The sequence below is a fragment of the Henckelia pumila genome, unplaced genomic scaffold (genome assembly GCF_033568475.1).
Source record: "Henckelia pumila isolate YLH828 unplaced genomic scaffold, ASM3356847v2 CTG_461:::fragment_3, whole genome shotgun sequence".
In the NCBI taxonomy this organism is placed as follows: Eukaryota; Viridiplantae; Streptophyta; class Magnoliopsida; order Lamiales; family Gesneriaceae; genus Henckelia; species Henckelia pumila.
The window spans coordinates 5,085,304-5,157,392 of record NW_027331831.1 but is presented as its reverse complement, the minus strand read 5'-3'; the positions used below and the strand labels follow the sequence as shown (position 1 = coordinate 5,157,392).

Sequence of the window (72,089 nt, the reverse complement as noted above, 5' to 3'; positions counted from 1 at the left end):
TTACTATGCAACTCAAATGCTTTTTTTTTTTTTTTTTTACCCACTTAATAAATTCATGAAAAATTACGCAAGAGTGGGAAAACTTTCTCACCAAATGTCTGTTTATCTTGTACCCTATTACTGTTAGATGTCTCCCATGTCTCACAATGAGACAGCATTAAGAAGAAAAGTCTTCTGCCACGGGTCTGTTGGCCTAAGTAATATCAGCCTCTCTTTCTTAGAAAGAGATTTCGTGTTGTAAACATTTCCACTTTTAATTTTTTTTTTTAAAAGCAAAAAAAGGTCATATATATATATATACATATACCTATACCTATATATATATATATATATATGATGCTCGAGACCTGTTATAAAATAGAAATGTCAAAATAGGTTGAGTATGTCGTTTCTTCTATCGTCCCGTCAAATAGACGTGTTGGGTTGTGATAGATCACGAGGGAACTTGCCGCAGTCCGCCAAATAAAACTAATATATTATATCCTTTGCTAAAAACCAAAACATCCTTTCTTAGAAGTGCAAACGCATGTGCCACCGGCCTTAGTAAGTGGCATAGGCCTCTCGCCCTTGTGGGTGAGCTGAGATGATGGGTTCTATGAAACAAAATTTCCCCACGCTCGTTCTAAAACAAAAAAACAAAGGAAATGCAAACACATCTTTGATTCGCAAAAACAATTATTTTATTTTATGGGACGCACTCAAATATATATATTTATTTTAATTTGGACCCATTTGCTTAGATCTTTGAGTTGTCCGATTCGTTGGTCATTGGGACCAACTCAAATGCAGTCCACAACTCTCGCCAAAGAATTTTCAAACTATGGCCGATCGTAGATATTATATGTACGCAGATTGTTCAACAATGCCGATCATTTCGTTTTGAATTTAATTGTCCAACGCGAAACGGGATGGGCCGCTATTATTTTGTTTTCATGATTATAAAATTTAGTTCGCGTTGCGTTGTTTAACTATAGCTGAAAACACAACATTATGTGTCGTGTGCTTTTTACACAAGATGATTATCTGAAACAAGATGATCAGTTGATCACTTTTGTAAAAAAAAAAAAAATGCACAGCATGCAGTACTATGTTTTTAATACAATAGATGATCCAGAAGTTGCCTGATATGTTTCTGTCCTTCTTAGTCAAAAACGATATAAAAATGTCCACTCATGTAAACCCGAACACTTTACGTTATAGTTGACGGTGATATCGTAACTCTAATATAATATTTTAAAATATACAATAACTCAAACACCACTATTATTTTAGCAAGACGATTATCGCACACGAAGCTATAAACAAGTTGAGGCAATATTCGAAAGTGACAAAACCAACATTTACCATCCGAAATATGTGACCAACTTTTAACATCCAAACAGACAAGACATCCGATGTACTAAAAAAATGAGTACTTAGCTAGTCTATAAACATAATAATTCCATAAAAGTCACGGTATAAGATGTAAAATCATAGAGTGATGGTCTTAATCGTTTGTAGTAATTATGGATTATTGTCAATATAGAGCTCATGCAAATCATTTGTATTCAGCGATGTAGTAATTATGTAGTGTTTGTGAGAGTTTTTAGGAAACACTTATCAATTTTTCTTTAACAAAAATTTCAAAATTTACAAAATTTTGTTAAAAAAAAACACAAAAATTTCAAATTTTACAAAATTTTGTTAAGTAAAAGCTGAGAAGTGTTTCCTAGAAGCTTTCTCAAACACTACTTTACTCGATTTCTTCCCCAGAAGAAAAGATGACTAGAAAGATTACACCACATTACGTATCATGCATTTATAATTTAACATCACGAGTTCTATATAAAAGTTGAATAATTATATCGATTGGACGTCCATTGATGACATTGTAACCCCCAACACATAGCTACCCCATGCCATAATCACATCAACAAACCTTGAGAAAATGATCAAAATATATATTCATTGCCCTTAATTTATATCCACATATGCAAAGATTGGTATAGGGCAACCACGTTAATTATATCTAAGATGTAGGAGGATTCATGGTCCAATTGATAGCAACGTCGTACGTGATTAATCTCTTCCTAAATCAATGCCACCCTTTTTATGTATATTATTTATAAGTCAACCTCCCAAAAAATGTTTTGCACGAAAAGAGAAATGATGTGATTGGATCGATAGAAACATCGTTCTTAACTATAAACATAATAGGGTGATGATTTCGTGAATCGCACTACAAACATTACTGTAATATATTCAGATTTTTGGAGTTTGAGTCGAACTTCAAAAGTTAGGCCCGTCGAATATTTCCATTATGGGAAAGTTTTTCTAAAATATAGCATTTAAAATACTTTTTTGTGATGATTAAAATTTGGGGAAATGATTTTTTTTTAATTCATTAACTTGTTCAATTTTTTTTGTTTGATTCATTAACATTTCAAATTTTAGTTTTGATATACTAACTTTTAATTTTCGGCTAGTTTGGTCTAATTGCTGATGTGGTAGCTTGACATGTCAGAATTTTCTAGTGTCATGTTAGCAGTTGGACAAAATAGCTGAAAACTAAAAGACAGTGTACCAAAAACCAAACTTTAAAATTTAATTGACCAAAACAACAAAAAAAATAGACAAGTTAATCGGAAAAAAAATCTATTTTCCCTAAAAAAACTATTGGAAACTTTTTAAGCAGCATTAAATTTTTTTTTTTGGACACCATAGTAATAAATTTTAAAAAATAGGTAAATAAAATCAAAAAAAATAGTAAAAGATAATTTCTTTTATTGCTACTGGAATATAATATATTTAAACTATAAAATGATAAACGATGAACTGAAAGATAGATCAACCTATATTTATTTGTAAATTCAATTTACGTTATCTAAATAGGTGAACAACGTAGCCATAACATTGTTTGAATTTGCAAACGTTATTAGAAGTATATTATTATGCTTTGTTTTTCAATAATTGTATCTTGTGCTCACAAAATCACTTCAACTATTTTTATTTAATTATAAAGTCCAACCTCCAATGGACGGTGTCGTCTTATTTACCAATCTCATAACTCCGAGGATAAAAAGCAAGGAAAAATCAAGAGATGACTAGTTTCTCCGCCGGAAAAATCAAAATGGGACGAGTTTGTGAGTATGTTATTGGGTATGAGTTTGGAGATTTTTTTAAAAAAAATTTCACAATAGTTGTGATAGATGAAGATGACGATGATAATAATTCATTCAAACTTTGCTTTTGAAAATCATTTGAGATTAATTCGATTTAGACTTTTTTTCAACTCAATGAGTATTTGAATTGGAGATGAAAATTTGATCTCCCGATAAGTCAGAGATGAAGATTCTCAATTAAATTTAAGAATGAGGCGAAAATATAATTCGAAGACGAACATGAGGATGGAAAATATGCCCCCACCCCTACCACATTACCATGCGCTAATTAACCAGTGACCAAATTTATACTATATATAAAGCAAGAGCACGTCAGTGATATTTTGGTATGCTCATTTTTTTTAAAAAAAAATCCACAAAATTATCAAATTGCAAAAAAATAAATTAATTAAATTAAAAACTTGAAAAAAAAATTTATGTTATATACACACATAACATAATATTTATATATAATATTATACACGCAATGCGTATGCGATACAACTGGTTCCTAAATAAGAGAGAGCCCGTCGCTTTAATAGCATTTCTGAGAGTACAAAAGTAATAATTGATCGCGAGTACAATAACAATGCATGCATCCATGAAATACAATAAATATATCATAAATTTAATATATATATATATATATATTATTTATTTATTTATTCATTTATATAATATAACATAATTAGACTTTCAAAATCTATAAAACTAACGAATAAAGATCGGAAAAGAAAAAAAAATTCAAAGTTTAAAATGAATCATTTTTTGTTGATGAGTTGAGCTGTATATTTTATTTTTCATAATTAGGAGGGTATATATTATTGTTGGAAATACAATTAATACAAGCTAGATACAAGCTCCTAGAGGGTGTCCAAGTTGGTGGAGTAGATGAACTCTTGGCCAAAGGTCAGGAGTTCGATTCCCCTACGAACACCTTCTTGGACTAGCATGTCACACATGGCTTGCCTAGTGTGGTTTACCTGGCTAATTTAGTTTGCAGGCTATTACGTTAGTCCGGGGGTTTACCCAATGCGCACCGAAGATACGTAGCGATTGCGGGTTTCCACGTCACAAAAAAACTAATTTAAAAAATCACTCAAAAATTGTTTTCAGGAACTAGAATTCTTCTACTTCTGTTTAAAAATGAAAACAAATTTTTATTTTCTAATGTTTATATAATCACCCACAACCGCTTAAAAAAATAAAAAATCTTTTAAAAAATTGAACTTAAAATTATTTAAGTTATAATTTTTGTAGTCAAACTCAAAGCCGAGCGAAGTCGATACCATATTAAAATTTGTCATGGTAAAACGTAAACACTCATGGATGTGACTAGTGTTCTAAAAAGCTTGATTAAGTCTTGTTTAATCTCGCTTAAGCTTGAAGCTTTTCCAAAACACTTCGCTTCGATTAAAAGCGGTCAGACATAGTTTGACCATGTTATGTGTCATTAAATACGCTTAAATGTGACTTTTCTAAAAACCAAAATTGATTAATATGACAAAAAATGATCATAAATTAGCGATTTTATTAGTAAGTGATTGTTAGCAATGTTAGAAATGTACGATATTGGATGTTTAAGTGTAGCGATGATGTGAATGTAGTACATATTTAGGGATTTTACAAGTAATATTTTAAAGTAGACTTATTTAATTTAGTTTATGTTCGATGACACATGATATGAAATGAACGATGAAATAAATTGAATTAGAATCTCACAAAAAATTAATGCATTAAACTTGAACTTATTATGTGTAACGCCCCAAATTATCTTAATCAATTTTATTTGAGATAATCGGAGATTACAGAGTTCAAGAGCCGACTTGATTTTGATCAGGGTCTATTTTGTAAATTTTGGAATTTTCAGGAACTAAAATGCAAATATATATTTTGTTAGATATTTAAGAGGGATTTGAGTCATTCTTTCATCTCATCTCCTTCTTCCAAGCCGCCTCCTCCATTGAAGAACTCAACGTGAGTTTCAAGCTTTTGGATTTCAGTCCGAGCTCGATCCGTTCGTTAGAATTTATTTCTGAAGGCAGATTAGCGATCACGGCTACGAGAGCTTCGTTTTATCGTAAGTTTTTCTACGATCAGATTCATTCTATTTTTTGGATGTTGTTAGAATCGTTCGAGAGTTGAGTATGTTGTTCTTGGCAGAGTTCTGATCGTTTATTATCTGTCGGTTTCGAAATAGAGCGTCGTTCGGATTTGTTAAGATTTTTGAAGGGATTTTAGAAGGTTGAGTTTTTATGATTTGTTGGAATTGGATTGTTATGGTTGAATGTTGATTTATATGAGTTGTTTGGATTGATATTATGTTGTCTGCATTTCCGGTTTGATCAGAATACAACCGTTATGCCGTCGGTTTGAGTTTTTGTTTGTCATTCGGTTTGAATTGTTTGAGCCAAGTCTTCGTTTGAGTTGTATGTAATCACGAGCCTTTATTACTTCTTTTACAGATTGTTTGAAGGTCGTTGAGTTGCGAGGTTGCAGAAGTTGAAACTCTTTGAAGATTGTAGCCGGTATAGTATCGATTTCTTATTATCGATTGAGGAAGTTTAATTGAATCTTGATTGAGGAATTGTTGTTGTTTCCAGGTTGGAGCATCGACGTTTGAAAGAGGTATAAGATGACTTAGACTGAAATGAAACGAGTGACTCGAATCCGACTTGATTCGAGTGTTCCGAAGAATCACATACTTGCATGTTATTTGCTTTTACTTGAATTTAGTTGATTGAGTTATGTTTGCATTGCATTCATCTTGAGCTAAGAATCCTTGATTTCAGCGGGCAGGACGGCCCTTTTATGTTAGACGTTTTGGGGGCTATATTGTGAGTGGCCTAGGTGTAGCCGTTTCACCTAGTGCTAGCATACTTCTTATAGTCGCACCAAAGTCTAGATGATGGAGATACGTAGCACCACCTCGATCGGGAGAGTCGGTGAGTTGTTTACGTGATCTCATCCTCAGGATCCCCAAAAGCAAAAGCAGCAATTTTTTGATTATCCGGACTTGATAATCCCAAATTTTAAAGACATGCATTGCATTATGCATTTGAATTGAGTTTTGAGATGATTTTTGGAATTGCTTGTCTTGTATATATATATCATGTTTTGATATATTATTTGATATGCATGTTTGTCTCTTTTACTGGGAATTGTATTCTAACCGGATTATCCGGCTGTTGTTTTGTCTTTGTATGTGTGCTTGGCAACAGGTGGGGCAGGACCGAGTCAGAGATCGCATGGCTAGGTGGTCGAGTTGAGAGAGTGAGGCCTTGGTGTTTTAGAAGTCGAATTGTAATTCGAACTCGATTTGTATTTTGGATTGTAAACTTAGATTGAAAGCATGTTCTAATAGTTTGGAATGGATGATAACTTTGGAACTATCTTGTTTGGATCTATGTATGATGTTTGGATGAATTATGTATTGGTGTATGCATGATTTGGATTGAATTTGGACAAGTTTTCTGCTGTATTTTTAGTTCAGAATTGTCACCGATCGATCGGTAAGATGTTACCGATCGAGCGAGTGAGTTTTAGCCAAGTTTCTATTTTTCTGAAAACTTGCCCGCTCGATCGGTAAGATCTTACCGATCGAGCAGAGCACTATTCACAAAAAAAAAAAAAAAAAATTTCCTTTGCTTTTAATATTTGTTCTTGTTTGCTTAATAATTGTTTATGCCGAGATTAGATGATTAGAATCGAGGTCTCACATTATGTTTATTCATTATTTACTCTGTTGATTTGTTTGTACTGACTAAAATTATAGTTTAAATTAAAAACGTTTTTTTTATGCTTAAGCTTGTAGTAATCGCGCTTAAACTTAAAAATCTTGAAGCTTGGCTCTCACGCTTCGACACACACGTACGCTTCATGCTTTTTAGAACCTTGAATTGTGGCAAAGTCACATATTGCGTTCGACAAATACAGACATCACTGACTCACTGTGATATCCAACTCATCCAAAGTATCAACGAAAAGTAAAGAAAATTAATGTGTAATTAATAAGTGATCATAAAAGCTTGTTGAAGAGAAGAAATGGATCGGAGATCCATTTTTTATTCCTCGACTAATTTTGAAACATTTTGTTCAGAAAATTTTATGAAACAGAGAAGTGACTCATAAGAATATCGGTTTTTTAATCTCTCTTTTTCTTTTTGTTTTTTCTTTCTTTCTTTTTTTAAGGGAAAAAAAGAAACACGGTTACATTAATATTAATCCATGAATCAAATAAAGAGATGGTATAATCAAGGTTCTAAAACAAGCGAAATGTGACGAAACGTTGAGATCAAGTTTCATAAGTTTAAACGTGTTTAATACAAGTTAAAACGTGAAAAAAAACGTTTTAAGTTTTTACTAAAATTTTAATTATCTCTTACCAATATATAAGATATATAACACACATATATAATAAATTTAATAGTAACACACAATTTTTCAAATTTTTAAAAGCACGAAAATATCAAAATTATATTTTTTTACGAGTATTTATAACTAATTAAAAATTTTAAATATTGCCTAGAACACAAGAATTTTGAAGAAAAACGTTTTGAGAAATATATGACTGGATGTATTTCTTTGATTTTGAAGAAAATGGTTTTATTTTGAAATTTTTTAATTGATATAACCTTTTTTTAAAAATAAATAAATTTATTTTTAAAAAAAATCACGTTTAATCTCGATTAAACACGTTTAATCACGTTTAATGTGATCAACTTAAAGTTCATAGTTTTTTCCCGTTTTTACCCGAATCTTAGCGTTTTCATCACGTTTCACGTTTAATCCCCGTTTAATTTTATTTTTTAGAACACTGGGTATAATTCATTCCACTCCATCGAACGAGAGCTGTAACAGGCAAATTTAGGCAGTGTATTTGCCGCAGAGTTAACTTGTCTTGTAACATTAATGTCTTAAAATTAAAGGCATTGTTTGGTTTGAGTTATAGTATAAGTAATATATAGATAAGTAGTATAATGTAATAAAAATAAATAAAAAATGATAGTTAAAATTGTATTGGATTTGATTGATAGATTACGACTTATTTGATTTGATTGATTAAATTTTATATAAAAATGTTAAATGACTATTTTGTCCTTTTAACAATAAATAAAATAAAAATTATATTATTTATAAGGGATAATATAGTAATTTGAATTCAATGATTTGATTGATGTGAGATAAATAATTAATGATTTGATTGATGTAAAATAAATAGTTAATATATAGATAAATAATATGATGAGAAAAACATGGGATGAGATGAGATGTGTTATACATATATTAGTAATACCGTGAACAGAACGTACCTAAAGATATTATTTTTTTCGACAGTTGGGGTTGGAACTCCAATTTTATTAAGTTAAGCTCAATTTTATTAATTATTACATTAATATCATTCAAGCCCAAGATATAAAGGCTTAGTAATGCTAAACACTCATACTTTGAGCCCGTTTGGATATAAAAATTATTGGCTTAAAAAAACACTTAAATACGTCCAATTTTTTAAAGTGCTTTTATTAAAAAAAACAGAAGCAGTTTTAGTGTTTGGATAAATGTTAAAAAAAGTGATTTTTTAAATTAAAACAGAAGCAAAAGTCAAAAAGTCAAAATTTCTGGCTTTTAAAAAAACACTTATTTGGGCTTAAATAAGTGTTTTTTTTAAAAAAAAAATGACTATTGTAACCAAACAGATATTTTTTTTAAAAACACTTTTTTTAAAAAAAATAAGTGTATTTTCTTAAACTATCTACTGGTCTCAAACGGGCTCAAAATTTATATATATATATATATATAAATTGTATCCTCCGTATAAGATAAAATTTAACTTTCTCCTTTTTGAGATCTCTCATTTTAAGAGAATATCATTAGACTATTTCATTTCTGACTTGAACATTTACAAACCAGTTGGATATTTCCTCTCTAGTACTGAGTCTAGGTGGTTCGAACCATTATATATTTGGCTACCCCAGCGACATTTTATCTTGTAGATTAATTACTTATATAGTGAATTAATTTGTATCAATTAAAATCAATTGGTATAAATATATTTGGTCTGATAGGATTTTAATTGATTGATAGGATATTTTAGTTTTGTATATTTGGTAGGATGATATTTTTTCTTCCATGACTTTTGAGATTGATAGACTCGTTGGATCTATAAAAGGTTATTCTACTCATTATTGAAATATACAACAATTATTTTCTCCACCTTTCTATATATCTCTTAATAGGTCATTTAAAGAAAAATAAATCTCAGAATTTATGCTTGCGATCCCCGAATCACAAAAGATTAACTGCGAACTTTAATCCATAAAAAATCTTGAATTATGATGGATTAGAGACGATTTTTCAATCGCTAGATTTTTGTAGTGAAGTTTACGACCGTAAGGTCTCTCTTCTTTTTCTTTTTTTTTTTCTTTTTTTTTTTAACATGACAACTCGCAACCATTATATTTCGATGCATACTGGCCAATAACACAATACACATCAAACCATACTAGTTAACTAAATCGCACTGGACATTAATCTCTGTAACATACTAATCCAAGAAAGTTTTTGTAAGGGAATCAAAAACCTAACCATACACTTCCCAAGTGCTAACCTAATTTGGACACCTCCTTAGATATAAGATCTCTCATCTTGAACTCTAAACTTAGCATGCGAAAAAGGATTGAATCTTTAAAAGTTAAAAATTGTTATATTTTCGGATACAAAATAATTTATCAACTCATCGTACACAAGTCTGTAATATATGTATATGTTTTTGAAATAAATAAAATAAATCGAAAATAATAGTAAAATTTTGAAATTGGAGGACTTTGATAGCTGGTCATCTTTAGAACATGGAAGCTACAAATATCTAGTGTGAATTGTTAAAAATAGGTGTGAAAGTACATGCATCCAATCAAAAGTGAATTAAACATGGACTGGCGTGTGTTGTAATTTGTATACCGGGGACCCTTTTTATCAAATTCCCAACTCGAATTAATTAAAGTTTCAGCTTCGAATTTGGAAGGAGAGATTTGAAGTTGTATTTAAAATATGGGTGCACCATATTATTCGTAAGTTATTCAAAGTTCGATTCGATAAAAACACGTTTAATATGACATTTTAAGAAAAACAAATCAAGTTGAAACTTTACAATATTCAATTTATTAGCTTGTGAACATGCTCTTAAATGAAATAAGAAACAATACTTTAATATTTGATCTATAGATTTTACACTTTTACTCAAGATAAATAAATAAAAATCGATTTATTTATTTATTAGAATAAAAATTACAAATTTTAATAAGAATATAATATTTTTCTCTAAATATAAAATTTAGTTTTTTTACTGAATTCAATATAGGTATCAATAAATTTGTTAAATAAAGCTCGAACACGGCTCGTTTATAACCAAATGAAACCCAAACATTCAAAAATTCGACTCAACTCGATTGCATCCCAACCAAACAGATACTTCTCGGCCTGTGTATATATGGACCCAAAGTATTTTAGAAGATAATTTGAAACTAATCTTACATGTTTCTTATATGAGAGACACACATCATCATCATCATCATGGTGATTGATGAAAAATGGGTGGCATTGATCAATGATAAAGGTAAATAAATTGTGGCTACACTTCAAGTACTGCATGCTATATATTCCCTTCCATTTCTAAGCTAAATTTTCCTACATTTTTCCAAGAACCCAACTCCCAACTCCATTTTCTTTCTTTGGATTTTCTATTCTTAGTATGCAAAATTAAATGGAAAACAAAAATACACACATTCTTGAATCACTAAATATCAAACCCTATAATATATAGCTGCTGACTTCAAGAAATGAGTGCTGAAAATCTGAACTCAGATCAGTCAGAAGCCAGCTCTATATCCTCCCCGCCATCTTCCCCTGCTTCCACTCCACTCCAGTCCCATTCCTCCGCCGCGAACAAGACGGAGGGGCAGCCGGCGGCGGCCGCTTCCACGAAGAACAAGAGAATCCGTGAACCCACCACCAATAAGCATCCCGTCTTCCGGGGGGTGCGGAGGCGGAACTGGGGCAAATGGGTGTCGGAAATCCGGGAGCCGCGCAAGAAGTCGCGGATATGGCTGGGGACCTTCAACACCGCCGAGATGGCGGCGCGTGCGCACGACGTGGCGGCGCTGAGCATCAAGGGAAGTTCGGCTACTCTGAATTTCCCGGAACTGGTGGGCTTGCTTCCTCGGCCGGCGTCTCTCAGCCCCAGAGACGTCCAGGCCGCCGCCCTGAAGGCGGCGGCGATGGAGAAGTTCGACTTGAAGGCATCTCCGGCGCGCATTTCTAATTCCTCCTCTTGTTCTTCGCAGTCGTCGTCCCTGGTTTCTACGGCGGAAGAATTGAGTGAAATATTCGTGGAGTTGCCTGATCTGGGACCGTGTCCCGAATCCACGCAACTGATTAGAAACGAGTTCGTGTACATGGATGATACGTCGGCGGAGGAAGGGTGGCTGGAGCCTCCTCCGCCGTGGCATGGCGGCGGAGGTCTGGATGATGGGTGCGCCGGAAGTTCAAGCTGTTTCGAAGCCTTGCTGTGGAATTATAATTGACATGTAATGTAATGTTTCTAGCTTACTCTCTGCTCTGTCAATTTTTGCTACAAATTTTAATGTAAATTAAATAATATGGGTTGAAGTTTGAACAATATATGCGACTTCTTTTATTTTTATGCAATCATAAATTTAATAGCATTTTGAATTTGTGTTCGAGATTTTTATTTTTATTATTAATAACTTTTTTTTTCCTTTCCAAATTTTGGGTTCATGACTATTCAAGAACTTGATCAAACATTAATATTTTTCATGCATACAACTCCCAACATCAAGTAAAATGAAAAAAAAAAATATCGATCTCAATTATATAGTTAACTTTTTTATATTTAATAATGTAATATTATTTTATCTTGTTAAAACATAATATATAGGGTAAAATTAGAGATCTTTTTTTCTTTTGAAAAATAATATTTTAATATAGAAGGAAGTGGAAGTAGAGAAGGTTGTGTAATAAATGAAAGTTGCTGTATAGACTTTTCTTGAAGTACATGAGCATTAAATATATTTCCCTGCCACACACGCCAGGCCCTCCTCGCTCCACACCCTTCTCGCCTTCTTTTATTTCTTCTGCTTCTCTCTCTCTCTCTCTCTTTTTTTTCTTTTTCAAAAAAATGCTTCTGCTTCTTTAAAATAGATTTATTTTTTTTAAAATTTTATTTTTTATTAGGAATATATATTTCTAATTAGTTTATGATAATATTTTTTAATAAACACAAATGATTATATTAAAAAGAATAATTAGTTTTACAATAATTTATTTATTTATTATATTTGTTTTTATGTTTTCTTACTATATACTTTTCCATGCACGCACGTGAATATTTAAATGAATCAGCAGGAGTTGTTAATTTAGGTAAAAATGAATAAAACACGAAAAAAATTGCGTTGTGAATTAATATATATAATTAATTCGGTAACAATCAATTAAGAATTAACAGCAAAACAAGTTTTCACACTAAAAATTGAGAAATTGTTACCTGGACTTGATCACTTAACTCACCCTAAAAACTAACTCAAGAGATATGTAAGGTTGTTCTTGCCTATATAAAAGACTCTCAATCGGTCAATCCAACCCATGTGGGGATATATTTCAATAAATAATTATTTTCCTATTAGGTTGTATTTAGATCGATAAATTTTTAAACACAAGAATATCAAATATATATATATTCAAATGTATTTTTGTTATTTAAAGAATCGAGATCATAAACTTCAAATTCATCACGTATATGTTTATTTAATATTTCATATCAATAACGGGAAATTAAAATTCACCAAATAATAATCTAATTTTAAATACATTCAAATTTTCTATTAGTGAAATATAAATAAGATGGAGATTTAAGATCAAATATATCGATCCAAACACTAATGTATTGACATAATCTTTTGATGCTATTAAATTTAATTTAAGAGCCCTAAATAACAAGAAACGAGACATATATAAGAATTTATATAAAGGGAAAAAAAATTACAAACGCTGTTTTAACTAAAAAAATAGTAGATTTGGAAATAATTATACGGCATAAACTTTTAATAGGTAAAAAGTCATTTTAGTCATCTAATTTTACTTGTTTTCTCTTTTAGTTCCTTAAAAGTTCTGTATTAGTCCTCTAATTTTTAAATTTTGGCTATATTGTTCTTATTTTTATCGGAATATATCTCATTTTTGTCGAAAATTAATGAATAGACAATAAAATTCGATGATTTTCAATTTGAAAGATAATCATACTACTTGAAATGTCATCTAATTTTATAATTTCGGTATGTTAATAGAATAAATGTGTTCATAGTTTTTTTAAAAAAAAACAAACAAACAAAATCAAAAGCTAAAGAATTTTTTTAATTATATCAACTTTTGGAATTTTTCTTGTTTATCTGTTTGAGAAAATGGTTTCCTCCACAACCAAAAAATAAAAAAAGAATTAATATTTGACTCGATTGATTTATTTTTTTAATTAGTTTTTTGAATAAAAACGAGAAAGGTTAAAAATATATATGATTATGAGCATTGTAGCTCTTTTTCTCATGAAATATGAAAAAACTAATTTTTATACTTAAAATACAAATCTCTAATGATTCAATCTTCATTGCGAATTTTTCGGTGAGATTTGATATTTGTTTATGTGTAAATGATGTTTTTTCTTTAGAGTTTTTTAGGATCGCTTAATTTGGGCTGGTGTTATTAATTGAGGTAGAAAGATACGATAAACATATTTATTACATCTATTTTTTGTATTTGCTTATTATTATTATTATTATTTTAATAATGTGAAATTGAATTAGCATTCCAAATATGATGATATCCTTTCAAATTGAAAAATCCAGAAAATTTATTGAAAATTAAACATTTCGGTAAAAATCGAACCAAAATAGCCAAAATTTAAAAGTTAGAAGACCAAAACAGAACTTTGATTAGTTAGAGGACTAAAAAAGAAAACATGTAAAGATAGATGACCAATACAGACCTTTAATTAGTTAGATTAGAAAACTAAGAAATAAAACTGGTAAAGATAGAGAACCAAAATGACTTTTTACCCATAGACATTTAACTTCTTAAATTTGAATTATTATTATTATTATTATTATTATTATCCGTTGAATATGTTGAGCACGAAATTGATCACTTGAATGCACTTTAATTTAACAATTAATTTTATGATTAATCGTGAGCTTTTTCCTTTGTGCCAAATTGTCTTAATTATTACGCAATTATTGTTACATTGAACCGTTTGTTATGCACTGTTGTGTTCGTTACATTCTACTGTTCTGTTCAGTTCATATATCTCTTATATATTTATTATGCTCAGCTGTCAAACAAAATGTCTTCATCAGTTCTTGCAACCAGAAAATTATTGACATATTACGGAACAATCGTGTACAAGACGATGTAAATCGCGATGGGCGGCGGCAGTGACGATGCTGGCGGTGGTGCCGCTAGCTCTGAATGAGCTTCCGGTAGCAATAGGTTCAGAATTGGAACGAATGATCCGAAATTCCTTGTGTTATTTGTGTATATTTTTGTGTTTTAATTTCAAATCCACTCTCCAACATAATTAAATCAATAACCTTTATAAGGTTTTATTTTGCTATACTAAAGATATTGAAAATATTTAAAATGCGCACTTCTCTTTTATAAAGAGTTATTTGCACCATTCACCCCTGTGAAATATTGAAAATAAACATTTATCCTCTGTAAAATTTTAATAGGCATCTTCAACCCTGATCTTTTAAAAAATTCGCACACTCGCCCCTTCAGATAAGTGATTGTTGCGCAGGCGCCCCTCATGCGACTGGACAAAGATTTTGATATTTTTTTTTCATTAAATACCCCTGTGAAATATTAAAAATGCATATTTGACCCATGTGAAAATAATTTTTAAATTTATTCAACTCATAATACATAATTTTTATTAAAATCTAATTATAAAATATTTAGCAAATATTTTTCGTTATATTAATTTTATTTTTAATTTTAAATTTATTATGATTATATAATTGTTTTCTAAAAAAATATTATTATTTTATCTTGTTATTATTATTTTATTAAACTTTCTTTTTGTTTCCAACTTCTCCATTAAAAATTCATTCATAAACGATATTTAAATACCTAAAAGTACCAAAATATTAAATCAAAATGATAAGCGAATGATAAGTACCAAAATTTTTTAATTTTATATATTTTATTTTTAGTTTTAAATTTATACTTTTTAATTAATTTATTTAAAAAAAATCATTATTTTATCAAATCACTTCAGTGTTTTCAACTTCTTTATTAAACATGATTCATAAATAAGGATTTAAATATCTAAAAATACCAAAATATTGAACCAAATGATAAGTTCATGAATGTTACTTTTTCGATTTAGAATTATATAAGTATGTTATTTTTTATTATTATTTATTACAAATTGTGCAATACATATTCTCGAAAAATATAAATTTTGGTTCAATAATTTATAGTCCTAAGTCCAAAAAACAATATGTTTGAACTTATCAGTTTTGTTCAATATTTTGGTACTTAAAATTATTTAAATACTTATTTATGAATGCATGTTTAATGAAAAAGTTGGAAATACGAAGTGACTTTAATAAAATAATGATAACAGAATAAATTAATAATGTTTTTAAAAAATTATTAATTAATGTGCTAATTTTTTTAAAAGGTCGGGGTTGAATATGCCTATTAAAATTTCAGAAGGGAGAAATGTGCATTTTCAATATTTCACAGGGATGGTTGGTGCAAATAACTCCTAAAGTTTGTTAGATTTTGGAACATTTTATTGGGTTTTTTTCTATATATGTATGTGGACTTTTCAATGTATTGGAATGAAATTGAGTACAGTATGTTTGTCCTAAATTGAATAACATGCTGCATTATTATGAGATGTAGCTAATTATAAAAGGCCCTTTCTTGCCTATGTGTATGCAGAGAATGTACAAATCAATGCCAAGATTTTTTTTCCCATTAATTGTTTAAATAGTGTGCGAGTATGTGCATGTATTTTAAGCATAGCATTGTCAAAATTGGTCAACGGGACAAGTTGAAAAATCACCGACCCAATTTACCTATTTTATGTGGTGGACCAAGCCAATTTTGTGATAAATTTGATGGGCTGGGTTGTTTCGTAACTTGCCATATAGATGGGAGTTGGGACGAAATGATTAGACGAATCTAACTTATTTTGACAGCTCTACTTAACGCATCTATATATCGTCAAACCATATATTATCAAAATTGATCTCTGAAGCTAACCTACCTTCTATGCAAAATAAATAAATTAAAATAAAGCACTTTTCCTCCTTGCAAAATTATTTTATATTCTATGAGTTTTCTACTTTTGCATGACACTTACCCTATGTAACGTGAGAAAAAGTCTTCTACATTCTTAAAATTGTATCTCGGTCTTGTATTTTGTTTTTGGTAATTTTTTATACCGTTTTTATCAAAAATGCTGGACATTGAATCAAGCACACGACATAGACTTCATGTAAGAGTAACATCATAAAAAATCAAACTTTTAATAACAAAAACAAAAAATAATAACCTCAAGCTAAAATTTGATGACATAGAATACAAAAAATTCCAAAATACTCATGACATCGACATTGCTTTCATGGATTTTTATATATCTTCATATCAAAATGGGATTGAAATGCAGTAAAATTGGAATTTAGACATATATATCATAGACACAAATCTGAACTGGGATTCAATCGTATATTCATGTTCTCTATTTCGCATCCATTCAGAGTATTTCTAGTTTATTCAAAAAAATAAAAAAAAAAAGTGAATACATACAAAATGACAAAAATTGCTAAGTGATTAGTGAATATAAATATAATGTTATCAATGAATCAAAATAAGCCGATGATATGTAGTTCATCTCTCGCCAAAGTTTCAAATATGTGACAAGATCTTGAATTCGAAACTTAATTATAATAAAAAAAAAATGAACCAAAATAATATTTTGCAAATAAAAATTTGTGAAATCAATCAATGTTGTGTTTCGCGCCTCATACGTCCGTACAATATTTTATGGAAAAAAAACTTCAAATTCGTACAGAAAACCATTTTTTTTTTACACTTGGGAAATCATGATTGTGGTCGCTTTCTTAGCCACCACTGCAAAATTAATTATTTGTCCAAGGTAAAATATAATGTGCGCAAAGTATTCAATTTCACAAAATAAGATTGATTGAAATAATATAAATAATTATATTTTTTGGTATTGTAATTTATACCGTTCCTATTTTTTATCTTGTTAATATATAGTAAATTTGTATTTTTAGTTTGGATTTTTTTCCCCATTTTTTGGTTTTCATTTTGACCGAAATCCAATGTATCTATCGGAAATTACTTATGTACCAGAGGGAGAATAATACTTTTGATCCTGTAATTTGCACATTTTTTTATTTTTGGTCCTGTTAAAAATAAATTTGTAATTTTAGTCCTGTAACTTGCATTCTTTTTCATTTTTGGTCCTATTAACATTGAATTCGCATTTTTAGTCCTTAACTTACATGAGTTTTTCATTTTAAGTCCTGTTAACACTGAATTTACAATTTTAGTCCTATAATTTGAATCCTTTTTCATTTTTAGTCATGTTTACATTGAATTTTCAGTTTTTTTTGTCCTGTTACTTCCATATACTTTTATTTTTAGTGATGTTATCGATGAATTTATATTTTTATATTTTTAATCATAATATATAATGATTTACATATTTTAAAACTTTTAAAATTTAAATGAATTAAATAAAAAACAATCAACTAAAAATTATTCAAAATATTTTTATGCTAAATATCATCTTATAAAATACATAATATAAATAAAACTATTAATCTAATGTGAATCATGTTTTTTTGGGTTTAGTTTTGATATATATAATTTAAAATTGAACTATATAATGTTTTAAAAAAATTTATATCCGAACTCCAAAATTCGATTTCCAAACCCAAGAAACAAAATACCGAATCGAAAATCGAATTTTGGAGTTCGGATATACATTTTAAAATAAAAAATTATATGGTTCGATTTCAGATTATATATATAAAAACTAAACCGAAAAAAAACATGATTCACATTAGATTAATAGTTTTATTTATATTATGTATTTTATAAGATGATATTTAGGGTAAAAATATTTTGAATAATTTTTAGTTGATTGTTTTTTATTTAATTCATTAAAATTTTAAAAATTTTAAAATTTGTAAATCATAATATATTATGATTAAAAATATAAAAAATTATGAAATTTATGGAATTAAAAATGTAACTTCATCAATAACATGACTAAAAATAAAAATATATGGAAGTTATAGGACAAAAAAATGAAAATTGAATGTAAACAAGACTAAAAATGAAAAAGAATGCAAGTTACATGACTAAAATTGTAAATTCAGTGTTAACATGACTTAAAATGAAAAACTCATGTAAGTTACCGGACTAAAAATGTGAATTCAATGTTAATATGACCAAAAATAAAAAAAAATGCAAGTTACATGACTAAAATTACAAATTTAATTTTAACAGGACAAAAAATGGAAAATAAGCAAATAACAGGACCAAAGTATAATTCTCCTCATATGTAAATATTGACATGATTTTTTGAAAAGATGCTAACATTTTACATGTGTCATGATTTTTTAATATTATATGACATTTCAAAATTCCATGTCACACGAGCCATGCCAACAAGGAAAAAATCGGTACATTTCAACCTAACATATGAGTAATAACCCAATGATAGATCTAATGTCCTATGATTTGTCACGTCAATAATATATAATTAATTACGCCTATGTGTAAAAATACAAAACGTTGAATGCATGATTTAGGTATTACCTATATGCTAGGATCTCATCTACCGAAAAAATCGATGCTGCAGTGCGTGTCAGTTTTTTATTGGCCAATCATGTGAGCTCCACTTGTGGACAGTGGCAGTGCCACTAAGTGGGAACGGGGGGAAATTGCCCCTCCTTAAATTTTTTTTAATAAAATTACTAATATATTCCTATATTTAAAAATGATAATTTATGAACATACATTAATAAGAAGCAAACACCAAAATAAAATAGAAAATTCAAAAAAATTAAGTTAATTTTTATTGTTTAATATGTACAAAATGACTTAAAAATTTGTGGCCCCTAGTTTTAAAAAATTGAAGCCCTAACACTAAGTTTTTAACCTAAATACAAATAGATTTTAAGTATTTTAAACATAAAAAAAAAGTTAATGAAAAAAGATGTGGCATACTCATTTTCTTACAAGTTTGTGAGTTTGAAATTTTTTTGCGGTTAAAATTATAACGAATATTAATTACTTATACAAAAAAAATATATATTTTTTTAGTTTGTCGAATGAAGTTATTATTAATTATTTTCAGAAAATATCAAATAAAAAAGGCAAATTATATATATATATATATATATATATATATATATATATATATATATATAGTGATATTTGGTTTTATTCGGTTGCCCTCCCTTGATAAAATTTCCCCTGTTTGTGGATATGTCGATGCTACCCATGGGATACTACCTCATGGGAAGCGTGTCAGTTTTTTATTGGCCAATCATGTCAGTCAGGGCCCACATGATTGGCCAATAAAATGGGGCCCACATGATTGGCCAATAAAAAACTGACATGCCACCCACGGGGTTCGACATATCCGCCAAAAAGATATAAATTTCAGTCAAGAAAAGACAAAAAATGAATAAAAATAAATTACATCACTAAAAACATAAATTTATTTTTAAATTTTTGTATTTACATAAGTGTATTTCAATCTAATTTTTAATATAGCATTTTCAGATTTTATCTATATTAAAAATTAGATTAATTTCATTTGGCACTTTCTAAGGCCCCGTTAATTTTTTCGCATCACCCTGTTTTCGAAAAAAATATGGGAGGATTGCGACCTTAAGAAGTGTTTAATTGGTGAAGTAAGTAAACATTTGGTTAGTAATTAAGTGTTCGATTTTTTCTGTCAATACTTTTTTGAATTGATCTGTTGCACAGGACTTACCCAGTTCATTTTACCTGACTAACGTGATTTTGCAGGTTGTTGCACCAAAAGATCATAACAGCAGCGATCAGCCTGTTACCATGACATTTAAAAAAAAAATGGGTCGATTGCCAAAAACGTCAACAACTTTAAAAAAAGGGTAAAATAATTAACATCAAAATTTAATAACTAAAATTGCCAAAAAGAATATATTATTGATCATGCTAAAGTGCAAAACGGAATTACATGCCATATATATCCAACAAATCGAACTATTTTTGTTTCGTTTTGAGAATATAGTCCCCGTCTCAAATATATATATTTACACTTTGTTATTTTTTTCCACGCGTATATATTAAGAAAATAATTTAAAAAAACAAAGTTTACAAACAAACTTCCTACTTTGCCCATATTTAATCAATTAAAATTACGATAATATTTATTTTATTACTCGAACTATTGATAAAATGTCAAATTGATATATAAACTATTGAAAATGGTTACACAATCTAATTTTACCCTTTACTTGAATTATTTTAAACTCTTTTTTTTTTGTCAAATTCATATAGATACGCATTTTAATTTCTAAAATTATTTTATTGATTATAATTATAATAATGAATTTATATTTATTTAAATATTATAAAAAAATATTACTCATTGCAAGATACATTATAAATATTAATTAATACAAACATTCATGTACACATACGTTATAAATAAATATATATATAATAATAACTGAAAAATTATATATTCAAAGATAATATATTAAAAAATATTTATAAATGTATAATAAAATGATAATTTTTTCTATTATCCATATTATAATATTATCGTTTATATTAATAAAATTATAATTTATCAATAAATCAGAATATATTTAACTAAAATATAATCATGATATTTATAATAATATTATAAATAAACATTTTTTATTTAAATATTTAATTAAAAATATAATTAAAAACCTTGTAATTTGTTAAAAATGTCTAAACCAAGTATATAAATTTTAGGCAATAATAATTGTATAAATCGAGAAAATAAGCAAGGTTCATGTGATGTCGTGTTACTGTTGCTGTTCTGACCTCTATAGGATATAGATTTTTTGTCAATAATATATATATATATATATATATATATATATATATATATATATATATGTGTGTGTGTGTTTGTGTGTGTGTGTGTTTTCATTTATGATATACAATGTTGAATACTTTTTACATGAATGATTCAATTTCGTTTTTATAGTACTATAGTAAACATGAATTTATTTTTATAATTTTAATTAATCAGTAAAATAATTTAAAACGAAATATGCATCTAGTTGAATTTAATAACAATAATGTATTTAAAATCAATTTAAGTAAATAAATTTCAATTAAACAATTTCAATAGTTCTGTTAGGATCAGTTTGGGGGTGGGTAAACTGCTTTGATGTTACTCGACAATGAATCGGTATGGTAAACTAATTGACCCTTTAGCAGTTGACCCCTTTAATATTTAAGACTGAGTTCAGTTGAGGTTGGTCAACTGAACTGTTTTCTTCTCGCATGTCGATGTTAATTGACAAACAAATAATATGTGCGGAATAATGCCAACTAACAGATTAAAACAGTGACCAAATGGATTGGTGAGTGTGTAAGAATGATCGACTGAAAGTAATAAATACAAGTGTTTGTTTCTGGATGTTCGGAAATTTCAGTACTCCTACGTCACCCCTTCTTCCACTTCGAAAGGATTCACTCTAAAAGACTTTGACTATTACAACACTTTGCAACAACACAATTCAAAACTAGGACTTACACACAATTGTCTATCTTAGAACTCCTAGATTCAAGAACTCAGCCCTCGACTGATTCTTGTTATAACGAAGTTTACAGTACCTCAACTGATAAACTAATACAACACTTGTAGTACGACACAACACTTAGTACAAAATGATTCTTTACTTTGTTTGATGTACTGATATGCGTGTTTGTGTTCTTCGGCTTCTTGATGTATTCTTTGAAGTAAGCTTTGAATTCCTCGACTGAATGTCTATTGGTAAACTGAAAAAATTCAGTTTAACTCTTGATAGCTTGAATGTATTTGCGCGAGTAGATCTCTAAGGAGCCGAATGTATTTCAAGCACACCAGAATGTGAATTTATACTTGGCGGGTAACGACTCTTTCAAATTCAAATTGAAGCCGTTAAGTTATCTTTTCCTCGTATATTTTCTGACGTTGTTGGTACATTGTTGTGCTCTGATTTTGCGGCGTCAGATCTGTACATATGATCTTATGCATAAGAGTTAAACTGATGTAACAATCACACAGTCTTATGAATAGTTTAGTCGAACATTCATTTAGCTTTGATATATCAGTTTGAGTCGACTGTAGCAGTGCAGTTAGTTGGAGCAGTATGGCTTTTGGGAAACTGATTCCGTTTAGCTCCTTAAACTGAATGCAGTTTACTTCATATCTTCGGTTGAGCCTTTTTGGTCAACAATCAACTCAGTTGATGTCTACAGTTTAGCTTGTCCAGTCTATGCATTCGCCTCGCTTTACTTTTGATGCTGGATAAGATCAGTTGACATATGAATTTAACTTAGTTTTGTCAATATTAAAAACTGCGTATGTTCCAACAAGTTCATATACCAATTTTACATTTTATCAATCGTTCATGCACCAAAATAATTTTTACTCATTTGAATTATGTTTTTCTAAACTTAATTAATAATTGTGTATTATTAAGAAACAAGAAAAACACTGTCATCTAAATATAAAACTAAATTGTATATCTGAGATAGCTAAAAAAATCTATATAATTGATTATCCCGAATAGTATACTACCTACAAATTAGAGCTTAATAAATTATTCTTTAGAGTCCCATGGTCTATGTAATGCAAATCTAAGTATAAATTTTTTTTTGAAAATAATCTAAGTATACATTTAAACTAACAAAAGAACAAAAAACATTTGATCGAATTTAAATAACATGTGCATCAAATAAAAAAAATAAAAAAAATAATAATAATAACAACAAAATAAATTATGAATGTCAAATCGTACATGTAACATGTACATCCCATGCAACGTTTTACCCACCACTGATAGGCACGAATCGATTCACGAGGGCCCGAAAAAATAAAATAATAATAGATAATATTATAACAAATAAAAATAAATAAATTGGAAAGACAAAACTGTACTATGCATTTATTCGCCTTTTGTCTTCCACTCTTTCCCCAAAATTGACGCACGGGCCCAACTTTTTTCCTTTTTTTTTCCCCCCGTTATGTAAGTATCCGCGTTGCACTCGATTGAATCGAGTGTAAGTATATTAAAATAGTGTTTGAAAATTTTTTTTTTTTAAAAAAAATTTAAAAATGTTTTCTAAACGCTCTTCAAAACTACCTAACTCATTTTTTTGGGAAAAATTGGTATACTTCTTTTGGTATTCAATTTAACTACTTTTTAAAATTTAAAAAGACTATTATTGCACGCAAAATGGAATGTCCAATTGTTCCAAAGGATAAAAATGTATGAGAGGCGGAGACGAGTTGTGTAAAAATTTAGTGATTTTGGCGGCAGAGGAGGATTTGGAGCCCCCCATGTGACCCTGTTGTTGTTTACTATACCAAGATGTACACACTTTAATACAATGCGTTTGTGTGCGGATGTTTTTGGCATTTTGTCTATTTTATGATAGTTTGAAAATAACATATATTTTAGACATGTTTGAGCGCATGATACACGTCTTTTTTATTTTAAGATAACGACTTTATGGATGATAAGATATTGATTGATTAAATATTTTTGTTTCGTTTAATGTTTAGCTCAAGTTCTATAAAAAATTAATATCATGAATCGTTATCTTATTAAGTATAATATTGATTTATCATTCTTATATTATACATTTTCATCATTTCAATTACAAACCAAGCGATACTTAACGATCTATCCTATGGCTGGCTACAAGGAAAATCACCTCGTCTTCTCATGTGATACAATACATTATACACTAGACAATATGAAAAATCAAATTAAATCTGTTTACAACTATTTGAGTAACAGTTTAGACCATATAAACGAAATATGGTAGGACAAATCCGTCTCTGTTGAGCAAGTACAAATTTTTTACGCCAGTACATGTGATTCAGTGTCTGTTTAAAACTTAAATTCTGTTGAGCATAATCATTATTCATTAGTCAAATTTTTATTGGTGAAAAAAGCACCAATTATTATTATTATTATTATTATAAAATGCACCAATTTAGAATTTAAATTCTGTTGAGCATAACCACTTATGCTTGTTTTCGGACGCGAGGTGAAAACACAAACCCAAATTTCTCCGCTCTACGAATCTCTCAAGTCTCAACATAACCATTACTCAAGCCATATTTTTGTCTCCTCACAAAAATCTTCACCCTTGATGCCAAAGATTAATTCTTTATTTTGTCCAATGTTAAAGCTCGACTTCTAAAAAATTTAATGTCATTCAACATCATCTTATTAAAATGTATTCATTTATCATTTCTACATTATGAATTTTTCATCATCCTATCCATGATCCAAGACATCTTAATATATTATTATGATTTATACTAACTAATCCAATTATTTAGAATTAAATTTGGCGTAACACCAATTTTAGCTCCAAAACAAAAACATATTTGTATATCCAAAACTCTCAGAAACCTATTCTAATATAAAAATAAAATTGCTTCCAAACGCGTTAGACAAGAAATCTGTCCTCATAATCCATGTTCAAATCTACAAGACATAATTTCGTTCAGACAAAGTATCTTTCTATCTCTAAAACTAGATGAAAATAAATATCTCCAAAGAAGCTTGATTACCAGAAATCACATCTCATCACTACCATAACGGGTCTAAGATTATGCCATTCTCACATGATAATTTTAACCCACCAAACTGGAGATACACCTGAGACAATATGAGATTCAAAACACAGATGGCAACAGCAACCAAGGCGAGCTTGATGGCACTAGAGACCAAACCAAGACCAGTTTCTACCTGATTGACAAAGCAACCAACAAATTCACAACAAATTCAGCATCGCTTCATAACTACAAATACTTGAGCTTCCAATACAAGCGCTAGTGCAACAGAGAAAACGTTGGATTAATGATTTGACAGAGATAAGCAAAAACTTATTGGGTCAATCATCCGCTTCATCCTTACATGTACTTTCTTGTTATGTGGAGGATGAAATGAGCGGACAAGTGATTGTTTGGAAAGACAAGGCAGAGAGAGCATCGAACATATAATATACATGGCAAGTTTAATCATGAATGCACATCTTATGGAGCACAGAAAGCCTAAAATAATAGAGTGCAACATCCATTCCATATATGATCATCTTCACAAGTCAGGAGATACTAACGCAACATGCAACACTCATTTAGTCATATGATCTAGCAAGCAAATATACAAGCGTCACAAAAACTTCTAGTCCAATTCATAGTTCCAAACAGTAACCTAGGATACAAACTCATTTCACTTGACAATCTGTTAACACCAAGGACAACTGATCACATCCTCACAGATTATTAACTCACTAACCAGCGCAAAAGCCAGAGGATTAAATTAATAAATACCCAAATTCACAATAATAAACCAGTCACGTAATTGTTCCATTACAGAGAACGCTAAGCACAGACACAATATGCAACATAAAAATAACCCAAAATCACGTAATTGTTCCATTCATCCCTCCCATCCTGACATGGGAAAGTCAGAAATGTTAGCCCCAATTAAACTTCCCCCTCCTGCTAATAGCACCAAGGAGAACACACTTTTGTATAAAACAAATAAGCCAAACACAAGGGGGCTCACCAAGAGAAATGCTAGAGCCGCTACTACTGCTGATTCTGTGGAGCATTTGGCGGAGGAGGCATTCCAGGCCTAGGAGGACCAAACATAGGAATCTGCCCACCACCAGGAGGCGGTGGCATACCAGGTCTTGGTGGCTGTTGTCCAGGGGGAGGAGGTCCAGGCATTCCAGGCCTTGGCGGCCCAGGTGGCGGGGGAACCCTCATCATCTGAGGCGGTGGCATCATCGGAGGCCTCTGTCCAAACTGCGGTGGTGGAGCAAACTGCCCAGGCGGACCTCCAGGTCTGAATTGTTGTGGGGGAGGCGGCATATGTCCACCTGGCATCCCCGGCCTCACCTGAAACCCACCAGGCGGCGGCATGCTTGGAGGTCTCACCACCTGTGGCTGAGGTGGGTATGACATCGGAGGCACAGAGATCTGCGGCGGCCGCGAAATCTGGGGCTGCATCATTCCAGGAGCCGGCCCACCAACGCCCCTCACTGGCCCAGCAAGTCCTGGCTGGGCTTGAATCAACGGTCCAGTGGGAACACCTCGGCCCGCAGCGCGACCAATTCCAGGGCCAGAAACAGCATTAGCGCCAGTAGGTTTGAGCCTCGACTCGTCTGGCGGCGGAGGGCCCTCCACCATGAGTGAAATCACTTCTTCGCCACGGAGGAGAACAAGGCCAAGAGTACGGCGGTCTTCCCGTTCTTCCTTGGAACCCTTCGTCGGAGGCAGCTTGCGAAACTCTTCGCAGTCTCCGAGAACAAGATTCATGTGCCGATCGAACGCCATGAACTTCCCGACAAGCTGGCGGCCGTCCTGTATAGTCACCCGCATGCGATAATTGATGTATTGAAGCATTTTCGAGCTCTTAGACATCGACATCTTCGCAAATTCCAAAAATCAATCCGAATCCCTCTCTAGGGTTTTCAGTCGGAGTGGAAGCAGGGGGTTTAGGGCTCGTGGGGGGAAATGAGTTCAAGTGACCGTATTTATATTTGGGCTTGTCATAATTGAAAGCCCGTTATCTGGGCCGAGATAAATGGGCTTAGCTCACATAAAAGAATGGTTTTGGGCTTTTGGCACACATCTAAACGACTGCGTATCGTACTGCTACACCTGCAGTTGAAGTTTTGAACCAATTGCAGGGATAATTTCAATTTGCTCTAGTTACATGGTTTCAATTTTATCAAATAATTTTATGGTCAATGTTGGGTTCTTACAGAAACAATTCTCAAATCTCAAAGAAGGTATCTTGCCTTTATTTTTGGTGATTATAATTGACAATTTTCATTTTCCGAGTTTGATTAGTTGCAATGAAATTTCGTTTTTTCTTTGGCAAACTTAAAATGATAGCAGCAGAAGCAGAACAAAGAATGGCTAGGAGTTAGCTTCAAGCCGGAGAACTTCATTCCGGGTCTCGTAATCGGGTTCGTTGTCGGGTTTTTCTTGGACTTAGCAAAGCCCGTGAAAATTTCGAGTTCCCAGAAAATTGGCGGCAAGAAACGTCACCAATCGATCCTTTTATCTTGCAATAATGATGAAGAGTTAAAAATGGTCTGGGAGTTTTTCCTTTTGTCCAATCTTGCACTTTTCAGTTTCATGATATTGTGGGATTGTTTATGATGTTATGAAGCTCCATATTTTTGCAGAATTTGTGAATTTTGTCAAAATCCGGGGACGAAAGCAGTTTCATGTGGTTGTGAATTGTAATACTTTATAGCTGCCATGTCTTTTGTGTTTTATGTGCAAGAATTGATTCTTTGTGTTGTTCTGCAATGGGAGGTGTTGGAAAGACTGCTGTAGATGAAAGCCATTTAAAGATTGGATTTATTTGAGTAAATGTTCAGGTTGTTCATGGTGCATTTGGCCATTGGGTCAAGCTACTGATAAATTATGTTGCTTTGCGATGTTATTTGTCTGTTTCCTTTTTCTCTGCTTTGTTGTATGATTCAAAGTGGCAAGTTTTGGTTTTTGGTAAGAGGAACTGAAACTGTTAAATCTGTGTATTAGTGGGTTATAATTTGGTTGTTTGAAGATTAACAAAATCTGTTTGTTGATTTTAATTTCATCCTATCAGCGAGTGCAACAGCTAAGTGTTTTGAACTGTGAATTTATTGACAGGTTTTAGTGGTTAGGCAAGACCTGAAAATGGGAGCTGGAAAGATCGCATCCCAATGTGCTCGTAAGCTGATTTGATGTCAATTTATTTTCGAACTTCAATTCTTTTAACCATGACTTTTGCATTTATTTATCCTTTTTTTTTAATTACATTTATTTATCCTTGCGGTTGCTTTACTATCCAGATGCGGCTACCGGGATTTATTCAGAACTTATGGAAAGGTTACTCTTTTTTTTTGGCCTAATTACTGTGTTATAGCTGAAAATTCTGCATGTTGTCCACATTTATCTGCTGTACCATGGAATAATATGCTCAGGAAGAGGCACAATTTGTCAGTTCTAATGTAATTGTTCTGTAATTTTTTTATGTAGAGGGGAGAATTTTTTTTTTTTTTTGAGGGGGGATAGTTTGACTCTAAGAGAGGTTAAAATAAAAATTCAAAATTTTCACGTGAAAGTGGATGTTTTCTGCTGTAGAGTGTAGAGTGCATGCCACTATCGCCTGGGTTCTCATCACTTCGACCAGGCAGTGATGATGGGAATGGCTTGATTTATATGGGTTGGAAACTTACGCTTTTAGGACAATACAAAAAAATTTGACGTCCATTTTATTTGAGTTATGAGTTTTTATATGTAACATTGTAGCGGAACTCTGAACGAAGACATAACTTATGGATGCAGTGAGCATAGTCGCTCGGAGTCGCTCATCTTACGTTAGTGTGTTAATTTGGTACTGGGAAAATTGATAACTGAATTGAGATTTGACTGCCTTAACAAATGACCAGAGAGCTATTTGATACAATGAGCTCATCTCTCATCTCTCATTTTCTTTGCCTTGTTTTCTTATGCTCTGAGTGTAAATACTTCCTGATGCAGCCATCGATCTCTTTTAAGGCAATGGGAACTTTGTGGGCAGGCCAAAATTGTCGTTACATGCAAGAATCAGCAAGAAATGTAAGCAAGTCATAAATTTTTAAATATGTAATCATCAAATTTTTGTTCCCTCCACAAAACCGAGTTTCTCCTTTGACTTGCTTAATATCTACTATATTGTGATTTATTGTAATCAGGAATAAGCTGAGGGATGCAGCTGAGAGCATTCGCCTTCCAACTTTCGTAGTTGCTGATGCAGGACGTACCCAAGTAATCCATTGTTCTTACCCTTTTCAAATTATTGCAATTAGAGTCAATGAATACATTGAAGATGTGTCGAATTGTTTTCTAAACTAAAATAAATCAATAGAGTTTCATTCATGGAATATTGTGTTATGGACATTAGTTTTCATGGTCGAACTATGTAAATCTTGTATCGTGTTGCTTTCTCAGTTCACTGTATTTCCCTATCCGAAAGTTCAGCAATTGCACTCTGCAATCGTATAATCAATATTGTGATGATGTTCTTATTAGGATCTTTGGCTTAATATATGCAGGTTTCAGCTGGGTCAAATACTGTTCTTGCTATTGGACCAGGTTCTTGTCTCATCCAATCTTTTATCATCATAAAATGTTCTTTTTTCATGTCTTCGGAAATTTATCTTTGTGTGGTTGTTGAAATCAAGATATGTTTAATTTTTCACACAGATTTGGCAAAGGTATATCATCCATTCATTTCCCAAAAATCATTTCCTTTGGAAATTGTCAAGATACGTTTTCCTGAATAAAAACACAAGCATTTCTTTGAACCATCAATGTAAAACAATATCCATATAATTGTTGCTCCCATTCATTCATGAATATTGGTGTGTATATGATACACAAACTATTTAAGCATGTAGAAAGTACAAGGACATGTTTCTTGAAGAAATGTTTTTGACAGTTTTCCTGACATGATCATGTTATATGAACTTAAAAAATCCCGCTGTAACCCAGAGAGTGTTTATGTAACAAGACTAACCTTCGAGATTGTGGTGTAAGTTCCCTGCTATAATCGCGTCACCTCTTGTAACTTCGATCATGCCTTTGTACTGTGCAGGGAGTAAATCAGCTGTTGATTCTGTCACCGGGAAGCAACGGCTGCTTTGATGGTGCACAGCTACAGCGTTTGAAATGTTTTGGTTCCCCAAAACAAGAAACTGTACTTTGTGATAAATTATGATCGATTCATCGTAATTATATCATCATTGATTATTAAAACTGATATTATTTCATGCAGCAATAATTTGTTCATAAGAACGTAAATTGTTCTTCCACGTACATTATTATACTCCACTAAAAAAAAAACATAATAAAACAATACCCTTGTAGATGATCCTATATATAAATAACTTGACCATATTGTTTTATTAGTTCATATCCTTTGTAATAGTCGGAATACAACTTGAACTTCTGGTGATCCCGCCTTTGTTCGTTGTAGCACCATTCTTATGATCCCTAGGGCTAAGTGACTTGGCCCTATTCTTCCTCAAGATCTGTCTCATGGCCTCTGCTTGACAAAGGACCGGATACGCCCTACCGAACCTATTGAAGCTCGAACATGTGGTGAAATGTGCGCGTAACGCCTCCTCCCTCTTCCCGCCATTTTTTTCCATCTCTTCATTCACAGCCTCGGAGCATATCCCACAAACCATGCGCCCGAAGAACTTCTCACGAACCCTTTTCACGTACTTGGGCGTACACTCCTCGGACATGCCGCAGCACTCGCATTTTGCATCCTGCACCTCGGATACCGGAGTTAAGTTGTCCTTGATGCTTTTGTATTCCGGAGGTCCTTGGTTTGTAAATTCGAAAGAGATATCGGACATCGTCCGGGATAGGGTTTCGATGGAGGGTTTTGAGGGCTTTTTTGCGTATGTGATCTCCATGTTAGGGGCCATTGTGCTAGCTAGTGTGGATAAAATGATAAAGAGTTAATAAGTGCACAACATAAAGGGTAGGGATAATGTATCCTACACCTTCTATTTATAGAGGAATCCTTGTTAGATATTTGGTGGGCAACCAAACACTCTAATATCTCATTTAAATAAATGATCAAATGCACTTAAAAGTGTTAAAAATATAAGCATATTAATTTATCATATAAACTCTAGTGAGATCGTGTGAATTTTCTGAGACGAATCTTTATTATAATCCGACTCATGAAAAATATTATTTTTCAATTCAAAAATATTGTTTTTAATCGCATGAATTGAATTCATCCATCTCATGAATATATATCCGTGAGATCACCTCACAAAGAGTTTTTTAAGTATTTATTAATAAATACGGAATTCCCGAATTTAATTAACTGAGAAGACAAAATATTTGAATTAATACAAATAAATACTGTGTGGACAGTATTAGTGGCTTTGTGTTTGTGGAGTATATGATCACTATTGTGATGCGTGGTTGAGACTCAAAGAAATTTCACCCTACACTTGCCCATTAATTATTGATAACTACAACTTCGTCATGGAAATTCACTTTTGCAAAATTCTTTTTTATTGTATATTTCTGCCTTTCATTTTAAACATATATTATGGGCAACTGAGGGCCGAAAATTTTTATTTTTTTCTTTGTTTTTTTTTTTTAACTTAGAAATGGTTCTTATATTTTATTTGAAAATGTGATAAGAATATAAGCCCCTATTTGTTCTTTACACAAATCCCATTTCTCAGCGTGCTACACATAGTATTGCAATTTAAACAATTCTAGCATATTGTAAAAATTATTTTTAAAAAATAATTTAAAAATTGGGTCTTGGCCCTATATATATATTGTGTATATGTGTTACGTCTCGAGAGGGCCAAGACCCAATTTTTAAATTATTTTTTAAAAATAATTTTTACAAAATGCTAGAATTGTTATATATATATATAAAAGTTCTTTTATGGTGCCCAACACTATATGCCTACTTCATGCCTACCATATACAATAGATGAGTTGACCGGTACAATAGATGAGTTGACTTGTACATGGCGGGCATGAACTGGACATATAACGTTGGGCACCATAAAAAAACTCTATATATATATATATTTATATGTTATAGCATTTTCTAAAATTTTAAAAATAAAAAAAATGGGTCTTGGCCACTCGAGACGTAACATATATGTGTGTGTATACATAGTTTTTATATAATAAACACTCATTGTGGGTATTTATGCACTATTAAGGTGGTGTCTTATGCATCTAATAGGTGAATGTCATTTGAGTTATTGCTCACATAGACGCTTGCAATAAATGCTCAATATATACATAATAAAAATTCTTGTTTGAGTAAATTAAGCCACTCCTTTAGTTTTCTTTTTGTTATGGTTGCGAATTTGCGATGGAAAACGAAAAGCCATCACGAGAAAGCTTAGATATGAATTCAGCCAATAAAAATGTAGCGATGGAGAAATGAAATGAAGTTTCGGGAGCATAAAAAGAGTTCACATGAGTCTTGAAATCGAACTAATTAAAGAGTTTTGGTTGATGATTGATGAATATTTTTTGTATCTGATTTTGAAAAAGGAGTGAATGGGATCCAACTTCCATGATAAATATTATTTGTTGTCCTCCATCCAATGAAAATTAATTAAATGGAATTTAAGTCATTAATATAGTTTTGCGGAAATTGTATTTTTGGTTACTCTCATTTTTGGCGTCTATGTTGCGTAGGGGTGGACGTTTATTAATTCATTTGGTCATTGATTTATTAGTGGACCTCACTCTATAATTAAATATATGCAATTATTTGGTTTCATTAAAAAAAATATTTTACTCATTATAAGTTTAGTTTACGAAGTATGATCCTTAGAAAAATTATTTGGTCTCATAAAATCCATCCTAATGCCAAAATTTACTGTACAAGCTTGATTCCAAGAATTGAAATTGTCCCACTGGATTATTACATGCATTTACCAAAATAACCCCAAACCTAAATAATAATAACTAGGGAAAGAAAGTTAATGGTTGAGAAATTTGAGGTAATTAATGAGGGTATTTTGGTCACAAGATAAAATGAATATTTATCAATCCCACCAATATACCACATACCAAACATAATGTTCACTATCAAATATAAATATAATTTTCTTTTATCCACTACTTATCTATCAAGTTATTAATAATTTTGTAACACCCGGTATTTTTAATTACATAAATCCGCCTGCATAATTAGGATATTTAATTATTTAAATTTATGATTTATGGGTTAAATAATTATGTGAATTATTTATGCATGATTTAATTTATTTTTAAGCATTTAACCCATAATTAGTGATTTTTATGATTTTTAGTATTTTTATTATTTAATCGCGTAGACGGGACCGTGGACGGACGAGATGACAACTTTCTAGCCAAATTATTTTATGAACCTTTTTAGAGCCCTAAAATATTATTTTGAGTTTTATTATCTCAAAATTTTAAGTATTTAATTTTATATAATTTTAGGAGTCCATTTTTATCCAAATTAAGCCATTTTAATGATTTTTTTTATCTTTAAAATTCCCTTAAGTTTAATTTCGAAATTTTTATAACTCATCAGATTATTTACTTTATTAGAAAAGTTTAAAATTGTATATTTTATATTTATAAAACCTTTTACTAATCTATATTCTAATTAAACCAAAAATCTAACCTAATCTACCCAACACTCATCTCTCACCCTACCGAACACACGCCTAGCCGCCACCTCTATTGCTCATCATCCCCTCCAACGTTCCAGCAGCCTCCATCTATACCATAGTCGAGTTTTTGAAGGTTCCAAGCAAGCCAAAGTCGTCCCGTCGTCCCGAACTCCGTCCTACGCGTGTTAAATCCATATCTACGGTGTTAAGGCATGATTTTCTTCTCTTTTCAACCCTATATCAGTGTATGTATGTGTGTGGGTGTGTAGCATCGAGTATATCAGATTTTTGACAGCAAAGTTTTCAAATTTCCTTCCTTATGCGCTCGGTTGATGTTTTTGTGTTCATGCTCACGTTTTTCATGTCCATGGCTAGGTGGGCTGCTGGTCCATGGTTAGAAGGGTTCCTTGGGGTCCCTAGGGTCGAGTAGTAGGGTCCAACATGGACGGGAATGGGCTAGGAAGGGTCTGGTTCGAGCTGAGCCATGGCTGCCAGTTTCTGCACAGTTTAGGGTTTGGAGGAAGGCTGCGATGTGCTCTGTGTTTAGGGAGCATGGGGTTCGAACCATGGGCTGGTTCGAACCGGCAGGACCCTGGGAAGGTCCTGCCGGCGGGGCTCCGACCACGGTGGTCGGAGCTGGGCTGCAGCAGGCCGTGAGGGCCTGCTGCTCACGGCTGCGCCCGAGAGGGGATAAGGGGGTGACGGGTTAGGGCTCCAGTTTGTTTCCGGGCCGGGTCTTGGGTCCGGGTCGGGTCAGTAGGTTAGTGGGTCGGGTTAAGTGGGTCCGGGTCCGGGTTTGGTGGGCCGGGCTCGAGTCTTTTTATTTTTAAAATATTTTATGAATTAATGGGTTATTGAGTCAATTAAATTAAAATAAAATTATTTGGACTCCCAAATAATTTTATTTAAACTTTTAAAATTTTAATTAAGTTAGTCCATTAATTTTATGGGCTTTTGGGCCCATAAAAGTTAATGGGCCAGTCTTTGGGTTTTTGGGCCCAATGGGCCAGTTTAAGTGTTATTGGGCTTCAGGTATTTTTAATGGGCTTAGTTAATTTAATGGGCTTAATTAATGTAATTGGGCTTAGATTAATGTAATTGGGCTTAGATTAATTAATTGGGCTTAAAGTTTAAGTTATTGGGCTTAAGTATGTTAATGGGCCAGATTTAAGTTAATGGGCTTGAGTGTAGGGCCAGCAGTCCAGAACCATCCATGAGAAAATCGCATGTGTCCTGATTATATATTTAATTATTTTTATGCATTTAAGTTATTTTAATATTTATATGTTAGTAAGAAAACTAAATTAAATATATATGAAGGACACACAATTTATTTAAGTACATGCATTCATGAAATCAATTTTTATGCTATGATTTAATTTCTATGGTTGAGCAAATAAAATATTTTAGGTGGAAATTGAAGTAGTGTGGCCATTTATGGGCAGTTTTCTGCCATTTATGTATGGGCAGTTTCTGCCATTTATGTATGGGTGGTTCGCCACCAGCCTCGTACGATGGTTTCTTAGACTGATCAGTCGCACTATAAGTATGGGTCACACTTACGGATAGGACCATTCGATGTTCAGAAAATAAATGCTCAACAACTTATGTATGTATGATATTATGTATGTTATGTATGTTTATTTATGTAATTTATGTTATTAATTTTTAAGCATGCTCATTCATGTATATGTATGTATTAGTAGTAAATTGATTTAAATTATTTTAAACCCTTGTTAGTATGCATGTTGGGCCTCTAGGCTCACTACACTGATATGGTGCAGGTGAGTACGTAGAGGAACAGGTTACTCCTACCGGTGGTGAGGATGTATGAGCCGTGCTGCAGTAGCCCCGTGACCGTGACAGTTTCTGAGTCACCGTGCATGATGTCATGATACATTTTATTATATTTTTAGTGGTTGAGTTTTATGGGAATATTTTATTAAATGTTTTAGTGCATGCACATAATTTAATTATTTTATTTATGCAGTATATTTTTAATTCTAGGGTTGACTCAGATGTTTATTTATTTTAAAGAATGCATTTTTCTTAAGTATTTAACTGTTTATTTATTTAGTCATGTATTTATTTTAAATATTTTATCTTGTGCATATATGTATGGGCATATATGTACATATTTTATTTAGTCGTAAAAAAAAAAAAAAAAAAAAAATTTCCGCATATTTATTTATTATAGAGTTAGGGTCGTTTCAGTTGGTATCAGAGCACGGTCCTTGGAGGGGTCACTACTGCTATGCTAGCTCAGAAATCCACGCTACCGGTCTGTAAGTTTTAATGATTATAGTATGATTTAAATTTCTAGAATTTAAGTTAGCCTTAATTTTTAAACACTTAGTTATGCAAGGCGATTTACGTAAATAAATATGTGGTGGTGCAGAATGCCTCCCAGACCAGTGAACCGACGTGGGGGACCTCCACCTCCACCGCCACCTCAACAGCACCCTATTACAGCACTGGAGCAGGCCAGTGCCACTATGATGGCGGGTATTACTGCCTTGCTGGAGCAGCAGGCTGCCCGTCCCAGACTGTCCCACGAGGAGGACGTCGCCGAGAGGTTCCAGAAGAAGGGGCCTAAGGAGTTTTTGGGGACCACCGATCCGTTGGTGGCTGAGGGATGGATTCGCTCACTTGAGTCCATCTTTGACTACATGGGGATCACAGACACCGACAGGGTGAGCTGTGCTACATATATGATGCGAGGCGATGCAGCCTCATGGTGGGAGGGTGCAGTTAGAGGGGTCCATCTACCGACATTGACGTGGGTTGAGTTTAGGCGTATCTTCTACGCCAAGTATTTTACTGAGGACGTGCGCAGTCGCATGATCCGTGAGTTCATGAGTCTCCGTCAGGGGGACCGATCTGTGGTGGATTACGTGAGCCAGTTTGAGAGGGGCTGCCGTTTCGTGCCCATGATTGCTGAGAGTCCGCAGGAGAAGCTGCGACAGTTTGTTGAGGGCCTGAAGGCAGAGATCAGGCACGATGTACGCATGGCAGACGTTTTTACATATGAGTCTGCAGTCAGCCGGGCTTTGCGCTCGGAGGAGGGTCGGAGAGCGATCCAGAGGGAGCAACAGCAGGGTAAGAGGCAGTTTGTTCAGACTGGGTATCAGCGACCTTCCTCGCAGCCACCTGCGAAGAAGCAGTCTACAGGGCCATCTAAGGGCCCGAATCAGCAGAGGCCTCAGGGGAAGCCACAGCAGCAGACTAGGGGCGGGGCCCCTACTCCAGGGAGATATCCAGTGTGTCCGAAGTGCCAGAAGATGCATTCCGGGCAGTGTCTATTGGGAGCAGGAGTCTGCTATCGTTGCAAGGAGCCAGGGCATCAGATTGCCAACTGCCCGCAGAGGCAGAATGTCAGTGGGAGAGTTTATGTGATGCAGGCTGAGGAGGCAGACCCAGATACCTCCTTGATCACCGGGAGAATTCTAGTTGGAGGCAACTCTACGTTTGCGTTGCTAGATTCAGGAGCCACGCATTCGTTTATCTCCCGAGATTTTATCAGACGGATAGGCATTTCACCGGAGGTTGTAGACAGTGGTTACGATGTTACCATGCCATCCGGACAGATTATCACTACCACTAGTGTCATCAGGGATCTGGAATTGGAGCTGCAGGGACACTCCATTCGAGCAGATCTAGTGGTTCTTCCATTGACTGGGTTTGACTTGATTTTGGGTATGGACTGGCTATCAGTTAATGGAGCTTCGATTGATTTCCGATGTAGGACAGTGTCAGTGAAGCCAGCAGGAGGTGAGATGTTTACTTTCTTTGCATCTCAGTCTAGCAGTATTCCTCAGATGATATCACTTGTTCGTGCGAGGAAACTGTTGCGCCATGGATGTCAGGGTTTTCTTGCTAGTGTGGTCACTACCTCAGATGTTTCTAGCAGATCTTTATCAGACATAGAGGTGGTACGTGACTATCCAGATGTTTTTCCTGACGATGTTGCAGGAGTTCCACCAGTGAGAGAGGTGGAGTTCAGTATTGAGTTGTTGCCGGATACTGTGCCTATCTCTAAGGCACCATATCGACTTGCTCCTACAGAGATGAGAGAGTTGAAGGAGCAGATTCAGGAGCTGTTGGAGAAGGGCTTTGTTCGTCCTAGCTTTTCTCCATGGGGAGCTCCAGTGTTGTTTGTGAAGAAGAAGGACGGCAGCATGAGATTGTGCATTGACTACCGAGAGCTCAACAGAGTCACAGTGAAGAATAAGTATCCACTACCGAGGATAGAGGATTTATTCGATCAGTTGCAGGGAGCTTCGGTATTCTCCAAGATCGATCTGCGATCTGGTTACCATCAGCTGAGAGTCAGAGATTCCGACGTGTCTAAGACTGCCTTTAGGACACGATATGGACACTATGAGTTCTTGGTGATGCCCTTTGGATTGACCAATGCTCCAGCAGTTTTTATGGATCTCATGCATCGTGTCTTCCAGCTGTATCTAGATCAGTTTGTCATTGTATTCATTGATGACATATTGATCTACTCGAGGAGCATTGAGGAGCATACACAGCATTTGCATACAGCCTTGCAGACTTTGAGAGAGCATCGACTGTTTGCAAAGTTCAGTAAGTGTGAGTTTTGGTTGGAGCAAGTGGCGTTTCTAGGCCACATTATTTCTAGGGATGGGATTGCAGTAGATCAGTCCAAGGTGCAGGCAGTGAGGGATTGGGGGATTCCAAAGAATGCTTCGGAGATTCGTAGCTTCTTGGGTTTAGCAGGATACTATAGGAAGTTCATCAAGGGTTTTTCCTCTATTGCAGTACCCTTGACTTCCTTGACCAAGAAGAACGCGAAGTATAGTTGGAGTCCAGATTGTCAGAGGAGCTTTGATCAGCTGAAGGACGCACTTACTTCAGCACCGGTGTTAGCTATGACAGTGCCACATGAGGAGTTAGTGGTGTACACCGACGCGTCCAAGCTTGGTTTGGGCGCAGTACTTATGCAGAGTGGCAGAGTTATCGCATATGCGTCGCGACAGTTGAAGATTCATGAGCAGAACTATCCGACGCATGATTTGGAGCTTGCAGCAGTGGTATTTGCGTTGAAAATCTGGAGGCACTATCTTTACGGCGAGAAGTGCAAGATTTTCACCGATCACAAGAGCCTCAAGTACTTCTTCACCCAGAAGGAGTTGAACATGAGGCAGCGCAGATGGCTTGAGCTTGTTAAGGACTATGACTGTGACATTAGCTACCATCCGGGTAAGGCTAATGTAGTGGCAGATGCTTTGAGTCGAAAGTCGTCAGTGGTATCATGTTTGACTGTACAGTTACCACTACAGACCGAGATTCAGAGGTTTGGGTTGGAGTGCTATCCGAGCGGCCATGCACCGAGCTTGTCAGTGTTGACGGTGCAGCCTGTTTTGAGAGATCGGATTAGAGAGGGACAGTCTACTGATGAGGAGCTACAGCGATGGAGACAGAGAGATGAGGCCAGAGGTAGTCTCTTGTATACAGTGGAGGATGGCATCGTTCAGTACCGTGGGAGGATGTGGGTGCCGAACGTTGATCAGTTGAGAGCCGAGATTCTAGCAGAGGCTCATGCGTCTCCGTACTCCATTCACCCCGGAAGTACGAAGATGCACCGAGACTTGCAGTTATTGTATTGGTGGCCTGGGATGAAGAGTGACATCGGGAGAGTGGTGTCAGAGTGCTTGACTTGTCAGCAAGTCAAAGCAGAGCATCAGCGTCCAGCAGGACTTCTTAGACCTCTTCCCATTCCGGAATGGAAATGGGAGAATATTACGATGGACTTTGTGGTTGGCTTGCCGAGGAGTGCCAGAGGTTGCACAGCGATTTGGGTGATTGTGGATAGACTCACCAAGTCAGCTCATTTCTTGCCGGTGAGGACTAACTATACTTTGACACAGTATGCAGAGCTTTACATTAGAGAGATTGTTAGACTGCATGGCATACCAGTGTCTATTGTGTCAGACAGAGATCCGAGATTCACATCTGCGTTTTGGAAGAGTCTGCACACGGCTATGGGGACTAGGCTTCTGTTCAGTACAGCATTTCATCCCCAGACAGATGGTCAGTCTGAGAGAGTGATCCAGGTTCTCGAGGATCTTCTGAGAGCTTGTGTCATTGATTTTCGGGGCTCTTGGGAGACTAGACTGCCATTAGTGGAGTTTACCTATAACAACAGTTTTCAGTCGTCTATAGGTATGGCTCCATATGCAGCACTTTATGGGAGAAGATGCAGATCTCCGGTGCATTGGGATGAGGTTGGTGAGAGGATTTTGTTGGGTCCAGAGATTGTGCAGCAGACAGCTGACATCGTGACGCAGATTCGAGATAGGATGAGGACTGCGCAGAGTCGGCAGAAGAGTTATGCAGATGCCAGACGACGCGATTTGGAGTTCGCAGTAGGTGATCACGTATTCTTGAAGGTGTCACCTATGAAGGGAGTAGCGCGTTTTGGACGGAGAGGCAAGCTTAATCCGAGATATATAGGGCCATTCGAGATCTTGGAGCGAGTTGGCACGTTGGCCTATCGTTTAGCTCTACCTCCAGGGCTAGCGGCAGTGCACAACGTTTTCCATGTATCCATGCTTCGGAGATATGTCTCCAACCCGTCGCATGTGTTGGATTTCGAGCCCTTACAGTTGCCACCAGATCTTGTGTACGAGGAGAGACCAGTGCGGATCTTGGCTAGAGAGGAGCGGAGGCTTAGGACGCGGGTCATACCGATGGTCAGAGTCCAGTGGCTGAATCACTCGGAGGAGGAAGCTACTTGGGAGACCGAGGAGGATATGAGGACTCGCTACCCGGAGATGTTCGGGTAAGTACTTTAATTTCGAGGACGAAATTCAATTTAAGGGGGGGAGAATTGTAACACCCGGTATTTTTAATTACATAAATCCGCCTGCATAATTAGGATATTTAATTATTTAAATTTATGATTTATGGGTTAAATAATTATGTGAATTATTTATGCATGATTTAATTTATTTTTAAGCATTTAACCCATAATTAGTGATTTTTATGATTTTTAGTATTTTTATTATTTAATCGCGTAGACGGGACCGTGGACGGACGAGATGACAACTTTCTAGCCAAATTATTTTATGAACCTTTTTAGAGCCCTAAAATATTATTTTGAGTTTTATTATCTCAAAATTTTAAGTATTTAATTTTATATAATTTTAGGAGTCCATTTTTATCCAAATTAAGCCATTTTAATGATTTTTTTTATTATCTTTAAAATTCCCTTAAGTTTAATTTCGAAATTTTTATAACTCATCAGATTATTTACTTTATTAGAAAAGTTTAAAATTGTATATTTTATATTTATAAAACCTTTTACTAATCTATATTCTAATTAAACCAAAAATCTAACCTAATCTACCCAACACTCATCTCTCACCCTACCGAACACACGCCTAGCCGCCACCTCTATTGCTCATCATCCCCTCCAACGTTCCAGCAGCCTCCATCTATACCATAGTCGAGTTTTTGAAGGTTCCAAGCAAGCCAAAGTCGTCCCGTCGTCCCGAACTCCGTCCTACGCGTGTTAAATCCATATCTACGGTGTTAAGGCATGATTTTCTTCTCTTTTCAACCCTATATCAGTGTATGTATGTGTGTGGGTGTGTAGCATCGAGTATATCAGATTTTTGACAGCAAAGTTTTCAAATTTCCTTCCTTATGCGCTCGGTTGATGTTTTTGTGTTCATGCTCACGTTTTTCATGTCCATGGCTAGGTGGGCTGCTGGTCCATGGTTAGAAGGGTTCCTTGGGGTCCCTAGGGTCGAGTAGTAGGGTCCAACATGGACGGGAATGGGCTAGGAAGGGTCTGGTTCGAGCTGAGCCATGGCTGCCAGTTTCTGCACAGTTTAGGGTTTGGAGGAAGGCTGCGATGTGCTCTGTGTTTAGGGAGCATGGGGTTCGAACCATGGGCTGGTTCGAACCGGCAGGACCCTGGGAAGGTCCTGCCGGCGGGGCTCCGACCACGGTGGTCGGAGCTGGGCTGCAGCAGGCCGTGAGGGCCTGCTGCTCACGGCTGCGCCCGAGAGGGGATAAGGGGGTGACGGGTTAGGGCTCCAGTTTGTTTCCGGGCCGGGTCTTGGGTCCGGGTCGGGTCAGTAGGTTAGTGGGTCGGGTTAAGTGGGTCCGGGTCCGGGTTTGGTGGGCCGGGCTCGAGTCTTTTTATTTTTAAAATATTTTATGAATTAATGGGTTATTGAGTCAATTAAATTAAAATAAAATTATTTGGACTCCCAAATAATTTTATTTAAACTTTTAAAATTTTAATTAAGTTAGTCCATTAATTTTATGGGCTTTTGGGCCCATAAAAGTTAATGGGCCAGTCTTTGGGTTTTTGGGCCCAATGGGCCAGTTTAAGTGTTATTGGGCTTCAGGTATTTTTAATGGGCTTAGTTAATTTAATGGGCTTAATTAATGTAATTGGGCTTAGATTAATGTAATTGGGCTTAGATTAATTAATTGGGCTTAAAGTTTAAGTTATTGGGCTTAAGTATGTTAATGGGCCAGATTTAAGTTAATGGGCTTGAGTGTAGGGCCAGCAGTCCAGAACCATCCATGAGAAAATCGCATGTGTCCTGATTATATATTTAATTATTTTTATGCATTTAAGTTATTTTAATATTTATATGTTAGTAAGAAAACTAAATTAAATATATATGAAGGACACACAATTTATTTAAGTACATGCATTCATGAAATCAATTTTTATGCTATGATTTAATTTCTATGGTTGAGCAAATAAAATATTTTAGGTGGAAATTGAAGTAGTGTGGCCATTTATGGGCAGTTTTCTGCCATTTATGTATGGGCAGTTTCTGCCATTTATGTATGGGTGGTTCGCCACCAGCCTCGTACGATGGTTTCTTAGACTGATCAGTCGCACTATAAGTATGGGTCACACTTACGGATAGGACCATTCGATGTTCAGAAAATAAATGCTCAACAACTTATGTATGTATGATATTATGTATGTTATGTATGTTTATTTATGTAATTTATGTTATTAATTTTTAAGCATGCTCATTCATGTATATGTATGTATTAGTAGTAAATTGATTTAAATTATTTTAAACCCTTGTTAGTATGCATGTTGGGCCTCTAGGCTCACTACACTGATATGGTGCAGGTGAGTACGTAGAGGAACAGGTTACTCCTACCGGTGGTGAGGATGTATGAGCCGTGCTGCAGTAGCCCCGTGACCGTGACAGTTTCTGAGTCACCGTGCATGATGTCATGATACATTTTATTATATTTTTAGTGGTTGAGTTTTATGGGAATATTTTATTAAATGTTTTAGTGCATGCACATAATTTAATTATTTTATTTATGCAGTATATTTTTAATTCTAGGGTTGACTCAGATGTTTATTTATTTTAAAGAATGCATTTTTCTTAAGTATTTAACTGTTTATTTATTTAGTCATGTATTTATTTTAAATATTTTATCTTGTGCATATATGTATGGGCATATATGTACATATTTTATTTAGTCGTAAAAAAAAAAAAAAAAAAAAAAAATTTCCGCATATTTATTTATTATAGAGTTAGGGTCGTTTCAAATTTAGTTATCATGTCCTCGTATTAAACGGAGCCTTAAATATTGATCAAATTTTACTATATTAATATATTGTTTAGTTCTTGATAAAAAAATAGTTTATTAGATATTATTTTCATTTTTTATTTACATAACAGCTTCTTGAATCTATAATGTCAACCTCAATTCATTTTAGTTCTCAGTATCAGTACCATAAATTTCAAGTTCACTCATGTGATGTTTATATAACGATTCAGCGGGACAAAATCTTCGACTACACAATGTTTGGTTAATTGATAGGATTATTGAATGATTATTAAATAAATGATAAAAGACAAGATAAATAAAGATTGTTAATTTGGGTTGAAAATAGTATTGTGTTTGTTTGATTTTTAGGAATAAGATTAAATAATAGTTTAATTTTTTTTTCACCAAAAATACCATTTATATTTTATTTGATGGGTGATTTTTAGTAGAGGTGTCAAAATGGGCTAGGTCCGTCGGGTTGGCCCGCCCTGCCATACAAAATTGGTGGGTTGAGTTGGAAATATCTCAACCCGCCTAAAAGGTGGACCGCCCCGCCCCGCCTAATGGTGGGTTGTGGTGGGTTGCGGGTTGGCCCGCAAAAACCCGCCAATTTACACGTGAACCCGTCGGATTGGTCCGCCCCGCCACCTAAAATAGGTGGGTTGGATTGATGTTTTTTCATCCCGCCAAAAAGGTGGGCCGACCCGCCCAGCTCCGCCCCGCCTAATGGTGGGTTACGACGGGTTGTGGGTCGGCCCGTCCCGTTGGCCCGTTATGACAACTCTAATTTTTAGGTTGGAGGAAATGGATAATTATGGAATTTATGTATAGGATAAGAACAAGGATAAGTAATACTAGGTGGGGGGAAGGTTTAGTTAACCTATCATAACACAACTTTATCCTTTCTAGGCTAGATTAGGTTATTTTATTAAAAACCCTACCAAACAATAGATTACATCAAAAATCACACACAAACCTGTCTAATCCCTTGTACCAAACACTACGTTGGTATTCTAAATTGTGTTACACTTTGCTCGAACAAACCAAGTTTACACAAGTTCTAAAAAAAATTAAATACACTAAATATCATGGATGAACAAAATACATTTAATCATTGATAAAGCATTCGATTCATTTATTTTTTTAATTAAAAAAATCATCAATATCTTTTATTAATCATTTATCGTGCTTGGAAAACAAATTTTTTTGTCGATTTGTTTTTTAAAAATAGAAATATTATGTTTATCAATGATTAGTTGTATTTTGTTCATACATGATGTTTTGGGGATTGGATCTCCAACTATGGCTGGGGGCATCCCCACAGTAGGGGATGTTGTGGGGGTAACGCAATCGTTTACACCCCACAACCCAATTTTTTTTCTTTTATTAATATATTTTTGTAACACCCGATATTTTTAATTACGTAAATCCACCTGCATAATTAGGATATTTAATTATTTAAATTTATGATTTATGGGTTAAATAATTATGTGAATTATTTATGCATGATTTAATTTATTTTTAAGCATTTAACCCATAATTAGTGATTTTTATGATTTTTAGTATTTTTATTATTTAATCGCGTAGACGGGACCGTGGACGGACGAGATGACAACTTTCCATCCAAATTATTTTATGAGTCTTTTTAGAGCCTTAAAATATTATTTTGAGTTTTATTATCTCAAAATTTTAAGTATTTAATTTTATTTAATTTTAGGAGTCATTTTTATCCAAAATTAGTCAAAATATTGACTTTTTAGTATTTTTAAAATTCCCCTAAAATTATATTTCGAGATTTTATTTTATGTTTCAGATTTTTTAAAGGCTTCTTTTAGAGTTTTAATTAAGTTATATTTTATATATATGTTATATCCTTAATTATATAATTAATTACCCTATTTTCTTAAATATTAAAAACCCTAACCTAATCTACCCAAACCCATCGACCAAGCCATCAGCCGCCTCCCTCCATTCTCCATATTCATCTTCTTCACCTAGCAATCCTTGAAGAACTCCATAGCTCGTTTTTGAAGGTTCAAGTCGGTTGTCATCGCCCCCGTCGTCCCGGACTCGTCGCCTTCTCGTTTTCTCTACTACTTTGGTGGAAGGCATGATTTTTCCTTCTCTTTTCTTCTCCATATCAGTATATGCATGTGGGTATCGTGTATACATCAAACTTTTCCAAGATTTTTCCAGAAAATTTTGGTTTTGGACGTTGCACCTTGTTCTTGCATTGTTTTGGTTTGCATACTCACGTTTTTCTTGCATGGATTGTGCATGGCTGCTGTCCACGGTTCAGAGGGGGTCCAAGGGTCCCTAGGATTGGGTTTGGTCAGATTTGTGGGGCTGTAATGGGCTGGAGTCGAAGCCATGTCTTCTGGAGCCAAGCAAATCGCGCGCAGGTTTTTGGCTTCTGGTAGAATGGTTCGTTCTCCTTCCTCAGACCACGGTTTAGGGTAAGGCCGGTTGGGTTAGAACCCCATTTGAGTTTTCTAAGTTTTTGCAGAAGGTTGCATGGGCTTTCGTGGTCGGAGCTTCGAGGACGAAGGGTTTTCCCGCAGCTGCTCGGGTCTGCGCGACAGTGCAGAAGGGCCGGGTTGCAGGTCTTCGTTCTCACTCCATAGTCGACGGTTTGGGCTGGTTCTTGGCTTGTTGGAAAGGTCTGGATGTGAGCTAAGTCCTAGGGGTGGTGCTCCGGCCGGTGGGTGGCCGGAGCATGGCGGCCGCCGGCGTTCTTTGCAACTGCTCGTGGCCGCAGCAGTGCAGGGAAGAGGGTGATCGAGTTGGGGCTTTGGGAGTGGTTCCGGGTCGGGTCTTGGGTCCGGGTCGGGGCGGTTAGGTAGTGGGTCGGGTTAGTGAGTCCGGGTCCGAGTTTGGTGGGCCGGGCTCGAGTAATTTATTTTTTAAGTATTTTACAAGTTTGTGTGTTTTTGAGTCAAATAAATTGAAATAAAATTATTTGGACTCCCAAATAATTTTATTTGGACTTTTAAAATTTTAATTAAGTTAGTCCATTAATTTTATGGGCTTTTGAGCCCATAAAAGTTATTGGGCCAGTCTATGGGTTTTTGGGCCCATTGGGCCGGTTTAAGTGTTATTGGGCTTAGTGTAATTTTAATGGGCTTTATTAATTTAATTGGGCTTAGAATAATTATTTGGGCTTAAAGTTTAAGATATTGGGCTTAAGTATGTTAATGGACCAGATTTAAGTTAATGGGCTTGTGTGTAGGGCCAGCAGTCCAGGACCATCCATGAGAAAATTTGCATGTGTCCTGATTATATATTTAATTATTTTTTATGCATTTGAGTTATTTTAATATTTATATGTTAATAAGAAATTAAATTAAATATATATGATGGACACACATTTTATTCAAGTACATGCATTCATGAAATAATATTTTATGCATAATTTAATGTTTAAGTTGAGCAATAAAAATATTTTATGTTGGAAGTTGAAGTAGTGTGACAATTTAAGGGGGATTCGTCCCCATATGATTGAAGGGCAGTTTACTGCCAATTTAAGAGGTGATTCGTCACCGGCCACGTACGTAGGTTTCCACGCTGATCAGTATTTAATGTATGATTTAAGGTTACACTACGGATTTAACCATGCTATGTTAGAAAATAAATTGCTCAATATTGTTATGTATTATGTTATGTATTATGTTTATTTAAGTAAGTTATGTTATGTAATTTTTAAGCATGCTCATTCATGTATATGTATGTATTAGTATTAAATTGGTTTAAATTATTTTAAACCCTTGTTATGTTAGCATGTTGGGCCTCTAGGCTCACTACACTGGTATGGTGCAGGTGAGTACGTTGAGGATGACATTGTACCCACCGGAGGCGAGGACGTATGAGCATGCATGCAGTGGCCCCGTGACCGTGAAATATTCTGAGTCGCTATGCATGTTATTGTTCTTGTCAGCATGATACATTTTTATTATTTTCAGTGATTGAGGGTCTAGAATATTTATTTAATATTTTAAGTGCATGCAAACTTTTATTTACTTATGCAGTATATTTTTAATTAATGTTTGACTCAGATATTTATTATATTTTTAAGAATGCATTTTTATTTAAGTATTTATTTGTTTATTCATTTTAAATATTTTTATTCTGTGCATATATGTATGGGCATATATGTACATATTTTATTTAGTAAGTATAAAAAAAAAAAAAAATTTCCGCATATTTATTTATTATAGAGTTAGGGTCGTTTCAGTTGGTATCAGAGCACGGTCCTTGGAGGGGTCATTACTGCTATGCGAGCTCAGAAATCCACGCTACCGGTCTGTAAGTTTTAAGTGTTTATAGTATGATTTAATTTTTAGGATTTAAGTTAGCATTAATTTTAAAACACTTAGTTATGTATGGCGATTTACGTAAATAAATATGTGGTGGTGCAGAATGCCTCCCAGACAGGTGAATCGACGTGGGAGACCTCCACATCCACCTCCACCTCCACCGCCACCTCAGCAGCACCCCATGACAGCACTGGAGCAGGCCAGTGCCACGATGATGGCGGGTATTACTGCCTTGCTGGAGCAGCAGGCAGCCCGTCCCAGACTGTCCCACGAGGAGGACGTCGCCGAGAGGTTCCAGAAGAAGGGGCCTAAGGAGTTTCTGGGGACCACCGATCCGTTGGTGGCTGAGGGATGGATTCGATCTTTGGAGTCCATCTTTGACTATATGGGGATCACAGACGCCGACAGGGTGAGCTGTGCTACATACATGATGTGAGGCGATGCAGCCTCATGGTGGGAGGGTGCAGTACGAGGAGTCCATCTACCTACTCTGACATAGGCTGAGTTCAGGCGTATCTTCTACGCCAAATATTTCACTGAGGATGTGCGCAGTCGCATGATCCGAGAGTTCATGAGTCTCCGTCAGGGGGACAGATCTGTGGTGGAGTACATAAGCCAGTTTGAGAGGGGCTGTCGTTTTGTGCCCATGATTGCTGATAGTCCGCAGGAGAAGCTGCGACAGTTTGTTGAGGGCCTGAAGGCTGAGATCAGGCATGACGTGCGCATGGCAGACGTGTTTACATATGAGTCTGCAGTCAGCAGGGCTTTGCGTTCTGAGGAGGGTCGGAGAGCGATCCAGAGAGAGCAGCAGGGTAAGAGGCAGTTTGTGCAGACAGGATATCAGCGACCATCTTCGCAGCCACCTGCGAAGAAGCAGTATACAGGGCCGGCTAAGGGCCCGAATCAGCAGCAGAGGCCACAACAGCAGAGGCCGCAGCAGCAGCAGAGGGGCGGGGCCCCTAATGCCATAGCTCATCCCATTTGCCCGAAGTGCCAGAAGATGCATTCGGGACCTTGCCTACTGGGAGCAGGAGTTTGCTTCCACTGCAGAGAGCCGGGGCATCAGATTGCTAACTGCCCCAGGAAGAAGAACACCGCTGGTAGGGTGTTCGTGATGCAGGCTGAGGAGGTCGATCCTGACACCTCCTTGATCACCGGTACATCCTATCCCTAGTATTTTAATAATTCTTCTTTGGTTAAAGATTTAGTATTTAATTTGAAGTTCTTGTTATTTGGGACATTTAACAGCATGTTAGAATAGGAAGCATGTTTTACTTGTGATTAGAATTAAGAACTTGTAGTGACTCGTTTGGGAAAAATTAGAAGTGGTATGAAACTGTTGGGAATTTTCTGCGTGCAGGGAGAATTCTAGTTGGAGACAACTCCACGTTTGCGTTGCTAGATTCAGGGGCTACGCATTCGTTTATCTCCCTGGAGTTTATCAGACGGGTAGGCATCACACCTGAGAGTAGTGACAGTGGGTATGATGTTACTATGCCGTCAGGGCAGATTATTTCTACCTCGAAGATTATTCGAGGACTGGAGTTAGAGCTGCAGGGACACTCCATTCGAGCAGATGTAGTTGTCTTGCCTTTGAGTGGATTTGATCTTATTTTGGGGATGGACTGGTTGACAGTCAATGGAGCTTCGATTGATTTTCGTCGGAGATCAGTGTCAGTGAGACCTACAGGGGGCGACCCGTTCACTTTTCATGCATCTCAGAGCAGTGACATTCCTCAGGTGATATCCTATATTCAGGCGAGGAAGTTGTTGAGACGGGGTTGCCAGGGGTTTCTAGCGAGTATTGTCACGACTACAGAGCCATCTAGCAGATCATTATCAGAGATAGAGGTGGTTCGTGACTTTTCGGATGTCTTTCCGGAGGATGTTGCCGGAATTCCACCAGTGAGAGAGGTGGAGTTCGGTATCGACTTAGTGCCAGACACCGTGCCTATCTCTAAGGCACCGTACAGGCTTGCTCCTACCGAGATGAAAGAGTTGAAGGAGCAGATTCAGGAGTTGTTAGAGAAAGGCTTTGTTCGACCTAGCTTTTCTCCTTGGGGAGCTCCGGTGTTGTTTGTGAAGAAGAAGGATGGCAGCATGAGACTGTGCATCGATTACCGAGAGCTTAACAGGGTCACAGTGAAGAACAAGTATCCACTGCCGAGGATAGAGGATTTCTTTGACCAGCTGCAGGGATCTTCAGTGTTCTCCAAGATCGATCTGCGATCTGGTTACCATCAGTTGCGTGTTAGAGATGCAGATGTGTCCAAGACTGCTTTCCGGACACGATATGGGCATTACGAGTTCTTAGTGATGCCATTTGGATTGACCAATGCTCCAGCGGTTTTCATGGATCTCATGAACCGAGTCTTTCAGCCGTATCTGGATCAGTTCATCATAGTCTTTATTGATGATATTTTGATCTATTCTAGGAGCATCGAGGAGCATAGACAGCACCTTCAGACCGCATTGCAGACTTTGAGGGAGCATCGGTTGTATGCCAAGTTCAGCAAGTGCGAGTTTTGGCTTGAGCAGGTGGCATTTCTTGGTCACATTATTTCGAGAGATGGAGTTGCAGTCGATCAGTCTAAAGTGGAGGCAGTGCAGAATTGGGGCATTCCGAAGAATGCTTCAGAGATTCGCAGTTTCTTGGGTTTGGCCGGATACTACAGGAAGTTCATCAAGGGTTTTTCCTCTATTGCAGTACCCTTGACTTCCTTGACCAAGAAGAATGCGAAGTTTATATGGAGTTCAGACTGTCAGAGGAGCTTCGATCAGCTGAAGGAAGCACTCACTACAGCACCAGTGTTAGCGATGACAGTACCACACGAGGAGTTAGTGGTTTACACCGACGCGTCTAAACTTGGTTTAGGCGCAGTGCTTATGCAGTGTGGTAAGGTTATTGCGTATGCGTCGAGACAGTTGAAGATTCATGAGCAGAACTACCCGACGCATGACTTGGAGTTGGCAGCAGTGGTCTTCGCTTTGAAAATCTGGAGGCACTATCTTTACGGCGAGAAGTGCAAGATTTTCACCGATCACAAGAGCCTCAAGTACTTCTTCACCCAGAAGGAGTTGAACATGAGTCAGCGCAGATGGTTGGAGTTGGTGAAGGACTATGATTGTGACATTAGCTACCATCCGGGTAAAGCTAATGTAGTGGCCGATGCTTTGAGTCGGAAGTCATCAGTGGTAACATGTTTGACTGTGCAGTTACCACTACAGACCGAGATTCAGAGATTTGGTTTGGAGTACTATCCGAGTGGCCATGCACCGAGCTTGTCAGTGTTGACGGTGCAGCCAGTTCTGCGAGATCGGATTAGAGAGGGGCAGTCCACTGATGAGGAGTTACAGCGATGGAGACAGAGAGATGAGGCTAGAGGAAATCTCTTATATACAGTGGAGGATGGCATCGTTCAGTACCGTGGGAGGATGTGGGTACCGAACATCGATCAGTTGCGAGCTGAGATTTTGACAGAGGCTCACGCATCTCCGTACTCCATTCACCCCGGAAGTACGAAGATGTACAAGGACTTGCAACTATCGTATTGGTGGCCCGGGATGAAGAGTGACATCGGGAGAGTGGTGTCAGAGTGCTTGACTTGTCAGCAAGTCAAGGCAGAGCATCAGCGTCCAGCGGGACTTCTTAGACCTCTCCCTATTCCGGAATGGAAGTGGGAGAATATTACGATGGACTTTGTAGTTGGCTTACCGAGGAGTACCCGAGGGTGTACAACGATTTGGGTGATTGTGGATAGACTCACCAAGTCAGCTCATTTCTTGCCGGTAAGGACTACTTACACCTTGACACAGTATGCAGAGCTTTACATCAGAGAGATTGTTAGACTGCATGGCATACCAGTGTCTATCATGTCAGACAGAGATCCGAGGTTCACCTCAGCGTTTTGGAAGAGTCTGCACACAGCTTTGGGGACTAGACTTTTGTTCAGTACAGCTTTTCATCCCCAGACAGATGGTCAGTCCGAGAGAGTGATCCAGGTTCTCGAGGATCTTTTGAGAGCTTGTGTCATCGATTTTCGAGGATCTTGGGAGACTAGACTGCCATTAGTGGAGTTTACCTATAACAACAGCTTTCAGTCGTCTATAGGTATGGCTCCATATGCAGCACTCTACGGGAGGAGATGCAGATCTCCGGTGCATTGGGATGAGGTTGGAGAGAGGATTTTGTTGGGTCCAGAGATTGTGCAGCAGACAGCTGACATTGTGACGCAGATTCGAGACAGGATGAGGACAGCGCAGAGTCGGCAGAAGAGTTATGCGGATGCCAGACGACGCGATTTGGAGTTCGCGGTAGGTGATCACGTATTCCTGAAGGTGTCACCTATGAAGGGAGTAGCGCGTTTTGGGCGGAGAGGCAAGCTTAATCCGAGATACATAGGGCCATTCGAGATCTTGGAGCGAGTTGGCACGTTGGCCTATCGTTTAGCTCTACCTCCAGGGCTAGCGGCAGTGCACAACGTTTTCCATGTATCCATGCTTCGGAGATATGTCTCCAATCCGTCGCATGTGTTGGATTTTGAGCCCTTACAGTTGCCACCAGATCTTGTTTACGAGGAGAGACCAGTGCGGATTTTGGCTAGAGAGGAGCGAAGGCTTAGGACGCGGGTCATACCGATGGTCAGAGTCCAGTGGCTGAATCACTCGGAGGAGGAAGCTACTTGGGAGACCGAGGAGGATATGAGGACTCGCTACCCGGAGATGTTCGGGTAAGTACTTTAATTTCGAGGACGAAATTCAATTTAAGGGGGGGGAGAATTGTAACACCCGATATTTTTAATTACGTAAATCCACCTGCATAATTAGGATATTTAATTATTTAAATTTATGATTTATGGGTTAAATAATTATGTGAATTATTTATGCATGATTTAATTTATTTTTAAGCATTTAACCCATAATTAGTGATTTTTATGATTTTTAGTATTTTTATTATTTAATCGCGTAGACGGGACCGTGGACGGACGAGATGACAACTTTCCATCCAAATTATTTTATGAGTCTTTTTAGAGCCTTAAAATATTATTTTGAGTTTTATTATCTCAAAATTTTAAGTATTTAATTTTATTTAATTTTAGGAGTCATTTTTATCCAAAATTAGTCAAAATATTGACTTTTTAGTATTTTTAAAATTCCCCTAAAATTATATTTCGAGATTTTATTTTATGTTTCAGATTTTTTAAAGGCTTCTTTTAGAGTTTTAATTAAGTTATATTTTATATATATGTTATATCCTTAATTATATAATTAATTACCCTATTTTCTTAAATATTAAAAACCCTAACCTAATCTACCCAAACCCATCGACCAAGCCATCAGCCGCCTCCCTCCATTCTCCATATTCATCTTCTTCACCTAGCAATCCTTGAAGAACTCCATAGCTCGTTTTTGAAGGTTTAAGTCGGTTGTCATCGCCCCCGTCGTCCCGGACTCGTCGCCTTCTCGTTTTCTCTACTACTTTGGTGGAAGGCATGATTTTTCCTTCTCTTTTCTTCTCCATATCAGTATATGCATGTGGGTATCGTGTATACATCAAACTTTTCCAAGATTTTTCCAGAAAATTTTGGTTTTGGACGTTGCACCTTGTTCTTGCATTGTTTTGGTTTGCATACTCACGTTTTTCTTGCATGGATTGTGCATGGCTGCTGTCCACGGTTCAGAGGGGGTCCAAGGGTCCCTAGGATTGGGTTTGGTCAGATTTGTGGGGCTGTAATGGGCTGGAGTCGAAGCCATGTCTTCTGGAGCCAAGCAAATCGCGCGCAGGTTTTTGGCTTCTGGTAGAATGGTTCGTTCTCCTTCCTCAGACCACGGTTTAGGGTAAGGCCGGTTGGGTTAGAACCCCATTTGAGTTTTCTAAGTTTTTGCAGAAGGTTGCATGGGCTTTCGTGGTCGGAGCTTCGAGGACGAAGGGTTTTCCCGCAGCTGCTCGGGTCTGCGCGACAGTGCAAAAGGGCCGGGTTGCAGGGCTTCGTTCTCACTCCATAGTCGACGGTTTGGGCTGGTTCTTGGCTTGTTGGAAAGGTCTGGATGTGAGCTAAGTCCTAGGGGTGGTGCTCCGGCCGGTGGGTGGCCGGAGCATGGCGGCCGCCGGCGTTCTTTGCAACTGCTCGTGGCCGCAGCAGTGCAGGGAAGAGGGTGATCGAGTTGGGGCTTTGGGAGTGGTTCCGGGTTGGGTCTTGGGTCCGGGTCGGGGCGGTTAGGTAGTGGGTCGGGTTAGTGAGTCCGGGTCCGAGTTTGGTGGGCCGGGCTCGAGTAATTTATTTTTTAAGTATTTTACAAGTTTGTGTGTTTTTGAGTCAAATAAATTGAAATAAAATTATTTGGACTCCCAAATAATTTTATTTGGACTTTTAAAATTTTAATTAAGTTAGTCCATTAATTTTATGGGCTTTTGAGCCCATAAAAGTTATTGGGCCAGTCTATGGGTTTTTGGGCCCATTGGGCCGGTTTAAGTGTTATTGGGCTTAGTGTAATTTTAATGGGCTTTATTAATTTAATTGGGCTTAGAATAATTATTTGGGCTTAAAGTTTAAGATATTGGGCTTAAGTATGTTAATGGACCAGATTTAAGTTAATGGGCTTGTGTGTAGGGCCAGCAGTCCAGGACCATCCATGAGAAAATTTGCATGTGTCCTGATTATATATTTAATTATTTTTTATGCATTTGAGTTATTTTAATATTTATATGTTAATAAGAAATTAAATTAAATATATATGATGGACACACATTTTATTCAAGTACATGCATTCATGAAATAATATTTTATGCATAATTTAATGTTTAAGTTGAGCAATAAAAATATTTTATGTTGGAAGTTGAAGTAGTGTGACAATTTAAGGGGGATTCGTCCCCATATGATTGAAGGGCAGTTTACTGCCAATTTAAGAGGTGATTCGTCACCGGCCACGTACGTAGGTTTCCACGCTGATCAGTATTTAATGTATGATTTAAGGTTACACTACGGATTTAACCATGCTATGTTAGAAAATAAATTGCTCAATATTGTTATGTATTATGTTATGTATTATGTTTATTTAAGTAAGTTATGTTATGTAATTTTTAAGCATGCTCATTCATGTATATGTATGTATTAGTATTAAATTGGTTTAAATTATTTTAAACCCTTGTTATGTTAGCATGTTGGGCCTCTAGGCTCACTACACTGGTATGGTGCAGGTGAGTACGTTGAGGATGACATTGTACCCACCGGAGGCGAGGACGTATGAGCATGCATGCAGTGGCCCCGTGACCGTGAAATATTCTGAGTCGCTATGCATGTTATTGTTCTTGTCAGCATGATACATTTTTATTATTTTCAGTGATTGAGGGTCTAGAATATTTATTTAATATTTTCAGTGCATGCAAACTTTTATTTACTTATGCAGTATATTTTTAATTAATGTTTGACTCAGATATTTATTATATTTTTAAGAATGCATTTTTATTTAAGTATTTATTTGTTTATTCATTTTAAATATTTTTATTCTGTGCATATATGTATGGGCATATATGTACATATTTTATTTAGTAAGTATAAAAAAAAAAAAAATTTCCGCATATTTATTTATTATAGAGTTAGGGTCGTTTCAATTTTAATTCTTTTTTTTCTTATTTTTTTGGATTTTGTTTTAGGTTTCTTTTATATCAAAATATTATTTTTTTTATATTTTATCCTTTATATATATATATATATATATTATATTTTTTATTTTTAGATTGTTTGTTTCCTTTCTTTTTTTTGCATTTATTTTCCCTCGTTGCAATTGTTAAATTCGTATGTTTTTTTCTTTTTTTTCCGTTCATTTTTTAAAAGAAAAAAATTGGGAAAAGGATGAGAAAAACCGACGTAACAAAACCGAATTTTTTTGAAGCTAATCAAGTCGAACCAAATTTATGCTAAAATCGACGTAGCAGAACCGAATTAAACTAAGTTAATTCGGCCGATAACCAAATTAATCGATTTGTTTTTTTTTTTTGTACTATTTTAAAACTAAAAATTATAAAATTAATGATTTAATATGAGATTTTTATCATAATAAAACATATTATGCTTGAAAAATTAAAATTAAGAAAAAGTAAGTACAATATTAAATATATAAACATTTGACAAATATATACCATAAATTATATGTAAAGCCTAATAAAAAAAATATAATTATTATAATTTTGTTAATTCGGTTAAGTGATTTTATTTAACAAAAACAAAAAATCGAACAAAATTAACCGAAATTTGATAAAATTAAAACCAAAATTTCTAATTCATTCGGTTCGATCGATTAATTAAGTTTAACCGATATAATGTTCATCCCTAATTTTCTTGAAACCATTAATTTCAATAAAGATGTCTCTCATACACATTCTTAATCATTTGTATTTTTTAAAAAAGTATACGATGTTAGTTGAAATGAAAATGCACAATATATGAATTATTATTTTTTTCATATTAACATTAATTAGTTGGTGCATGATTATATAGTATTGATATATAAATTATAAGAAGGAAGAAAAATGATACAAAATAAATGTACAAGGTATAAAAAAGATTTTTTTTAAAAAAAAGAATTAAAATATATAATAATAAAAATGCAAAAGTCAAAAAATTTAGCAAAAAAAAAAAACCAACAAAGAGAAAAAAAATTAAAGAATAAAAATGTATTTTAAAACAAGCGAAAAAAAATGAAAAATTGGGTTGTGGGGATAAACGACCCACAACATCCCCTACTCTGGGATGCCCAAAGGAGGGGATCCAAACCCGATGTTTTGGGTCGTTAATTTTTAATAATTTGTATAAACATGATTTGTTCGAGGAAAGGGTACAATAAAGGATGTCGTCATCCCCAATTCAACCGTTAGTATAATTAGTTAATGAATTGATCGAATCGTTTGCTTTTAATCTATAGTTTGGAATTGCTTGTTTCATGATCCAAAGCCAAGAACTCTACATAACAGTTCAAATACATTCACTTATTAATTGCTTGCAGATTGAGTAACTTTATTTGTTCATATATATGCGAACTAAATTAAATTAGAAAGAAATTGATCAATTCAGGAAAAAGTTCCAATAATTGATGCTAAGTTAGTGGCCAAATTAAACCTAAAGTAATGGTGAAAGTTGAAACATACATGGTGGGTATTTTCTCTCTTTTTTGACCATCATGAAAAGAGAAGGAAATCATGCAAACACATGCCATGTTACCAATCATATATATTTTCTATACTGTGTTCAACTACCTCATAATAATGTAAATAGTCTCCCAAAATCATTTGTGTCTGAAAAAGGACTATCATTATTATTAACCAACACAAACTATGTATTAATGACACTTTGCATTGTCAAAATTTTATTTTACTAGTGTTGATGCACCATATATTATATTATGGTTATAGATGATAAATTCTTATATATTTTGGGGATCATAATTGACTAATTTACCGCAAATCAAGCTGTAATAAAGCACTGATCCCGCATTTCTCGACAAACTTGGGTGTGTATATATAAAACACACACAAATGTTGTGCTAATTCCCAGCATTTCAAGCTGTTAGTTAGTTGAAATGGTTAAGTTTCAGAGCAGTCAAATTGGTATCTATTTGTTCCTGTCCTTCACTGCCTGCTTTTGCGTCTCCTACTCCGAACCATCTCAAGATGATGATGAGTTTGTTATGGTTCGAATCGGGCTTGACGCGTCCCCAGAAAGCTGTGATTTTAGCAAAGGAAAATGGGTTTACGATAGAAGTTACCCTCTCTATGAGTACTCTACTTGCCCTTACCTTAGCACGGCGGTTGCATGTCGGAAAAATGGACGTCCGGATTCCGAATACGAGAAATGGAGATGGAAGCCAGATGATTGTTCACTTCCTAGGTACATGACTTGGTTTTCTTTTTTAGTTACTCCTGGAATTAGTATATACAATGAGTTATGCTATAAGCCTATATGTACATACACATTACACGTTGTTTGGGATAATTTTATAATTTCAAAGACAACGTGTAACCCTGTACTTGCATATAGCATTTTTTCATAGATAGTAGCAGTATGGTGCAGTATATAATCATAAAGAAAGAACAGAACCTATTTTCTGGTACATATGTTATTGCAACATTTCACATTGTTGGCATCCTGAAGAACGTTTCTTTTATGCTTGTGTTACCTTGATGTTGTTGGTAAAATGTGTGGCGCGATTTTGTGTGTATCGTGCATCAGACATTACGTATATTCGCAGGTTCGACTCATTGGATTTCCTTGGTAAGATGAGAAGGAAAAGGATAATGCTTGTGGGTGATTCCATAATGAGAAACCAGTGGGAGTCTCTTGTGTGTTTAGTTCAATCAGCTGTCCCGAGTGCTCGGAAGACCGTCGTCTACAATGGTCCTACCATGTCCTTCCTTGCTTTAGTGAGTAAAAATGAATGGAAAGATACCATTTGTTTGTTCTAACTTCTACTGAAAATGTAAAGATAGCAGTTAGAATACCTGAATTTCGAGCCCCCTAAAACGAATTTGATTGACTTGTAGGACTTTGAGATGTCAATAGAATTCTGTTGGGCTCCTTTTCTGGTGGAACTGAGGAGAGGGGAAGGCAACAAGAGGATATTGCACCTGGATTTGATAGAAGAGAATGCCAAGTATTGGAGAGGTGTTGATGTTCTTGTGTTTGATTCTGCTCATTGGTGGACGCATTCTGCTACATGGAGCTCGTAAGTACACATTTTCGTTGTGTCGGATTTGGATCCTCTGCTATGGTGGTAAGCACACCACTGTGTGTTGTACGTTAGTTGATCATCTCGTATAAAAAAATGCACATCAGTGATCAGCCAGTATCGTGCTTACCCCCACAGCAGACGATCCAAGTCCGTTTGTGTCATAGTCAAGTATCATAGGAAGTCACATAATATGGCATAATGTGAACTTGTAAACAAGATTGTACCATATTACAGGTGGGATTATGTGATGGAAGGAAACAAAGTTTACGAAAACATGACTCCGATGATTGCTTACGAGAAAGCACTCAAGAAGTGGGCTAAGTGGATAGAGTTAAATCTTGATCCCAAAAGGAGCAGAGTCTTCTTCCGGAGCATGTCAGCAAGGCATAACAGGTAATATACATATAAATCTCTAATTGCTTGCAAATTTCTGCTGTTTCCCAACTAAAAATTCCTCGTTAAATCTCATCGGAACTCTACAATCTATAGAGCGAGTGGCCGGAAATGTTACGATCAGAGGACACCCTTCCAACGCGTCGACCTCCCCCATGGCCTGGAACCATTGCTAGTCCTACAACAAGTGCGGAAAACAATGGAATTTCCAGTATCTATTCAAGATATAACAATGATGTCTACTCTTAGAAAAGATGGGCATCCTTCGATTTACGGCCGAGCTTTGGGCGAAAAGAACAATGACAGATCAAAAGATCCTACTTCTGACTGTAGCCATTGGTGTTTACCTGGTGTACCCGACGCCTGGAACGAGATCCTGAGCGCCGCGCTTTGAACTCGAATGAAACAGACAAGGTTTATTGGGTGTGTCAATGTTGTAGTTGAGGGACTGCAAGGAGGTTTGTGAGTTGAGATGGTATACCACAACTTGATGAGTTCATGTGCTCTGTTCTTCCTGAGTGCTTTTGGGAATGTGTAATTGTGTATTTCGAGTGTGTTTTTAAAAATCTTACACAAAATTTAAAATTGCTAAAACAATACCAAGATCATTTTTCAAGAGAATCAAATATGTGGACACGTGAAAAAAAAACATCTGACTCTCTTGTAGCCCTTGTATCAAGGGTCGGGGAATCGAAGAATTCCATCAACAAGAAAAACAAACGAACTAGAAATTGTCAACAGATAACTGCAAGAAAGGTCGTCATATCTGCAACAGCATGAAAACCCACAAGGTTTCAGAAAGTTTTACAGTACCCAACCGAACTATCGACTGGTCGGGCATTGATGAGATAACAGACCTCAAGTTCAAGAGATAGAATACATAAGAAAACACGCAATGGTCCTCGATGTTTTCCTTATTAGGACAGCATAAACTGACAAACATATTACAACTTCTGGAGTCGGATTAGTATTCCATGTTTTGGCTTGATGATGATCGTCAGAGCCGGCGAGTGGACGTACTCAGGAGACAGGGACCAAGAAAAATTTGACAGGATAAGAGCAAACAACATCTTGAGCTCAAGCATGGCCAGATGCTGGCCGATGCACACTCGTTGCCCGAACCCAAATGGCACGTACGAGTTAGGGTTCTTGCAAGCACCCGAGATCCCGTTTTCGAACCTTTGTGGTTTAAACTCTAAAGCATCAGGTCCCCACAATGTAGGATCAGTGTGCAGCATCACCACCATAGTCCACAAGTTCACACCTTTGGGTACAAAAAGGTTGCCAAGTTTCATGTCTGTCAAAGCTTCCCTTCCAATGGTGTGAGCGGCAGGGTAGAGGCGCATAGTTTCTTGAATCACCATATTCAACTGCAAAATAAAGAGATAATAATAAAACACCAATGACTTGGTCTAAACTGTTAAGTTTTCGGTTATGTTTCATATCGTGGCAAACGAAATACACGTACAAGTTTCATCTTCCGGAGCATTTGTAAGTCAGGGATTTGACCATTGCAAACTTCTAAAACCTCTTCTCTGGCTCGTGTTTGCCATTCAGGGTGGGCACCCAACAACATGAGACACCATGCTGCAGCCACGGCGGACGTCTCGAATCCGGCTAAGTAGATGTTTCTGCAGTTGTCGACTATGAATTGATCCAATTCCTTTACGCTCATATTTTCACTGGCTTTGGCACTTTCAACAAGAATTTGCAACAAATCCATCTCTTTTCCAGCGTCTTGTCTCTCTCTCACCACCTTCAAGATCAATGAACTTATTTCTTTCTCGAGTGCCCACATCTTCCTGTTGCTTTCAGTTGGCAAATACCTGTTCCACAAGTAACACAATATCCATACACATATAGAGTAAATTCAAGAATCACATGTACATATTAATTCATTATGAAATATGAAGTTACATGGAAATAGATATTGTGATGTCTCATGAATTTAATTTATAAAATAGTGTACCTTAAACCAGGCACTCCAACATTTAATGTCTTTGTGGATATAATGTTTTGGAGATCCCCCAGCTTCAAGAAAATCTCTTGACCCAGCGCGTAACTACTGCCGAAACAGGCTTTGGATATTATGTCTCCTGAAAACTTTTTCATGTCTTCATCAACTCTAATGTCAATAAATTTTCCTCCACCCTCGAACTTCTGCTTCCACGAATTCACATGCGCAATGGACGATTGCGTGATAAGGTCAAGCATTCCCTGCATCCATACATCCATTTTTTTCCATGAGTCATATGTTAAATCCGAGTCATACTATATGTACGATAAATGTCAACACGAAATTACAAAAATATCTCAAATGTTCATCAATTGAAAGAACTCTTCTAAAAATGATAGTTTGTAAATTGTTGTGGGTAACTTTTATTTTGCATGTAGCATTTTTTTTTATAAAATCCATATCCATACACAACATTATTATGTACCTTGACTTTTTCCATGTACAATTCAGGAGCCATAATTTTCCTCTGGCGGGCCCAATGAGTCCCATTGGACGTCAAGACACCTTGTCCAAGCAAAGGCCCGAGTTCTTTTTGCTGGTAAGCAGGCCGGCCCAAGTCCAGTGACATACATGTAGTGACTTCCTTCACTAGATCCGGATCGGTCACGTAAATTACTTGCATATTACCAAGAGCAAACCTGAACAATCGACCTGTAACAAAAATACACCAAATTATTGCAGTTTACTTGTCTAATATGGTTTGCAAGCTATTGTGTTAGTGTGGATTAGTCATGAAAAACAATACATCAAATTATTTGAATATTGTCCTTACCAACATATTTAATTCTATCTTTTATATGCCAAAAAGGTCTTAAATTAGAGTATCCTATAGACAAATACCCTTTTAAATGTTTTAATAATTTATATAGAAAATAACCAAACACAAATTAAATTCCCTGCATCTTAAAAAATAAATAAATTAAATTCTCCGTATCAATTATTGGAATCACGTGAGTTTTAGCTTCATAGAAAGTAGGGCGTACAAGAACATTCATGACATTTTGAATAATTTTTGGCGAAAATAAATTTTAAAATACTTATTTTATTTCCAAATAATAAAATAAATAAGGTTTACAAAAATTGACGTAGAGTACTGATGGTGATGGATCTGTCTCGTGTGGTCGATACATCTCACGTGGGAAAATGGAGCTATCAGATGAATAAATACCACGAAAACTCTAGTGGAGGTAATTGTGTCACGAGGCAATTTGATCGTCTGAAATAAATTTTTTTATCGGATCGAATCCATAAAATAATATTGTATTTTTTATAATAAAAATATTACTTTCTACGAAATAATATGGACCGATCAAATTCATCCATCGCATTAGTTGCCTACTAGGTAATACTTGATAGTTAGTACGGAAGTTTCAAAATAAATCGCAAAAGTAAATTAAATTTACCTTTTAGTTTTTACTTTTTTGTACACGTCTAACTATGTTTAAAATATTAATTTTGTAAAAAGTTGATTTCATAAAAATTATTTTTCAAATATTTTTATAAAATATTTTAATAATACATATATGTTTGGACACCTACTCTGTAAATATGTTTGTACAATTAAAAAAAAAATATTTTAATTTTCATTGCTTTTGGTCCTAAAATAAATTTAAAAAAAATCACAAATTTGTTTTTTTTAAAAAAAAAAACGAAACTATACTTTATGAAAAAGAAAAATATTAAATATTTTTAAAAAATATTTTACACAAATCTTGTCCAAAAACACAACTTCATCCGTCCCGATTATATAGTCTTATTTTTGTCCCGATCCGTCCCGATTATATAGTCTTATTTTTTTCACATGGATAAAAAAAAACATTGAAAAAACAAATTTTATATAAATTTCTTATTTTATTTTTATTTAATGTATTTAAAAATGATTGCATAATTTTTAAGCAGTTAACAAAGATATATTAATAAAAGAATATATTATATATTTATATATTTGAGACAAATATAAAAAAATGTGGACTATAAAATTAGAACAGAAGAGGTAGTATTTCGAAATAGTCTTGGTGTCCACGTCGTTGAAGTGTGTAAACACTAATCAAGTGTTTAGGTGTTTGATTACTTCCATCAACATTTTTTTAGACTAATCTTTCGTACATTACTTGTGTCTTCGGTACGATTCAGCTAATTAGCATGGATTATATGTTATTGCGTTAATTAATACACGAAAATAGTTTATTTTCATTATTAGGAAAATAATGCGGAACGCCCAATCAGAAAACCCAAAAGTTCTACTTAATATATAACTTTAAGTTCAAGCAACAGCGACTGATCTCGGAAAGTTGATGATGTGGCTAAAGTCAAATCAAATCTCTACGGTATCACTCTACTTTTCTTTCAAGTGAAAAATGTTGGTTACTGAAATGAAAATGTAATGATACAGATAGATTCACAGTTTGGGTTTCAAATGAAGAGCGAAGAATCAAGTAACCGGAAAAAAGCCGTACCGTACTGCTTTCTCCACTGGTCGAAGAAGGAGAAGACGGCGGAGGCGTCGTGTGTCAGCGGCGGGTTGGGGTGCTTCACCGGCGACTTATCGGCCTCTTCTCGAGCTCTTTTGATCTCCGGGATGTTTCCCAGCAGGATCCTTCCCGGAGGGCCGTCGATCCCTTGCCGCTTCAGTATTTCGCGGATCCTCCGAGGCTCTATCACCAGCCAGAAGAAGAGCCGAGTGAATACAGCCACCAGACCCAGAAGCACGCATCCGGGGATCAACAGCTTCGCCTCCATTCCCAATTTGCAGAGAGAGAGAGAGAGAGAGTGTGTGCGTTTGCGTGTTTGTGTGTGTGAGTGAGTGTGTGTCAGTGTGTGTGTGTGGCAAAGCTCAATAATTGTGGTGTAGGTGAGAAAGATATCTTTAGGTCCCTGATTTATACACACATTTTGGGAGCCACGGGTTTGTATTTACATTTATGTCCTTCCATTTCTTGTATTTCGAACAACACTCCCCAATTATTTTATTCCACAAGATCTTTTGCGATATTATTTGGCCTTCATTTTTTTATTCAATTCGATCTTATTCAAGGTGATATAATTTTTTGCAAGTCTTGGAGTATCGGTATCCATTTGTCTACTCACCACCCTAGTAATATTGACTATCCAATTTCTATCTAGTGACGATTTCTATTGAATATTAGATACAAATTAAAGTTGAATTTGGATGGATGGTTCTATTAATAATAAATCGACGAGGTTGTGTTTGGATTGAAAGATTTCAAATACTATATTTCAGATATATTCAAATATATTTTTTGTTGTTTATGAAAATAAAATCATAAACTTCAAATTCACTTTCTTCATGTTTATTTGTTATTTCATCTTAGTTATGATTGATTTTTTTGTTGAAAATAAAATATAATCCAAATTCATGTATTTGAAATCAATACATTCAAACGCAATATTAATTTATTTAAGTCAGTCTATTTGACATTATATTTTGAAATCCTCGATTGATTATTTTTTCTCCGTGGTGGACGTCAGGCACGGAGTCAAGGGCAGACCGGTAGTTTCCCCTCCCCCTCAAGTTTGCTTCTTTCTAATAATTTAGCCTTCAAATTTGTGATAAGAATTGGTTTTCTAATAATTTATTCACACCACCTCTCATCCGATAAAATATTTTGGCGCCCTCGATTGAATTTTTTGGTTTCGTCTTTTAGGCCTAGTTTGGTATCTATGATAGGATAAGTATAGGATATATAATATAAGGATAACTTAAAAATAAGTAAAATAGTATGATACCATATTGAATTTTTTGTATGATTTAATAAGAATGATTGAAGTAATATATTGAAGTGTAATGACAAAATTAACCTTATCATAATAAACATTTATTTTTCATTGCTAAATTTAGATTTGCACCTTGTATTTTTTTAATAAAAATTATTATAAGATATGCAATATAATTAAATGCAAAATTTATATTATTCAACTGTTTTTGTAAAAAAAAACATTAAATTTTTTTAAAAAATATTTTTCTCTCAAAAAATAATTAAAATATCATTATATTTGACCTAATAATAAAATTAATAGTGGTCGCAAAAACGAATATATAAATAAAAACAATAATTAAATTGCATGAAAATTTAGAAATTTAACTAGTACATAACAAAATGTAATACTAAACAAGCATAATTAAAAAATGATGATAAATGCATTTGATTAAACAAAGAGATACCAAACCATCAAACTAAATTCATTTCTCGACAATATAATATAAAATTTCCATCGTATTAGTTTGTGAAGTAAAAGTTCATTTCGTAGTCTAGGAAAGATTCATCAACACACTAGTATAAAGTAAAAGTTCACCACTTAGTCTAGGAAAGATAATCAAACTCACTCTTTTTTTAAGAGTTGTATTACCAAGGAGTATCGAGCCTCGTCATGTAAACTGAAGAAATATGCCAATTTTTTTGGATTCTCCACTAACTTGTCACCTACAAAGACCCTCTCATTCACTGACATCCCTGGAATTGCACTCATAGCAACAAAAACATCTTTAGTTGCAACAGGATCGTATCCAATTTTTGTTGAAAGGTCTTCTATGCTCACATTTGTCATGTCACTGAACTTGTTCATGGCATCGACAATTCGATCTTCTATTTCAGCACTTTGTTTGTGTTTTCTCCCCACAGATTTTTTACCTGATGTTGCATCAGAAAAGAGAGGGGCTGCTGAGACTGAAATCGAATCATCGTTGTCATCGAACCCAGCCAAAAGTTTTTCCAACCCTGCACCCACTGCAGCACCATCAGTGTTCCCCATGTTCAAGTCATCTTCATGTACAGCATCAACAAAGCTCTCAGAGTGCTCCCCAGTTGCACGATCATGTCCAAAAATCTCACACCAATCATTATAATATGGCCAAGACCTATACCGCATACCATGGACAGCGTTGTCCATCTGTGTGGAAATTAGAGAAACTCAATCATATATAGCATACCAAAAACTTATGCAAGCTTGCAAAATCAATTCCAGATATTATTCATTTCTGCACATCAAATAGTGATCATCTGTGAGATCAATTCCAGATATTTTGATTCATACATTTATTTACATAATACTCCAATATACTTTATTTTCTTGATCTGGATGAATAAAAATGCACAAATACAACACACTTAATCACAGTCAATAAATTTTTATACAAAAATATCTCAACAAAAGCACATATATTGGTTGGATACACACTATATCAGCCAATCACAATTCAAGCACACTATATCAGCCAATCACGATTCAAGCACACCAAAGATTGCACTTGATTATTTTGCATGATTCCAATGAGAGAGTGAAATAACCTACTTCTTTTACAAGGCTCCCTACATGGAGCATAAATTCTAAACCTATCATTAACTTTCACATTAGCACAAAAAACGGGAGGGTTCTATAAAGGGTAAACAAAGCAGGGTACAGAAAATAAGAAAATACAAAATTGTAAATTAGCTTGAAAAGTCCACCATATAACCCCGCATGCTACAAGATCAACATCTTAACCAACATCTTGAACAAACATTTGTTTGAATGGTTACGTTCACAAGGGGTTCCCATTGCTTCATTTGTGGCATCAATCATTTTCTCAGTTTCATTCCAGCCTATTCCGCTTTTGCTTAACAACGTCATCAACGTACCATGAGACTTTTTCCATACATGAATTTTTGAATTGATGTGAGGATTTGCCCACAAATCTGTATTTGGGAAGGTTTTCTTCATGACATCTTCTAAGAAACTCAAATAACCAATTCGAAATCCATTTTCGCTCTTCCAACCTTGACTGACAGCTTTCTTTAATGCTTGAAGGAGAATTTCTTCATCTCTTGTTGCCCACACCCGCCTAGTCTTCTCAACGTTTTTTTCCTTGCCACATCCTTTGCTAATACTTGTTCTAAACTTCATATCTGCGACCAAACAAACAAAAACATGGGGTTAGAATCCGACAAAATAATAATAAAATAATAGGCTGAATAATATATAGGCTTTAAAAAATAGAGATCTTTAATAAAAATAACAAAACAATAAGATTAATAAAATAATAGGCTTGTAACATTAAGAAAACCAAACATCCACATTAAAAGTCAATTAAAAAAACAAATGTTTGAGGACTACATTTATGTCATTAACAGTGCTAAATCGAAAAATCTGCGAGTTCAAAACAGTAGACTTAATAACAGCTATCATGCATGCGAATACAAGGACTTTAGATTAATAGTTTAATAGGTTCTTACATTTTATCTGTAAATATATGTTATATTATTAAATGACCGCACCCAATAATAATTGTTTTTGGTGAAATATTTATCAATATTCCGAAGTCCTTAGTTTGCTTTTTCTTTTTTACACTTAATTTATTTTTGTGTGCAAACTCATTTACACTTTTTTTTTATTGTCACAATCCACAAATCTTTCAACAGGCAATCTATTCTTCTCATATGAAATCATCCTAAACATAATTTCAAAAATATCATCCTAAAAAAAAATAAAACCAAAACTTTATTAATTTTTTTTCTGACGTGGAAACAATGACGGAACCAGGATTTTTAAACTATTTGGGCTAAAATTTTAGCCTTTAGAATTGTTTAATCTTTTGAATCGAACCACCCAGGTTATTATCAAATTAATCCAAAATTTTTCAAAATTAATATATATAAAATTTTAAAAAAATTTCGGGACGCCCGGGCTATAGCTCGGGTACCACTATATGTGGTTCCGCCCTTGCGTGGAAACTCGCAACCGCTATCTTTCGGTGCACACAGAGTAAACCCCCAAACTAATGCAATAACCTGCAAACTACGCTAGCCAAGTAAACCACAATAGTCAAGCTTTGTGTGACATGCTAGTTCAAGAAGATGTTGGTAGGAAAAATTAAAATCCTGACATCTGGCCAAGATTTCACTCACTCCATCAACTTGAACACCCCCTTAAAAACAACTTTATTAAATTTATTATTATATTTTGTGGATACGCAACACACGCGTTAAGGTTACTAACATCTATTAAAGATTTAAATTTAAAAACTTTACCGGTGTCTTACTAAAACCTATTATTTTTATTCACCTTAATTTTCTCTCTTCGACCCCCTTTTCTCTCTAATTTAAATTTTAAATCAACATACCAAATAATATAAATTATTTAATACTTAACATAACTATAAACAGTTAGATATTCAAATTAAATTCACTATATAAGATTAGAAAACTATTTATCCTTTGTCTTTCTAATTTTCAATCAACAAACGAAATAATACAAAGAGAGTTGATAATTACATTTCATTTTTTGTTATGTACAATTTACTTGTAAGTAAATTGGACACATATTTTATACATGAAATGAAGTGTAAATAACACAAATTAAAGTGTAAATATCAACTTTCTAATAAAAATTATTTAATATTTAACATGATAATAAAAACGCTTCCCAGAAGCAATGCCAAAACTACTTATTAAATTCACGAGTGCAGCTCACGTTAATATCTTGCTTCTAGAATATTTGAAATTTGAAATAAGTAAAACGTTGTGATAAATATGTGGACGTGACATAACTTAAAAAATTCTGGTTCATTTTTTTCACTGTGGCCCTGGGCCGTCTTCCGAGGCAAAATAAATTAATGGAATTTCAGCCATGTGTTGTTTTATTTTTATTTTTATTTTTTATTTTATTTTATAGAATTTGTTGTTTTATTTTACCACAGTCAACTTTTATAGAGTATTATTTACTCCATAATATGTACACATTTCACGACGATTAATTTGTATTTACGCCCCTGCACTTCTTGTATTTTTTTTTAAGGCAAGTACTTCTTGTATTTTAAAATGGCGATTAATGTACTTACGCCCCTACACTCTTGTATTTTAAAATACACTACTCCCATTTATTTTTTTCCACAGAATTTTTTTTTGCCGTTTGTCTTTCATTTTTTTCAGTTCGGTTTTATTTATACAATTTTGTTTTTTCTTCGACCGTGTTAGTCATTTTTAACTGGAGCGAAGAATATTTTAATTAGAATTATTTTTATGTATTAAAATATAAGGGAAAACCGTATTTTTAGTTTTATAATTTTGTCACTTTGAGGTGTTCTTCTAAAATTTTAAATTTCATTTTTAGTTATGCATCATTTTTTTTTATTTTTTGTGATTCTAATCTTTTTTTCATCGATAATACTGATGTAATATTTTACAGGTTACACATCACTCTGCATTGATGACACATATCACCACGTCCGAAAATTGATAAAATTGACAAAAAAATAAAAAACAAAGATAACGGCCGACTAAAATTAAAATCTAGCAACATAGAGAACCGAAATCGCAAGGAGACAAACATGCAATACCATAACAAAAATTTTCCAAAATATAATGATATTGAAATATAATTTTTTTGCTTCAAAATTTATATTTAATTTTTAAATTTTGTTATGGCTATTTTTTCTATTGAAATGATGATATTATCATGGGGAAAAAGATATTTTAGGAAATAATGTTTACGTATTAAATGAACAGTACTGACCATAGGAATCTCATACTTGATAGTGAATATTTGAAATTCAGTTCATAAAATAAGAATTAATTCCCAGACAAACTTTAGTCCGGTCTATGATCACAGAACACAATTAGTGAAAATTTTGCAAAGGCTTTTAATGATGCTGATTATTTCCTTCAAAGCTGTGACTACAAACATAGAAATAATGCGTGTTCTCTATGGAATTTCACACTACCCAAAATTATATCCACAAAGGACAGTGATTGCATTCGTCCCTTCTCATCATCTTTGTTTCATCTCTAATACGTTGCTTTCAAATTTTGTAATAAAATTCATTTTTTTTAATGATTTACTCACACCGTCCCACTCATCCGATAAAAAAATCATTTTTGTCTCGTTCATTGAATTTTCTGGCTTCCATACACATAATCAATTATAACAGTATAGGATCGCATAACAGGTTTGGCGATAAGTTATTCGTGTTTTCAGACGATTTTAGACATGGTCAAATACAATGTTGATGACTTCCATGCATGTTAATTAGCTAGAGTTGTCTAGGATTACAGAACACATCTGGTGAAAAGTTATTTGTGTTTTTCAAGCGTTTGTAGATGGTCAAATACAATGCTGATGACTTTATTTGTGTTTTCCAAACGAATTTAGATGGTCAAAATGCAATGTTGATGATTCCATACATGGAATTAGTTAGAGCATCAAAATGGTTCAGACAGTCATAAAAAAAAAATAGTCATTTGAGTTATGATTTCAGTGATTCGTTTGGAGTCGATCCAAAACCGAGTAGTCCGTTTGGCCGCCCCCAACACAGTTTTTCTAAAAAATGAAAAATAAAAAAAATTCTATATTTCCACTAATAAATTGTGAATTGTTGCATCCTGCAGACACATATTTTACCCTAATTATTTTAGAAATTGAAAAATAATATTTGACGTTCTTTTAAAGTATTGCATTTTTTTAAAAATTTTTGCAAATGAGATCCTATATTCCTATTTATGTTTATCATGTACACATTGTTTGAGTATGTTATTTGTTATTTTCAAAAATAAAAAATTATAGTCATTGACATTGAAATCTTTTATGATTTATTTGATTAATCATACCATTTAATAACTGTTATTGTGGGACATTGCTAATATTTTTGTTTGAAATCTCAAGTATCAATTTAATTTTTAATATTGTTTTACAACTTGATCGCATAAATCGCAATCCGTCGGACTGCTGCAGAATTATTGCATGTAGGCCAACTTCTTTCCGTAATTCCATTATATAGATAAGTATATATGTAGGGAAACAAATTTGTTCAAACACATCAAAGCTAGTATCATTGGACTCATGTATTATAGCAAATTTACATCTCACGCATCTCAGTTTGCTGATAAAGAAACTATTACAACTCTTTATAATACACATCTGCCTTCTAGGCTAGCTCGTGTGTTTCCAGGTGCAAAATCGCAAGCCAATATAGTTGCCGATGCTCGTCTTTTAGCCTAGCTCTCGTGGTCTTCACTTCGGAGCACAAACACTCTCGTGTTTTTGTTAATATATATATTAGCTTAAATTTGAAAATGGCTGGAGCTTCAAGGACCGTTGTTTTTTTAAAAAATAAATAAGCATGTGTGCGGGTCACACACTCACACATGTGACTATAAATTTGATATATGATTAATTATATATATATATATATATATATATTGGTTCTAGTGGTCCTCATGATATTGACTTCTCAACATCTACCGACGTCCTTTAATATATATAATAATATATACACACACCCAGTGAGCTTAATTATAAAAACCAGTGCATATAAATATATAAATATATATGTATGTATATATTATTTTATTATTTTACCATTTTTATAAAAAGAAAAATTAGTTTGGGCCTCCGGACGGTAACATATATGATATAAACATATGTCTAATTAACTTCTTGTTTAAATCACATTAATCAAATAAATTGTATTGAATAAATTCTTTAGTAAACTTATCAAAAAAATATTGTGGGAATCAAACTCTTAATCACAAGTAAAAATTTCACCGATTTCACAAATCGAATTTCCTGCAAGACAGAACATGATTGTTTTTTTTTTTTTATAGAAACCTTGTAAATATATTATTGAAGAATATCATTCATTACAAGATTAATCAGCCAACTAGAAAAAATCTCAGACACTCAACAAAAAGGCGTAGGAGATGAACAAGAAAAATTCGCAAGGGAGTGAGCCACAGCATTGGCTGATTTCCACACATGAAACAACGAGACTATATTAAGATCAGATAATAAATCTTTTATCTCTGAAGCATAAAGATTCACATAACTTAGATCACTAATTTGGCTTCGTGACTGCTTGCATTACCAGTAGTGAATCATAAGCTATAATCACTAGCAAGAAATATCTCTCATGGACAATCTTGAGGCCCTCCTTAATAGCAATCAACTCACCAAGGACAATTGAGCCCAGCATTCAAATAGACTTGCCAAAAGCTGGTTGTCCCTCATGGTTCCCTACTAAGCATGTACAGTTTAAAGACGTGATATCTTTTATTCTCTATGATGATGGTTTGCTAAACCGGGTGCCCAGGCTGTCAGGGTATTGACGTGGGCCTGACGAGATGACCGAGCTATTAAAAATGATAGGTGATCCGTCCTTCCCTGATGGAGATGATCTGCACACAAGGAAAGGGAATGAAAGCTCGTTAGTGGGGCGCCAGAAGGTTTTTCGGCGGGGCCACTCCGATGCTTAGGTCAGACTCAGAAATAGAGTGGGCTTTTTAGGAAAAATGAGTATAGTATTTCGGAGAATTATATGAGCGTCCCCTTAGTGATACCTGATGCAAGGTATTTATAGGCGTTGGA

General features: G+C 34.8%; 6 protein-coding genes across 8 annotated transcripts; 3 read left to right on the top strand and 3 right to left on the bottom strand.

Moving 5' to 3' along the window:
* Positions 1 to 10,685: 10,685 nt before the first annotated feature.
* On the top strand, positions 10,686 to 11,816 carry LOC140872188 (ethylene-responsive transcription factor TINY-like). The gene has a single exon (XM_073274976.1). The coding sequence runs from the start codon at positions 10,976 to 10,978 to the stop codon at positions 11,717 to 11,719; it is 744 nt and encodes a 247-aa protein (XP_073131077.1). The 5' UTR covers positions 10,686 to 10,975; the 3' UTR covers positions 11,720 to 11,816.
* A 13,147-nt stretch (positions 11,817 to 24,963) lies between these two features.
* LOC140871800 (uncharacterized) lies at positions 24,964 to 27,022 on the bottom strand. Of its 2 annotated transcripts, none has more exons than XM_073274520.1 (2): positions 26,084 to 27,022; positions 24,964 to 25,344 (listed from the first exon to the last, which is right to left on the bottom strand). In XM_073274520.1, exon 1 carries the CDS (start codon positions 26,947 to 26,949, stop codon positions 26,107 to 26,109), a length of 843 nt encoding a protein of 280 aa, XP_073130621.1. In that variant the 5' UTR covers positions 26,950 to 27,022; the 3' UTR covers positions 24,964 to 25,344; positions 26,084 to 26,106. The 2 variants fall into 2 exon arrangements, with proteins under 2 accessions (XP_073130621.1, XP_073130620.1); XM_073274519.1 differs by having other exon boundaries at positions 24,964 to 25,261.
* A 152-nt stretch (positions 27,023 to 27,174) lies between these two features.
* LOC140872103 (uncharacterized) lies at positions 27,175 to 30,381 on the top strand. Of its 2 annotated transcripts, none has more exons than XM_073274847.1 (8): positions 27,175 to 27,314; positions 27,424 to 27,621; positions 28,189 to 28,249; positions 28,371 to 28,407; positions 29,062 to 29,139; positions 29,256 to 29,328; positions 29,616 to 29,655; positions 30,158 to 30,381. In XM_073274847.1, the coding sequence occupies exons 1-8, from the start codon at positions 27,273 to 27,275 to the stop codon at positions 30,205 to 30,207; spliced, it is 579 nt and encodes a 192-aa protein (XP_073130948.1). In that variant the 5' UTR covers positions 27,175 to 27,272; the 3' UTR covers positions 30,208 to 30,381. The 2 variants fall into 2 exon arrangements, with proteins under 2 accessions (XP_073130948.1, XP_073130947.1); XM_073274846.1 differs by having other exon boundaries at positions 27,177 to 27,314; positions 27,421 to 27,621.
* An 86-nt stretch (positions 30,382 to 30,467) lies between these two features.
* Positions 30,468 to 30,998, bottom strand: LOC140871930 (uncharacterized). The gene has a single exon (XM_073274674.1). It carries the CDS (start codon positions 30,996 to 30,998, stop codon positions 30,468 to 30,470), a length of 531 nt encoding a protein of 176 aa, XP_073130775.1.
* Positions 30,999 to 57,070: 26,072 nt separating this feature from the next.
* On the top strand, positions 57,071 to 59,182 carry LOC140872321 (protein trichome birefringence-like 36). Its single transcript, XM_073275140.1, has 5 exons — positions 57,071 to 57,483; positions 57,845 to 58,016; positions 58,137 to 58,318; positions 58,559 to 58,717; positions 58,814 to 59,182. Exons 1-5 carry the CDS (start codon positions 57,176 to 57,178, stop codon positions 59,109 to 59,111), a joined length of 1,119 nt encoding a protein of 372 aa, XP_073131241.1. The 5' UTR covers positions 57,071 to 57,175; the 3' UTR covers positions 59,112 to 59,182.
* A 281-nt stretch (positions 59,183 to 59,463) lies between these two features.
* On the bottom strand, positions 59,464 to 63,592 carry LOC140871742 (cytochrome P450 714C2-like). The gene is made up of 5 exons (XM_073274422.1): positions 63,191 to 63,592; positions 61,159 to 61,385; positions 60,687 to 60,934; positions 60,186 to 60,543; positions 59,464 to 60,087 (listed from the first exon to the last, which is right to left on the bottom strand). The coding sequence occupies exons 1-5, from the start codon at positions 63,471 to 63,473 to the stop codon at positions 59,662 to 59,664; spliced, it is 1,542 nt and encodes a 513-aa protein (XP_073130523.1). The 5' UTR covers positions 63,474 to 63,592; the 3' UTR covers positions 59,464 to 59,661.
* Between the last annotated feature and the right edge of the window lie 8,497 nt (positions 63,593 to 72,089).

What these genes read in the sequence shown, in the direction of transcription:
- LOC140871930 (XM_073274674.1), bottom strand. Translation starts at nt 30,998, where the DNA reads ATGGCCCCTAACATGGAGATCACATACGCAAAAAAGCCCTCAAAACCC.
- LOC140871742 (XM_073274422.1), bottom strand. Translation starts at nt 63,473, where the DNA reads ATGGAGGCGAAGCTGTTGATCCCCGGATGCGTGCTTCTGGGTCTGGTG. An exon ending in TGTACATGGAAAAAGTCAAG is followed by an intron (nt 60,935 to 61,158) that starts GTACATAATAAT and finishes GTATGGATGCAG; the next exon opens with GGAATGCTTGACCTTATCAC. An exon ending in GTTGGAGTGCCTGGTTTAAG is followed by an intron (nt 60,544 to 60,686) that starts GTACACTATTTT and finishes CTTGTGGAACAG; the next exon opens with GTATTTGCCAACTGAAAGCA.
- LOC140872103 (XM_073274846.1), top strand. Translation starts at nt 27,273, where the DNA reads ATGTTGGGTTCTTACAGAAACAATTCTCAAATCTCAAAGAAG. An exon ending in ATTCTCAAATCTCAAAGAAG is followed by an intron (nt 27,315 to 27,420) that starts GTATCTTGCCTT and finishes TTAAAATGATAG; the next exon opens with CAGCAGAAGCAGAACAAAGA. An exon ending in TATTCAGAACTTATGGAAAG is followed by an intron (nt 28,408 to 29,061) that starts GTTACTCTTTTT and finishes TTCCTGATGCAG; the next exon opens with CCATCGATCTCTTTTAAGGC.
- LOC140872188 (XM_073274976.1), top strand. Translation starts at nt 10,976, where the DNA reads ATGAGTGCTGAAAATCTGAACTCAGATCAGTCAGAAGCCAGCTCTATA.
- LOC140872321 (XM_073275140.1), top strand. Translation starts at nt 57,176, where the DNA reads ATGGTTAAGTTTCAGAGCAGTCAAATTGGTATCTATTTGTTCCTGTCC. An exon ending in GATGATTGTTCACTTCCTAG is followed by an intron (nt 57,484 to 57,844) that starts GTACATGACTTG and finishes GTATATTCGCAG; the next exon opens with GTTCGACTCATTGGATTTCC. An exon ending in ATGTCAGCAAGGCATAACAG is followed by an intron (nt 58,718 to 58,813) that starts GTAATATACATA and finishes TACAATCTATAG; the next exon opens with AGCGAGTGGCCGGAAATGTT.
- LOC140871800 (XM_073274520.1), bottom strand. Translation starts at nt 26,949, where the DNA reads ATGTCGATGTCTAAGAGCTCGAAAATGCTTCAATACATCAATTATCGC.